General features: G+C 40.0%; 1 protein-coding gene across 11 annotated transcripts; it reads left to right on the top strand.

Annotated features, from left to right (window-relative positions):
* Positions 1-41,570: 41,570 nt before the first annotated feature.
* pax2b (paired box 2b) lies at positions 41,571-69,116 on the top strand. Of its 11 annotated transcripts, none has more exons than XM_041067069.1 (14): positions 41,577-41,619; positions 43,295-43,460; positions 43,943-44,140; positions 47,433-47,512; positions 47,626-47,745; positions 52,750-52,754; positions 53,954-53,992; position 55,064; positions 55,729-55,904; positions 58,393-58,507; positions 65,037-65,042; positions 65,647-65,748; positions 67,772-67,858; positions 68,976-69,052. In XM_041067069.1, the coding sequence occupies exons 1-14, from the start codon at positions 41,577-41,579 to the stop codon at positions 69,050-69,052; spliced, it is 1,215 nt and encodes a 404-aa protein (XP_040923003.1). The 11 variants fall into 11 exon arrangements, with proteins under 11 accessions (XP_040923008.1, XP_040923003.1, XP_040922999.1 ...); XM_041067065.1 differs by having other exon boundaries at positions 43,283-43,460; XM_041067074.1 differs by lacking the exons at positions 52,750-52,754; positions 53,954-53,992; position 55,064 and adding an exon at positions 42,248-42,250 and having other exon boundaries at positions 41,571-41,619.
* The last annotated feature ends 2,973 nt before the right edge of the window (positions 69,117-72,089 follow it).

Raw genomic sequence — 72,089 nt, 5'->3', positions numbered from 1 at the left:
TTTGTGAGCTCCCAAACTTGTAGGCACTTCGGGGTTGAATTTGCTGAGCACATGGCTGGGCATGTCAGTCAAAGAGCAAAAGGAGCATCCCGTTGTGTCGCTATCTAAATAATGGCTATAAAGCGTAGCTAACGGTGTCCTCTGAAACGTGCTCAGGTGGAAAGAACTAGACAAACAGAGACAGCCACCGCAGTGCTCCCTGACACAGAGGACAAAGTGAGGGCCTCATTTCCTCCCTCTAATCAGTGTTTACATCCACCCCAGCGCCAATGGCTGGTGACTGAGCAAGACGTGTATCAATCACCAAAGGCAACCTAGCCGGGGAGGACGCACAGATACACAAACTCGCAACACACACTCTGACACAAACAGACGCACACCAACCTGGCAACATGGAGAGCAACACTGCTTCATCTTAACCTCTTCCTCTTCTACTGTGTCCTCTCACTCTATCTCTCTCTCTCTAATGGGTGCAAAGAAATTACAGCTAATTAAGGATGTAAATGGTGTCGGAGAGTGACTTCTAATTCTGCATTAAATTGTCTCTTACCTCAGCAGAAAAATTTATCAGAGGAGGCAATGTCAACTTTTACTGGGGTGGGTTATTTGCATTTCTGCACACATTAATTCCGGGATGTGCAGCACCTACAGAGCCAAACAGAGGGGATGAACTGCTTCCCATCAACCGGTAGGCTACACAGTGGATGTTAATGCTCTTCTCACCCTGTAGTTTCCTAGCTAGCGAGCTCTTTTCACAAAATAAATGTTGTACATGACACACTAGGAAGCATAGCAGGCAAAGACAAACACATGGAGAAATACATGTGCCAAACCTGCATGCTGCTGTCACTTGCTTCACTCCACAGATGTTTACAAGGTCACAGCATGGCCATAAAGACTGAATGAATGCATGAAACGCAGCTCAACGTGAGCAGCAGAACCCCAGGTTAGGTGCTGTAGCTGAGCACATTAATTATCTTTTAAGCCATTCTTGAGGTGAAAGCAGCAGATTTGAGGCGCGGCCAACAGAAGCGGTCTACACGGACCGCAAAGTCAGAGGGCACGCCAGCAAACATGTGGTAGGTGCCAAGACGCAGGGTCTGAGAGCTGGGCACCAGGGACAAGAATGATTAGAGATTTATTACAGCTTTTCTGCAAAGTCATGCAGTCAGCCATATGTATCAATGACACAGAGGATCTATGAGACATCTGAGCATAAATAGAGACATACTGCGTACATGGAACAATACCTGAATTCTAACAGAAACAGAACAAAAAAACCTTGACTACAACCTTACAGAGGCCGATAGATTGTGTTTGCTTGGCCATTGATTGACCCCCAAGTGAAGGACCTCATCATTCTCTCAGCTGTTCCTACGTTTCATCCAGCTCAATCCATTTACATTTAAGCACAGCTCTGCTCGGCCTAATTAGTTCCATGGCTCCATTAGTCTACATTGTGGTCAATCCATTCATCACTTTGCATGTTAGTTAAAAGCCCATTTCTCTGATCCTGTCACTGTTCTCTGCCTATTACTGTTCTTTTTTTTTCTAGAAAGGAGAGTGAAAGGGATTATGGGTAACTAATTACCAAGAGGATGACATCAGAGTGGGCCCAAACTGACTGATAACTTGTAGATACTAAACTGTGTGTCTGATAAACTGTGTAATTTATTTAATTTACACATAACTGGTACATATTGTGGTGAAACTGTTTGGATAATACATGTAAAAAAGGAAGCTTCATATACATTTAAGACAGAAAGAGAATAAAGAGCAGAACAGAAAGCGAGGGAGACAGTGAGAACGACAGAGAGGAAGAGGGGTGGTAATGATCCCTGCATTGAGAGACTTGGCTCACCCACTGGCATACTGGCACATACGGTCCACTGGCTCCAAACTTGCTGAGGTCTAAAACTCACATTACGCCTCAAAAAAGGCAGGCAACCAGGACCTCAACACAATGAAGCTAATTAATTCTCAGACATAATGAGACATTATCATGTTTGATGTATAGTTTACGTACTCTCGGGGTGCTCTGTGCTGTCAGGACAAAGTTTGTGAAAACTTGCTCTGACAAAGAGGAAACAATCAACCGGAGGTGGCAAGACTCATTTAGTAGATAAAGTTGTCATGTCAAACAATGTGAAAGTGACCTGAGCCTATGCTCAAGGATTTTTTTTTTTTGTTCCGTTTTGTTGTTATTTACAAATTCAGGATCATAAGCAAAATGCCACGGAGAACTTAAAGTATACAATCCTGGAGAGGTTTACATTTATATTCATTGTGTTTGAGTACCTCTGCTGTTTCCTCGGTTGATTATATCCCATTGCTATTCACTTTACCATTGCCAGGTCACCACCACTTTACGTCTGCTATCTTCTGAAGACAAGTGCAGCGAGGATACCTCTCAGGATGGTTCAATGTCTGGTACAGTCCCCTGAAAGCAGAACTCATTTCCAGGCCAAGCTACTCCGGAGTCCCAGCAGGGAGACATGAAGCAATCTCAGGCCTGTGATGCCCTCCCACAGTACCCGCTGCCCTTTCACTCCCACATCCTTCCTTTTTATCGGGAATCTATTTTCCCTCTCCCCTCCTGTAACGTAACTCCATCTGAAATTTACATCTCCCCTCTCTTGCTCTCCCTCTCTCTCTCTCTCTCTGGTTTCCTCTTCCCATGATGGATGAGCTCCACTCTGGGGTGTCTCAGCCTGTCCATCATGCCCTGCGATTAGGAATTAAAAATTGCCAACGTTTCACAATAGCCACCCCCATTTTTCTCCAACCACCCCCCCTCTCCCGACTATCTGCCACAACCCCGCCTCTCATCCAACCACACCTGCCACACCATCACCACCACTGCCATAACCAAAAGCCTCATCGAAACCATCAACACCACATCCGTATGCCGCCTAACACACTATCCCCAATTCAGATGCACCAAACACCTACATTCATCTAAGTGGGAAAAAAAAACATAATTTATTTTGTACTTCCCAGATAATTTACTTTTTTTTCTTTCCTTTCTACAGGAATTCTCCATTTCCCTATAAAATGAAAATTCATCTAGAATTACATCTTATGTCATCATTATGTTTATTAAGCGTGGATGATGTATATGAACAGCGCTGGCTTGCCGCTGAGTGCTTAATGATGCATAAGATTAAGCCGAGGCTCTCAGCTGCGCTGTGACTCCCCTCTGGTACCCATACTGCCGAGGCATGCTGGGAGTACAAGCTCCAAACGGCCATCAGGTGAAAGGAACTAACATCTCTCTTTTTGTCTGTGCGTGAGTGAGACTGAATATGTGTGTGTGTACTTTTATTTTGTGCACACTGCCGAATGGGAGTGTGTTTCTTCCTGCGCACATGTAAGAGCCGTAGAGGAATGGTGCACTATCACCATGCTTTATAGTATCTGTCCACCTATATTAGAAATAACTTGCTTTTGCCTTGCTCACTGTGCTGCGATCATGCTGTTTTCTTTCTTCATCCCCTTCTCCTCTCTGCCCCTCTATCCATCCCTGAACCCCTTCTCTCTGTGTCCTTCCTCCCTTCATTTCTCTTCTCTCCTTCTCTCAGCCACACCACTGTTTTGCCGCAGCAGTCTATGACAAAAACATTATCCTTCTGCTGCTAAACAATCCAATAAACCTCTCCACAGGGAGGAAGTTAACCTCTTGTCTGTTCGACTGATGCCTTCCAGACCACGTGACGGCTGCCACAGTAAATTCAAATCATTAGTCTCCTTGCCCCCCCATCAGAGAAAAAAAACTTCTATTAGTAATGGAGACCTCGTAAGAGACCTTCCGCGGAGAGCACTGCCTTCCCAATTCCCAGTGGAGAAATCCCGTGCAAAAAACTAATTCTACTTTTAATAATCTGTCATCAAGACCAGAGGCAGTCATAAATTATGTGGGGACCATGTGCGAGAGCAAGCCACAAGAGGGAAATCAGGGTAGAAATCAAAGCCCAAGTTTGACAAACTTTCCTGAAGATAAATAATAACTTACAAACCGGATTAGTTGTTAAGTCACAGCTGAGCGCACAGTCAAGCCATTCCAATCAGCCAATGCAGATGAAGAATTTATAGGTAGAGCTCATCATTTGTTTTCCCACTCTCCTCCCTCTTTTTATATGCATCCCACCTTTTCTCATTCCTGTCCCCTTCAAGCTTATTATATTCAGGGCCTGTTGTCACACCCTGGGCTGGTTTTATCATTAACTCCTTCTGTGCCAAACCACAGACAGTGAGTGTGGGCATTTTTATGGTGACAGATTTTGCGTTTTGGGGGAAGGGCTCGGGCCTTTGAAAAGACAAGACAGAGGAAGGAGGATGCCTGTGTCGTATGGCTTGTGTCGTAAAGTAAATAAAAGGGAAAACTGGAGCCCCCTCACCAACTGCAGCAATACGGGGCCTCCAGACCTTAATTGACCACTAAAACAAAGGAAAGCATCATGGGAGAGGTACTGCAAGCGAAAAAGACATGTCTGAAACATGACCAAGGCGCTTTGAGGGAGCGTGAGGGAAAAGGCTATCAACCGCAAGGGTCTGCTCTTTGTTCCTGTGTCAATATCTCTGTAAACTATCGACATGCATCATAATCGTTCCCTTCTATCAAGTGCAGACTAAAGAACAATCTCCATTAGGTGACAGCACCCCGGCAGGTTGATAAATGCTCCCTGACGAAAGGGAAGGAATTGTGTAAAATAAAGAGGCATGTTCCAACAAGTCTTGTCAAAATGGTATTGATTTAATCATCTGCAGAAATACACATTCTTGGTTAGTGTAGCGTGCAGCGGAGATGGCAGCTGCAGCAGAAGCTGGGATACGCTTTACAGTTGTTGACGCGGAGACGCTCTCCCTCATTGGCTTTGCAGGTGATGAAACACACGCTGAGCTGCGCTCTAATTTTTTTCCCTCTCTCCCTCTGTCCCTCTTCAATCAGACGTTATTCTAAGAAAGCGTCTGCAAATCTCCTGTTCTATTTTTTATTTAGGGCCAACAAACATAACTTAATGTGAGTGGGCGAATCTATATGTAACATACCGCTGTGGCCAGCCTTCTCCTTGGCCTCTCAGCAGAGTGCAGAGGCGATAGATAACAATAGCCCTCCATCATCTAGACACACCAATGGTATTCCAGTAGCTGGAGTGAGCTGGCCAGAGGTCTGGGAGTGTTTATTTAACATTGGGGTGTTGGAGAGTGTGTCTCACCTTGGGACAAATGGATCCCCTCTCCTCCCTCCTTTGGCAGACTCAGAGTAAACACCAAGGCAGAAAACTGGAGGTCTCATTGCTCTGAAGTACAAGTTCATCAGGCAGTTGGGCAGGTTCATCATTGGAGTCTTACTACAGGAGGGACCCCCTATAAAACATGGACCATGTCTGTGTAAATACCTGCTTTGCTTATATACAGCATCTGTGATGTAAACAATACAACAAACAGCTACCACCTGCGTCAGAGTAAAGCGCAAATCTAGGCTGAAAGCAAAACCCAAGCAGTGAGAGTAGCAGCACAAGCAGCTGTTTTCTTAACAACTGTAATCATTTAGAAGGTTAAAGGGGGTATTATTATCTCTGCACAGCCCATCTGAGCAGTGATGAGGTGAACACAAATAATGCGCGTCCCCTACAGAGGGAAGATGTGTGGCTGCGGCCACTGGGGGTTGGAGACAATCCCACAGTGACCTGACCTTGACATGTCTGAGTGAAATGGTGGCGGAGGCTAATACCTCATCATATTGAGTTTGACTTTGAGCTCACTGTGGTGGGCACCATAAAACAAAGGATAACAGTGTGGACAAACAGTTGTAAACTACAGACAATTAACATACACTACTATCAAATGACGCTATGATATGTGCTTTCACTCAACTCAGCTTTTATTTGAATATTTTGGTAACATTTTTATAAAATATTAAAGTTAGTAAAAGATATTTCAAAAACATACTCAAAATATTAACTCCTTTACTCATGAATAATATGGGACAGAAAAAAAAAATATACAGCTAAGATATTTTTCTATGCCAAAGCTAATAATGTGAATAGGACACAGTTCTTATCTGACAATAAAACCTCAAAGCCAATGGGATGGAATCATACATGACCGCATCATAAAACGTCTACATTACAAAAAAAAAGAAATGTCCACACCTCTGAAATCAGGATATAACTCATCATATCAAGCCAAGAGTGAAGCTTCAGACATTATTCAGTCCAGGAGGACAAGTGGAGAGGTGAGGGAGACACCTCATGTGAGCACAGACCTTTATATATTACCTCCTGCTCCAAAGTAAGGACAAAGGGAATGAAGATGACTATCCTGTCACAGGAAAAAAAACAGATGAACCAGACAAACCTGACTGAACTGTTCACTAACCGCAACCTGGGCCTCATACAACGCACTGCAATCTAACTAACAGTTATTTATTTATTTATTTTATAGATAGCCTGTGAGCTACTGCTAATCGTTTGGTAACTGCCAATTTGTTCCTCAATCTAGTTGGCATGATAGTGGACTGTACTCTGAATGTACTACTACTGTAATACTGATAAAAAGTGAGGAGGATTTTGATCCCATTTGCTCATCTAGATCTTTGCACAACGTCAAGAAAATGCATCATCAAACATATTTGTCGGTTGGTTACCCACATAGATGCTTGTTAGGTGGATGCAGGTAAGGTAGTTAATTTATGACTTCACCTCAACCAGCCTAAAAATGAGCTAATATTCATACTGAATGGTTATTAGATATTAGATAAATGCATGGCTTGTTTTTTTCTATTCCTCCAACAGTTAAGGCAATCTTCATCTTTATGTCGATAATGAAGATGTGTGTGATATCAACTAGTCAGAGTAATTAATAGGAATGTCACTGACATTGTATTAATAGCATCATGCATAGCATCAATTTAGCGTAAATTGTCGTTTTGACAAGCCATTTTAATTAAAACTATCACACAAGAATTAAAGGACCGTGGTCGTCATTTTGGGAGACTATCAAATAATGTTACCATCTGGTATTTTTTGCATGTCTTATCCCCGCTAATTATAAGTGATACTCAAAAGGTTAGAGGCACTTTGGCAGATGCAGCGATCACCACCATACTGTCCCAGCAATAACCCACACACTATGAATATATGATGGCCTGCTGTTCTGATAGGCAATAATTATGAATGACCAGGACTTTGAATGCCCTAAGAAGGCCACTTGGAATATTCTAGTTTTACATCATATTATTTTTCATTTAATATTTCTGGTTTTGTTTTCTACAGCCAACCTACAAGGTCATGTGATGCACAAGCTCAAACCACAATGCGCCTCAGTCTTCAGAGAGTGGTGATCTAGCCCTAGAATCAATCTTCCTGACCACTCTCAGAGCCCAGGAGTGAGCTCAATATGGGCTCAATTCCTGTGGGCTGCTCCGGGGATGAATTGAAATAGCACTCCTGAACAGTCGTCTCGCAGACAGTCGTTACAGGAAATGTTGCTTTTTATTCATCCAAATGCAGCAACTGCGCTCCTCTGGAGAGCACAAGAGCTCTCTGTATGTCAGTGGGTTTCACAATTCTGGAGAGGTCACACACATGACTGAGGAAGATAACCCCGCTTTAAGGTTTTTTGAAAGTACTACACAAGTCTTCACAAGTATAATAATAGAGTAACTCCCTCCAATTTCATCACTGGGGATTTTCTGTACCTGTCCTGATAAGCGATGGAACTCACTGTTGTATACAGTACTGTGGTACTATGTCATCATTGTAGTGGCCTCCTTCCATTTTTTCCTTGTTGAAGTCTTTTTTGGAGGAGTTTTTCCTTATCTGAAATGGGATCATGCTCAACAGACGGTGCTGCCCCTTGAGGCAAATTTGTAATTTGTGATATTGGGCTTTATCAATAAAACTGACTATTTCTGCTAAGAGTGACGATTATAGGATATATTCTGTAATAACAATTAACATATGATGACATAAGGCAACGTTCTGAACAACCACTAATTCTCTGTGGCTGTGAAACAGCAGTGTAGTTATAAGATCATTATATTTAGCGGAGGCTGAAGAGAGGTAGAGTTTCTGCAGGAGGTTGGACAGTTTGGAAAAAGAGGTTGTCCCATGTGCTGTAAGACATTTAGGGTAGAAATTTAAGAGCAACAAGACAGGTGCACAACAAGGTGTTTGCATCCTTGCTTAGTTAGTCTGGTTTAGTTGCAGGTCCTATGCAACTGAATAAAGAGACATATGGAAAATGGCCATATGATCTGCTATTTACTGTAACAGCTTTTACTAATCATACTGGAAATGTTTAAACGCCATAAACTAAAAACATCACTTTTAGTTTTTAATTTAGGAATGAAAGATCAAATTCCAACAGTTCTACAGCACTTCACTAATGTGAAGTGCTGTGGGCATTGGCTAATGGCTAATTGGCTAATGCAAAATTAAAACCACAGAGTGAGCGAGTGAGCAACAGATCAGTAAGGTGAGAGGGTGATGGAATGAGTAAATGAATGAGTGTAGCGAGTAATTGCAGCAAATGAGAGAGTGAACAACCTGACCTCTCTGCTGACTTGTGTTTTCAGTCAGTCGTCCTGGTTACTATGCGTCATGCTTTGTTTCATCTGACGTGCAATTATTTTTCCCATTAAATACACAACATGTATTTCACTTAGTTTTTCTGAATGAAATTTCAATCAGAGGCCATTACACTCTTCAGACAGAGAAAGTTTAGAAAAATAACAAGACGCAATGGAAAAGAAAATAATGCTCTGTCAACGGAGATGGAAAACACAAAAATAATCATTTGCGAGAAGCAGGTGATGCATATGTTAAAGTGTCAAGAAGCAGAGGAGAAATTAATAGCTTTCTGCCATAAGCATTCTCTGATAAATATGATTACATTTGCATACTTCATTTTACTCTTGATCTGCTGTCTCTGTGATTCTTGTGATTCTTGTGCGCCAGTTCCAAAAGGAAAAGTAATTTCCATTACTGCTCAAACATGAAACAAGTATTTCGGGTATCATTAGGGATTTCCCCGCTGCTCGTCCATTGACAAAATAAAATGACAAAATACAGCAAACATATGTCAGCAAGACCATGTTGGATAATTGTGGATCAACAGTAAAGGAAATGGTTACTTGCTCACATGGACGCGGCGTTTAATTACCTAGACTATTTCTGCAATGTAAACACTGCGATGTGAATAATGTGCAAATCAATGGTTTGAGGAGATGGTTGTGGGGTGGGTGGTGGATGGGTCTTCTAGGAAGTGTTTTGTGCCTCATTAACTTATCAATAAGGCCATCTGACATTGTCTTCTATTTGCCCTGGTAAGGAAGACTGTCCATTCCAGTGTAATGGTGCTGCGTTTGTCCCACATCTTGACATGTTGCTGCAGAATCAAGTCCTGCAGGCAGATGTCACCTTGATAACATGGTTCACATATACTTCTACATTTCACTAAGTGCATTAGCATTTCCTCTAGTTCTGGTGTAAGTGACAAGCTACATTTAAGTGCCAACTATAGATCTCATGGAGGTTTTCCATCATGCGAAGCTACTTTATCAAGGTGTTGCTCTTGCTGTGTTTACACCATAGGTCACTGAACATATGGGTGACCTCTGGTCTGAGTATATGCTTTTTATGCGGCCAGAGACATGCAGTGATTGAGTTACCTTTTTCCAATCCTATAATGGACCTGAATACAACACTGCATCTTGGAAAGTGAACTGTACAGGATCCCCAAGTACTCTGATAGATGTTGCTTTCATATAAAATAAGACTTTCTATGTCTATAAACACTTATATTTCAAAAAATAATAATAGGGTCTAATAGTATCAGCATCATGGAGTTCAATGACATTGGTTTCTAGAACGTCTTGAAATGTTTGCGATTCACAGATCTTGCATTGTGTGCTGTCAATTAACAGCTAAATTAAACAGCTAAAATATTAGGAAATGCAACTTGCTCCTGATAACACATCATTAACCACTGGTACAAACTGTACTTGAGCATCGTTAACATTTGTCTTTGCCATGGATTGGAATCGACACACATATTCATGGTCTTTGTATGGCGATTCTCTGGGCAACGATATTTGTACTTTTCCCCTGCTGTTTTCCAGTTCAGGATTCCAATTAACCTGTGCAAAGCGTGACACCAATCACAGGACGCTGTATCGACAACGGGCATGAAAAGAATAATGCTGTTAGGATGATGTAGCTTACTGTGGGGGACTCCTCCCTCACTGGTGACAGAGAAGTTTGCTCCAGTCATTTATCAAGTCCTCTCTGGCCACCGAGGGGCTGGCGAGTCCCAGGGCCGCCTGCTGCTTGGGGGGCCAGCATGCAATATGTGCATTTTAGGCCTCTGGTGGGCTGGCAAAAACTGCTGATGTGCTCACTGCTGCTAAGTTTGATGGATTTGTTGTTGTCATTTGCTTTGGTTCTGTTCCCCGCAACAAAACAAAGGGAATCATTAACTCTTTTGTGCTGCATGGGACTTTTATGGGTTAGGGATAATGCAAAACGAGATGGGGTACAGATGGGGTCAGCTGGAGCGTTCTGTTGCTGGAGCTTTCCAGAATGGGGCGTTGAACATGCATGGATGATCCTGCATAGAGAGCTGATTACAGAATGATTTAGTGACCACTGATATCCCCTTTCTTCTCAAGCTCCCATCATCGGGCTCATTTCAGCCGCAAGAGTGCAACTGGCAGCGTTCACCACTTATATTTATAGCTGGTGACGGTTTAGCACCTCATGCGATGTTCTGGCCAGGCTCAAAAAAAGGGGCCATTACAGTGCATCACCGTTAGAGGCTTGCAGTGTTTACTGATGCAGGCTTGGCAGAGGGCTCCTCTGCCATTTAGGGCTGCTGCTATGATTTTGATACACTGTAAAGCTAAGTGCAGTCAACTTTAAAAGTCAACACTGATTTGACTAAACCAAAAACACTGACATTCAGTAAAAAGATTTAAATTAGCGCTGACAATGCATTTAAACGTATGCAGATTTCCTGTTGATTTACCTTTACAAAAACAAACCAGATTGCATATGATACACTGTAAATAACTGAGGATAGTTGCAGTAGCTCAGGCATTCTGTTTGTGAAACAACAGCAACTGTAACGGATGAAGGGACGTGTTTGGTCGAGAGCAGGCGGCCATGCGGTTGCTAAACTTCAAGGTGAAGATTTACTTCCTCAAGGGAGAGTTGAAGATCAAGACAAATTCTCTTATTTTTCTCTGTCAAGTCATCACAGTCTGAGACGAAATACAAATTGAGATTGTAGCAACGGGCCGCGACAGTCCGCTGTTGACTGCAAGGGTTACGGGGGTGATTGAGTGTGTGTTTGACTGCCCAAGGCCGAGGGCTAACAGTACTGTTACACAGACAAGGTCGTCTCAGAGAGAGAGAGAGAGTAGCCTCAGCACATAATCCCAGTGTTCCTGACTACTATGAACACAGGTCCGCCACAAAATTGATTAAGGTGGAAGAGCATTACTTGGGGAATAAGATCCACAAGACAGATGGAAGAGTATAGTTTTGGCCAAGGAATGATCTACTGTATTTCAGTCACCTCTTGCGTTCAAATAGGCTCGTGTTCTCACTTTAGATAATCTTGCCTCCCCAAAAAGAGTCGAATGTCATTGAAAGTCAGCCTAATACTTTGACCAACGACTCATGTTGCCTATTGAGGGGTCAGCAGTCATGATAATAATTCGATTTAGCTTAATGTCACATGAGCATCCAAGAAAAATGGCTACACTATACAGTAGCAATATTTTATCAATATTGACCAGAGGCTGAAGCCAACCTTGATATGTTCCCCTTACTGTCATCAATAACGCAAAAGAGGAAAGTTATTTCCCATATAAAACTAATCTTTCCTTTTTATTGTATTTTAATGAAACAGACTTGGTTCTAAGGCAGTAATTCATTCCATTTGTTATGTTTGGACAACTCATTAACATTATCATCTATTATCATTAGACTGAAATTTTAAGCTTCTTCTCCCTTGAGATGCAGTGCGTTTCTTCTCTTCAGTTTGCATTAAAACAAATGTGGACTTGCTGATGCATTAGATTAATGTGCTCACTCACTGCCTGCTACAAAGCTCCAGTCCGGCTCGAAAACTAGACCAAGTTTCTGTCTTTTGAGCCTCATCCACAAAGGAAATATGTATTATGTGTATGTATTGTGCTTTATGAAAAGCTGGCTGAATGCTGGTTTTATCCAGTCAAACAGAAAGAAGTGACTGTCAGTAAAAGTTCAGCTTAGCATTGAACATAATGCCATCAAAATGGACAACAAAGCTATTTAGTGCCATAGACTGAGCCTATTATATTAGTAATGAGTCAGTGTAAATATTACTGTCCTGAAAAAACAGCAAAGCTTGTGTTCATACACACCACATTATGGAATTATTTACCCAGGGATTAAATTGTCTGTTAATTTAGTGGCTAATATAATCATCCACATGTTAAGCATTAGCAGCACTGTTTTTGCCTGACTTCATGTAACATTTACTAAATCATAATGCTAATGAGTTATTTAGACTTCCAGATCAAATTCAAAGTTCCTAATTCTCACTGAGTCTGCTGCAACAGATCAAGCCATTTGCTAATTACAAAGTTTGCCTTTTTTTCCTGAATAAATAATGTTGATTAATTAGCAAGTCAAAATAAGTGAAGATGATCTATGTAGTATATATCACTGTCATGAAAACTTACTGAAACGTTTCATTTACATTGCTTGACTTCTTAATTACATGCATCCAAACTTTACAGATTTGATGGAAAATTAATAACGTGTAAGGTGAAAGGTTTCACGGAAAACCTGCCAACTAAAAATAATCAAGATGTTGTAGTAATGAAAGGATCTAAACGATACAGAACATCCACGGGCTTCTTTTCCATTTAAGACATTATTTACAAGATATGTTTAGTTCATCTTTCAGGTGAATCTACAGCTAATAGTTACACATCTGTATTCTGTTGATGAATAAATTATGTCTCAAGTTAATGTTCAGATATGACTTCTCTGTTCTGTAATTTAAAAAATAAAAAATAAACAGTGAACATACATAAACTATACATTCTCCACATACCTGAAGTTTGTTAGTCTTGTCAGGGCAGGGGGCAGGTCCTCCTTGAGCAGTTTGGACTCGGTGGACAGTATTTAGTCCCTGGGGTGTGAATGGGGTTGTCCTTGTAGAAGTCAGGAATGACCGATGCCATAACCTAAACAAAAATACATTTTAGGTTTACATTACCTGCAGCCAGTACTGGGAGGTTACAGTAAAGTAATTTATACATTTATTCAGCTAAAGTACTTGGGTACAAGCAGCAGTTCTCAGATTAATATAATAATATATCAAATAAACTAAACTAAATTATAACAAGTCAAGATGAAACTTTATTGATTCCAGGGAGAGTCATAAGCTACCCAGCAGTATATAAAGCACTGAAATACACCTCACTTTCAAAAGTTGCAACATTAAATTCTCAAACGCATAAATAATTATAATAATTAAAATACAACAACACAATATACATTATTCTGAGATGGGGCATTCTCCAAAAAAAGTACTTTTACCTTCGTACCTTTCTGAATCCAAGACGTGTACTTGCAGCTGGGTTTTTCTACACTGTGGTACGGTGACTTTCACTTGCTAAGTGAAAGATCCGAATACTTCTCCCACCGCAGCTCAAATCTGACACGTTTATTAATTTATAGCCATGTCTCCGAACATCCTGCCTGATCCTGTCCGCAACAAAAGCATGTTGAGCTTGCTCACACATTAATGTATCCCCACAATAGTCCACGTTTGCATGTTGGTGCTTGTCTGCCTCTTCCACGTAAACATTTCTCTTTTCATCCTCCTCAAACTGACCTTTTTTAGGCCACCGTTTTCAAACTATTAGCACTAATGACAAAAACATTTCCACGAGGTAAACTACTAACCACGTGACGTCGTGCGTACCTGACGTTCTCTGCGTGCCGTTCTGTTGTGATGCTGCGGATTGATTGGTTAGGAGGCTTGTCCAATCAGTTTCTCGTGCAGGCGGGACTTTTGCCATTTCCTCCGACACCTGTCTATCAAGGTCAAGCACCACCTCACGAAGACGGGAATTTGATTCACCCCAAATGGGAGTGGCACATTCACACCGTGCCCCATATGTATCTAATAATATTTCTGTATAGCTGCCTTTTATCTTGGTGATACTGACATGACTCCCCTACTCACTGTATAATGATGTGTATGTTTTTTCAATCAAATAAAAAAAAATTATGTTGTCGCATGATGCGCATTATAAAGCCAACACCACCACTGTTTGTAACACTGAGATCACATCTCTGTGATAATGTATTATTTGGGGACAAACTAAGAGAAATTTCCTTCCTTTAGGTAATTGATAATTCCTGTGTGAGTAATGTTGTCAATTTGGAGCCTAAATCCTATTTTGGTGGCCATCTGGGCTCCCTAAATTGCTCCCCTGAGAGCAGAGGTTATAGGTAGTAATTATTCAGAAGTCATTTTTTTAGAGGTGTTTAGTACTTATCTGCTTTGCAATTAAAATGCTGACATGATGCCCGAAGACTGTAAGTTTTTTCCCCAAAATTTTGTTTAGCCTGACAGGTATTGTGTATAGAAGACACACTGTCCATTCTAACACAAACTGATCAAGTTTATTGAGGTATTATGGTTTCATTGGTTGAACAAAGGTCTTCATGTTGGGCATTAGGGTCAGTGTGATATTCTTTCCTGCATGAATATGAATGTTTGACCTGTTCTGGTTCTGTTCTGAGGGAAAACGGTTGGTATTAATACAATTCAAAACTTTCCAGGCTCTTTTCTCCATGCAGATTACATTTGTGATCTGAGTGACAAATGTTAGACTTACACCAGCTTATCCGACATGCACTGTCTGTGCATTTCACTCACTTATTGCTGAGGCACTCTGTCAAATTGATTATCCAGTCAACTAATTCCCAGTCTATGTTTAGCTAAAGTATGATAGAATCATTGGGTCCCATGGGTGCAATTCTCATTTGTGTGTCTGTCTGTGTGAGTGAGTATTTATGCGAAAGAGGCTAACTAATCAACAAACTGGGCCAGAAGCTGAATATTGAGCAATCTGGGACAGTTGTGGCTATGCTTTAGGGCTCATCACAGCCAAATCCTGTGATGTTGTGTTTGACAGACAATATCTATGAAGCACAATGATCATAGTGATTTTGTTTGGCTGCTTCATTTAAAACTTATCTAAAACCCACACAAACGCACAAAATAGGGATTTACCTACTTTCAAGGTGCATGGAGAAGGCAAAAAAGTCAGAAGACTGAAAACCTGCAAGATCCTCAGAATTCTCTTTTTTAAAAATGTTCCTTGCCATTTTCATAGTCATATCTTTGCATAATTTATCCTTGTACGAAGCTTTAATATTCCCAGACCTGTTTTAGCATGATTAAAACTTTCTAAACTTTTTTTTCTTACTAATTTCCACTTACTGATTCAGTTTTACCATTTTGGTGAAGATATTTATCTCTGGGTGAAGTGCTTCTGAGTTTAGAACTGGCATTTTTTAATTGTAATATGAGCACATCATACTGCAGTTTACTATCTTGTTCTACTGTAGCCTGAATCACAGCCTCACAGCATTACGCACACAGGTTAGCTCAGGTCCACAAAACAGCACAGTTCAATACCAGTCAGTCACACAAGGACACCTTCTTTATTTCCTATTGGAGCAGAAATATCTTTATTACATTATCTGGTGTGTCTGGCCAAGCAGAGTCCATGGAGAGGAGAGCAGAGGGCGAAAGAGGTCATGTAGAACCAGACAGAGACACTGGCATGACACTGTGACATGTTAAGATCCCCTCCACTGAGCTGTGCCTTGCACAACAACACGAAACAAGGAAATGAACCACAAACATTTTCCTGACCCCGCCCCCCCTCCATCCCAGCTAGTTAAATGTGTACACACATACATACTCACACAAACAGCACATAAACACCTAGATGGGAACATAAAATACCTGTAAATATTAACTAATGTTATTCACATCACAATAAAGGTCTCAAATATGTTTGGATGTCTGTTTTCTAGATCATTTTAAGCATCCTGACAAGATCTCAGGTAAAAATATGATGCCACGTCTTCTGCACGGTTAGGATTGTTCAACTAGACAGCAGCACCATGGCCATGTGTTCATCTTGTTTAGTGCAGTGAGCTGACAAGACTCCACTGAAAGGGAATTATATGTCCTCCGCTGGGTCTTCTCTCTAAATGAGAGCCATTGCCCCTATTAGATAAAGGTTAATAGTCATTTGGTGAAGAAAACAGCTGATTTTTATGTCTGATCCAGAACACAAACACAACCGAGTAATGGTGACATTTGTTGTCCACCTCGTGAGACCCTTCTTGTTTTTGAAAACCCTAAATATTTTAATTTTGACCATGTGAAAAGATTTTATGTTCATTGTGTCTTTGCCCTGCAGGCAGGAATCAATGACATTTGAAATAATTGTTGTTACAGGGGAAATCTCTGGAGGGAGAGTGGGGCAAAACTGTAGAGAAGATTTGAGTAAATTACTGTGTCAGCTTCTATTTATTTGCGACCAGATTGCCAGAGGCAGCACTTCAAGATAGCCATTAGGAGTCGGGGCAATAAAGACAGAGCGTGTAGCCATTGTCGAAAAGTTAGCGTGTAATGCAGCAAGTTATCATCAAAGTGCTCCCTGTGGAGCGAGCAGGGCGCACACTGGGGAGAATACATGTGAGGAGAACCAATTATGGCTCCTCAAATCTCTCTTTCACAGAGGGAGAGGTCATAAATAGGTTGCTATAGTTGTGTACACTTGCTGTATATCCATCCATATGGAGATGTTTGTCTGTGTGTATCATTAAAGGTAAGAGCAATCCTTAAACCAAATACACATGCCATACTTTTGGAAAGAACAGTAAAAAGCTACAAGCATGAAAAACCCCTAACAAAGTTCTAAACAAAGCGTTGTTATGAAAAACTTTCTCACGTGTCTGACATAAGTTAGAAGTCTGTTAAAACTCATTTGCATGAGAAAATTAAAACTAACTTTATTACAGAAAATAAGGAATGTAGCGTCAAAATGTTTGCTTATATATACTGTGGAGTATCAAGTGGAGAATAACTTATATTAGTGTACATTATTTCAGTGTGGTAGCTTGTAAAGATGGGGGTTAATTTTAATCACTTTGTATACCGTTGAACAGCATGTGTATTTCTTCCCATGGGATTGATAGTCTAATGTTAATCTTTATTTATGCATCATAATTTATTTGTTGATTATATTTTGTATTATTAATCTAAATCTACAAAGTAACTTGTAACTAAAGTTATTGCGTTTATGTGGTGGATTATATAAATTAGCAGAAAATGAAAATACTCAAGTAACATAAAGTACAATAGTTGAGTATACGTACACAGTTACTTTGCATCACTGATCAAGTGTAATCAGTCAGTTTTTATTGAATTTGTTCCTGACCTTTTCATTGTATTTGTCTAGATGCAGACCTTGTGATGTTGACTCTGGTGGGAGTTTAAACCATTTACATGCCACACTAATTACAGACTTTTCAAACTTCTTCCTGCTCATATTTCTATAATAGCTCACAAATTACACACAGAGGGTGTTTATAAAGTTCAGATAGTTAGTATTCTTACATTTAACTGTTTTGTAGGCCAGAAAACCACCAAAATTTAAATAAATGTATTAGGTACAGAAATAACTGAACATAAAGTATAATTGAATAGATTAATGAATATGTAAAATTGTGGGAAAAAAACATTTTTACAGAGGATATGTTGTCGCAATCAAGGAATTTCAATTCGTGACCTCAGTATTTTTGAATCCTTGCTGCGACCATGCCCTTTTAGGAACACTTTTCTTTTAATATGGCTCTTTTAGCAGCTTATTCTCTTGGTAATCACTCTGAATTTATCATTATGTAACAGATATCTACTCCGTTTCAGGCATATAGTCTCAGAATATAACTGTGTCTCTTGGGATATCCTAATTAAAATGCTAATTTCATGAACAATGCGAAAGTGCAAAATTAGCTGCAAATTAAATCACATGAAGCAGCTTCAAATAACAGGCAAGCATGAACTGGTTAATCCTTTTTATTCTGTTTAAAATGAATCCCGGCCTTTTTAACTGCATTTCTGTTGATATTAACAGAAGTAATGGTAAAACAATGAATATTTAAGAAAGTCATAATCCACAGAAAAGACACCTTTTTAATCCTCAGCCACTCAAATATGGTATGATAACCAGTGGAGGCAGTGACTTTTAAATCTGGGACTTAAGAGAGGAGGGGGGAGAGGATCAAACAATAAACAGGAAGTGGAGATGAAAAGGGAGGCTGCATTAATTAGATGACGGCGATGGGCTACAGCAGCAAAGACAAGGCAAGGAGAAAAGGGATTGAAACTGTTTGTAGGGTCTGCCAAACAAATGGTGCAGGTCCCTGCGGGAAAGAGATTATTATGGGCTCTGTGTCTGTCAAACATGTGAACACAATACAAAAAAGGAAGGGAGGTAGGGAGGGAGGAGGGCCCGAGGCGGTGCTGCAGCCTCAGAGGGCCCACAAGGACCCAGGCTCTCCGCAGCAACACTGGCCCTGCCAAAGAATGTCTGTAATCCGCAGGCTGACTGAGGTGATCCCGTGGCTCTCCCGGGCAATGCAGCAGGCTTTCCTATTGTCAGCAACGCTCAAAGAGGAGAGGGAGGAAGCCAGAGAGAGGAGGGGGAGGTGGTGGGGCACTGGGGAGGTGGTGTCCCTTTCTCAGCCTGGCCTTATGAGAGCTCCCTGCCATTGTCCGAAAATTACAATTGCACTTTTCTGATCTTTTGTGCACTCCTGTTGACAGTGGTTATTGACTAAGCAGTTGGACATGGAAAGGATATGACCCCCTACCCTTGCCCTCCCTCCTCCCATTTTTTTTCGTCTTTGGGGGGCCTCCATGAACAAGAGAGGAAGCAGGTCCGAGGTTTACATGTAGCATTAGATTTAAAAAGGGGTTTGAGGGGGCTTATGTGAAAAAGGAAGACAGAAAGGGGCGGAGGCTTTGGCCCTTACAAAGACGGCGGAAGACACTGAGCAAGAGAGAAAAAGTTAGAAGAAGAAGAGGAGGAGGAAGAAGAAGAAGAAGAAAGAACAGACTTTTTCCTCAATGTGAAGATTTTTTTTCCCCCCTGTTTCTCCTCTCAAACAGATGCTAAGGCAGATGGCGGTGAATTAGCAGAAAATGGGCAAAGAAGAAATGAGACAGTATATTAGAGGTCCAGGGAGGACGGACATGACGAAATAAAGATTAAAGTGCCACTGCAGAGGGGAGGAAATCTCACCCAGGGGTTGTGGGAGGTCTGAGGTGTCATCTCAGAAACATAATGTATAACGGCTTTGGTGATGAGCGATATGCTCTGGGCCTTGTGTTGCAAAAGACTCATCATACAGAAGCAGCAGGACACTGTGTTTCACCCTGTGATTCAGTGTGGGACTCACATGGTGAAAAACATCTTATTACTGAAATGATGGGGTTAAATTAGATTTGGTTAACAATGGAGACACAGACTGAGCAAATGGATGTTAAAACAAATTTTACTTTTACATGAGAAAATAACTTTGGTTTCATAGTGATCATGGAAGGTTTTTCCCACTGTAAAAAAAAATGTGTTCGTCTAACCTCTTCTGGGCCTTGTACTACATTCTATAAATCTATAAATAGAAAGCAGTCCCCAGCTATTTCTGCAGAGTATCCATTAGTTTGAGAGATTGACAGAAATAAAAATAGTGAAAGAGCAGACTAGGTTAAGACTGCACAACATTACAACCAGTAATTCTGGCTGCCTATTAGATTTATCTGTTGCAGGCTGAGGGAAAGCATGCACTTTGTCTTCAGACATGAAAACAGCATCTCAAGTGTTACAATTCCAGAGGGGGTGAAGTGGAATTGCTGTTTTTACATTTCTGTATCATTTTTTGCCCATAAGGAATATGGATAACAAATGAAATATTCAGCCCCATTGTCTGATTTATTTCTTTTATTATCTGCAAATATCACCCCGGCAATTTAAAGGATAGCTCGCTTCATCCTGGGCCTTTTCGCTGGGGGCCTGACAGCCTATCAACTTTATACTGCATAAACAGGTCAGGACTGTGTGAGCGTTCTTATATGTTATACTTTAAGGTTTTGAGCTCACAGAATTCCTAAACAGAAATTGAAAAAAAGAAAAAAAAAAGGATCCTTAAGGGGATGCTACAGAGCTCCTTGCCCACGAAATGATAAATTTGCACTGTGTCCGTTTTTGAAACGGGGGAACAAAATGTTATTAATTTCAAACCAGCTGGAGACCTCCGTATCACAATTTCTCAGACTGTAAGTAATATGACTCTCCTGGAAAGGGTGATTGACTGACAGGCACTCCAGCTCGGCTTTTTGTACTGGCTGAGTGTTTTGGAGCATCCCTACGCTCCAGTTTGTCTTGAAGCAGTCAAATGGTATAATAAGCCTCGGTTCTTGTCCTCTGAAGGGGCACTGGCATCACAAAAACCATTAGTGTTTCATATCTGACCATAGATACACAATTAAGAGCCTCCATCCAGGCTGAAGAGCTCTATGAAGGATATCATTAGAAGACCTGGGAAAACCAAGACCAATACAATACAGTTGGTATTAAACAAGTGGATTCAATAATTCTGAAGCGCTGGAAAACACTTCTGCACATTTGCTGCCAAAATGTGTTTGAAGTAGTTTGTCAAAGAAAATTGTGACAATGTTTAACCGAATTTTAAAAATATTATTTTTCCAGTTTGTAAATCCCTCTGTCCTAGTCCAAATAATACAGAATTTATTCTGTTTTGTTTTTGAGGTCCAGTCTGGAGAACCATGGTCACCTTTGACAAAGCAAAAACACATATTTAACTGTGTAGGTATAGGACAACACATTGTCTCTGAAGGACTTTTTGATGCAATAATGGAACCTATATTTCTTCAATATATAAAACATAACATGTAAAGCATTAAATATTTTCTGATTTACCATAATAACAGTGCATTATGGCCTTTTGCATATTTTGTCAATACTTTTTTGCACAGTGTCTTAATAAAGTCAGTAGAGAAAAATTAGTTTGCAAATATTATTTTAAACACGCAACAGATAGTAAAGCTAATGTCAACCAAACACAAGAGTTCATCCACAGTGTTTTTCATTCACAGAAAATTTGCACATAGCAAAGCTGCAATGAGAGAAAAGATGTGAAACTTTGCCTCTGAAAACCAAATAAAAAGAGTTTCATTGCTGTTGACCAACAACTGAGACAAATTTACTGTGGCCTGCCTCATGATAACTAGAGGGCATTCAGTAAAAAAAAAAAAGTATCATAAACTTGGCTGAGAAGAAAAGGTTTGCCCTATGACCTTGAGAGAAACACTCTCCTGCAGGTTGCTTTGCCTCTCTGCTCCTTTCAGGTACTCTGTCCCTCCTCTCTGCGTTTCCAAACACGCTGCATGGCTAAAGATAGTTATTCCACCTTGAACCGATCTACATCACCTCCCCGGAGAGAGCGAGCAAGAGTCCCTCTTGTGAAACCTTATACAGTATAGCATTTCTCACTTCCTAAAAGGGGAATCGAATGGCAGGGGGGGAGAATATTCAGCAAGCCTCACTTTAAATCAAGATAAAAGACTGAAATGGAAAATAATAGGAGGAACAAACCCCTGGACGGCCCAGGGCCCCTAATGGAAACACAAGGCTGAAGGCTTAGGTGTTGTCAGCAGCCAACACTGTGACATTCCTTTTTGATAATCTGGCCTGCCATAAAATTAGAATAGCAAATACCTCCTGACAAAGATGCATGTTCCTTCTCTATTGTGCCATCATAAAAAAAGAAAGAAAAAAAAAAATCACTCCACTGGTGACTCTGAACACCACAAACTTCAATTTAAATTTACAGCGCTGAGAAAAGAGAAGTGATATGCACTCAAAAATTTTAATAACCTATTAAGTTATGACTTTAATTTCATTTTATGAATATTTTCCTTGGGGAGTACAGCCATCACCAGAGAAAGATAGAAATTTAAAAAAGATAAATAGTGCCATTAATCTACAACATTTCTCTTCCATTATCCCTGAAAATGAGGAGTTATTTTTGCTCAGAACCTCACGTAATTAGCTCCTTACACTTGATTCACTAGCCAGAAAATGACCATGTTCAGAAAATTAAAAATTTGTCATTAAGTGGAATTTAACATAATATCATTTATCTTTATATATTCCTCAGCTGACAAGCGACAGCGGTGGGTGTTGATCAGGCTTTTGTGTCTGAGTCAGTGTGTGAGGACTTAACATTATGAGAGGAGCTGGACTGTTAATGTGTGCTGGGTTACCAGGTGAATACTGGTGGTTTTAGTTTCTTTCACTCAGAATATTTATCCTACTAATGGTGCTGTCATTTGAAATAGAGAGTTGCCATTTGTGTCAAAATGAGAATAGGACTGAAACAACATGTTATACTGTTATACTCTATAATGAAGACAGATGTTAACATCCACTTATGTGTCAGCTTTGGTCTAAAAAGGCACATTGTGTGGTAGGCATCCTTAACACAGTTCACTCACTTCATTTACATGCTCATGTGTAAAAAAATATTTTACCTTAAGTAATGAAATGGAAGTAAACCAAGGAATTTTAGGTACAATTCCAAAATAGGTGCACAGTATCAAGCTGGTGAACATGAAACCAAAGTTAGAATTAATTTTTGCTAAGAAATCAATACAGTATATTCTTATTGTTTGTGTGGACTTTGGCACTAATTTACAAAAAAGCATAAATAAAGCTTTATTTATTTTTCTGTAACGCATCTCGCAAATTATAAAATGTTTATACTGAACAACAGAATGTATTTCATTTTATTTTCTGCAAAAAATATCTGCTCTTGCTGTACCATATATCAAATGATATCATAGCATGACTGCAGCAACACTGAACTTTTTGATGATTAAGTTTAGGCACGGCACCCGGTTAAGGTTGAAGAAAAAAGTGTGTTTGCTCATAATTAAATGATTTGGCCTGAATGCTGCAAAGTCCTGCACTTTGTATACCAACCACCCACCTGACTATGTCCCTGAGATTCCAGTGCAATACATAAATATTGTACATACATGTGCGTATTTGGTAAAACAATTTAGTAATACAGAAATGTAATTTCCAGGAGACAGGATTTGGTCGGTTAGAGTTAAAATGCCATGAAACAAAAGTACTGTCAGGTGAGGATCAGTGCTAAAATTAGCACTTCTACTTCCTGAAAGAAATACAAACTCACTGGCAAAATGGGTCCTCCTAAATGTAATAAAGGGGCAGATGTCTTAAACTACTAATGGTACATAACCAGTACAAAGCAGGATAGTTGAAAAATGTCTCTGTATCAGCTTTTGTAGGCTATTTAGGACTATGGAAACCACAGAAGTTGACAGAGCAACAAAGACACTCAAATGTCAGTCAACTGTTGTCATGGGAAACAGACACCCAGAGAAATGCTGTTCCCACAAAAATGTACAAAAACAATTCTGTCTTCCTTTGAAAAATAGAAAATTATGTGCAGTAGCCGCAGCATCATTGTAGTTTCCAAAGAAATTGGGGTGAATTCAAATTTCAGTTCCATTTAATGAGCCATGAAGGATTTACTGGTATAGAAACTTTCATCAAAGCTGGAGAAGTTAATGTTTATCTTAAACACCCAGGGTAGAAATAAACGATTCCAAAAAAAAAAAAAACCCAAAAATAATAATAAAAACAAATACAATAACAACACATTTAAAATGTTGTAATCAATGACTGAAACATATAGTGACTGATTTGAATGGGAGGTTCAGTTCTGTGCTGCTGGCTGCTGTATATGGTTCTGTCATTTATTAAGTTCAACACAAAAACATGTTGGTCATCATCTCGCAGCACAGCAGGCTATCCATTAAGATCTAATTGATCATCAGAAAGAATGGAAGGAAGAAATGGAGTTGATAATGGTGAGGGAAACCATTTTGTCTCACTCCCATTACGGGGTAACAACATTCTTGTTTAGTTATTATTCTCCTGTGACTATGAAAACAAGAAGTGAGGAGCCACACGCTGCACTTTTCTACTGAAAAAATTAAACTTTTTGAAATAGACCTGTGCAAATCTTGCAAAGGTGCCTAGATAAAGACATTTAGTAACTAAAGAACTACATGAAAACACTTGATGTTATGACAGGAAACACTGCAAAACTCATAGTCATTCACTATTCCAGGTCATACAGTCATGTAGCACAGTTGAACTGTTTTCCACTGTGCATGATCTCATGGTACTGAACCAAATTAGGGATACATGTTGTACAATGGAGCCTTCACGTCAAGTGGTTAATGCAAGCTGTCGTCACCCATGCCTGCTCCCCTAAAGCAAAAGAACATTACTGCTAGCTTTAAAACTAATAAACTCATTTCATAATAATATGTGCAGCTGGGCTGGTAATAAATCATTATGAGACTCCTTGTTCCCCTGATACAGTATTGAGGCATTGACCCCAATCAAGTGCTTGCAACAAATATTTGGAATTACTGGGTGGAGTTGATTAATTTCACCAGATTCTGAGATTCTTTGAGGAGATAAATTATAAATGCTGCTGCTTTTGGAAGAGAAAGTGTAGAATATATTACAGATAGAAAAAGTACATTCATCAGTGGTAGGAAGTAACAAGTGCATTGCACTGTTCTGAGGTAAGATCATAACATATCGCTGTTTATTTGGTATCACTCAAATGCAGATCTTTAATTAATTCCCCAACTTGTAGATCCCTCATCTCCTCTACAGGAAAATCCCTATATTATGCTCGCTAACCTGCTGATGATATCACACTTTACAAAGCCTCTTTCTTAAAAACAAAAAGAAAATAATAATGATAGTCAAACTATTTTCTCACATAACCAGACCTAACTCCACAGTTTGTTTTAGCACTGTGCCAGCACAGAAAATATAGTCAATAATGTCAAATATAGTTTATAGTCAAACTACAGTATAACAGTGTAACTTTGGTTACATCATCTGTCAACATGATATTGTTCAGTCACATTCAGTGTCCTGTATGTCATGTTTTGGGAGATGCCTAGGATGCTAGCTTGCAGATCACTTAAAGGCATCCGATGTCTGCATGTTACACATATAGAAGGATCCGGATTTGGTTGTTTACTCCTCAAATTTACCTACATGTGTAACATGCCAATTCCCTCACAATCTTCATGTGAAACGTTTAGATCATGGGGTGTTAAACTAAAGGGATTTGTTTCCCATTAAATGTGAAGCTGTAAAAATGACCTGAGACTCCATGGAGTTAAAAAGCAGGATATTAAAGATGACATCTTAAGTACGGGGAGGCAGGGAGGCTGGTTGACACACATTGGGGAAGTGTGAACATGGTAGTCAATCACTCGCAATAGCAGAGGAACAAAAGTGCATCCTGAGGACCTGCCAAACTCCACCACACACATTTTTCACCAACCCCTCCCTCTACACAAAACCAAGCAACCTTACATGCAACTCACATCCATTCAGCTCCCAGGGGTTCAAACCAATCTCTCTTGTCTCCAGCCACTCTCTCTGCTTCAACCTGCAACAGCCATCAAACCCATTAATCCATCCGCTGAAGATGACTATGACTGATTTGGCCACCAAACAATCAATTTGTATCTCTCTCACTCTCTCTTCTGGTGTGGATGTACAAAATATCATGAAAAAGTGTCAGTGGTAATAGTTCCACCAGAGTGAAATAATAGAGTAATACGGCAATCAGCGTTTGACCTTGGAGGACAGCTAATTCTTCTGCCCATCTGTCTTAATTATTTCGTCTGAAATGGATACAAAAGGCAAACTGAACATTTCATTCGTTCTCAGATGACATTTTCATTTTTTATCTGCTGATAATGCCTCTATTTTTTAAATGATTCAGCATTTCTTTGCCATAAATTCTGGAGATTGGTCAACAAACATAAGTACAGACTGAGTAGTTTGGTGCAGCTACATTTCAAGGCCAGTGCCTCACTGAGGAAAATGGGCTCTGATTAAACTTACCTATATAAACAAGGATCAGACGGAGCAAAGGGTCTCAAGAAGAAATTACATTTTTAACTTTTAATGTAGTGCAGGCTCAAAATCTTCCAGTAACTTCTCCTTATGAAACACCTTCCTTTGTGATGGTGTCTGGTGTCACCATCACAAAAGAACTTCATTTTTAACAGCTGCATTTCATCACAGAATAACTTTTTAACTTGTATGTATATTCTGAAATGTTGGGCCACAACAGTAAGGGAAATTGATGAGGGGATTAAAAAAATAAAAGGTAATGTACGTGAATGGTGAGCTGCCACCGATAATTTAAAAACATATTAGATGGGAAAACCTCCTGTTTCTGTTTTGATTTTCCATCATTTCCATCAGCCTTTCTGATGAACTGATCATTTTTAGTGGATGTGAAGCCGTCAGTACCTGAAGTGTCCTGCTTTTAACTTTATTGGGGCAATAACAACTGCGGCTCTGCCCGTCCTTCAACACTGAATCTCTCTGCTGTCAGCTCCAAAGTGCTGGTGAGCAGCAGTTGGAAGCACTTGTAGCTTGTCAGTCTCAGTTGGTCTCCATCAGTCGGAGTTTTTGAGAGTCTGACAGATGATTCAACATGTGGGTTCAACACTAGCTGTCGAGTGCAGAGGCAGCCCGTCAGTGTTTGACAGCTCTAAATGATACTGTGGTAGGAGAAAGAACAAAGCTTTTCTAGTAGATGACTGGTTTACCTATATCCGTTCAATCACATCCTCTTATTTATCCCTTGACATGCATGGTTTTCTGTCTCTTCTGAGATTACTGTAGCTACATACAGTTAATCCTGGTGCTGACATTTGATTTGCCAGAGTTGTGTTTCATTGTTTTCCTCTCAGTGTTATCCAGTCACAATAACATGTGATCTATCTAGCTGTGTTCTGCGCACCCTGCTTTTTAACAATATTTTTTTTTAGATTGAGAACTGCATTTTTAAAAATCAGCTTCTTGAAATGTGTTGTCTTTAAAAAAACAGATTGTCCATAGAAAACTGCTGATTCAAGCTCAGTGGATAGATAAGGCTTTAAGTATTTTAAGATCATTTCACAACAAAATTTGAATTATTTTGTCACTTCTCATTTATTCTTATATGGTTTTCAATGGAGATGTCCTTGCTTTTAAAACAGACATATTTTTTGTCAAGTAAAATCAAAGCATAAGCATTCCACAATACCTTTGCTGACCCTGTAATTGCTTAGTAAGTTCACAACATCACTGAAACTGCAATAACAAGCATGCATTTTCCAGTCATACCATTTATATGACAGTGGCTTAACTGAGAAAAAAGGTACACAGGTTTTGCATAATAATCCCAGTTCAAAGCCGGAGAGGGAAAATGCATTTAGCAGTTTGGATACAGACCACAACTGTGAGCGTGATATAACCCTGTCTGATGTCGGGCTTCCAGCAGCCGTGGAGATAAAGCAGCTCATAGTGAGCCATGCGAGAATGCAAAGCAGGCCATCTGATAGCAGAGAGCAGAAGGTAGGAAGGAGGCATGTGTCTGGGAGAGGGAGCCGAGGAGCATTTGTCAGGAGACAGTGACAAAAGGGGGTTGAAGGGGCCTTGCTCGACGCTATTCAGAGACAATTTGTAAGCCCGGCTGTTGAAGCCAGGCCAAAGACTCGCGAACAGCTGGAGCCCCGCCGTGATTGATAAATGCGGGCCTCCAAGAACTTCATTTTGATATGAATGAAGACAAAAGCGCGACAACATTCTGTGAGTGTTTAATATTACCGTCATTAAGTGGCGACAGTGGACAAACGCCCTGTCCTCAGCTGGGGATACACAACGCCAAAAGGGAGGTCAGCACCCCCTGGTAATTAACATTTTTATGACAAAATACCCTTTTTGAAGCAGATTTGTAATTAATTCAGGTTTAGAGCTGAGTGATTAAAACAACATTTAATCTGGATTTAAAGGTTTGGATTACACAGAGGAATAATTAACAAAAAAACTTTTACATTTTGATAATAGTATATTATTTGGGCTATTATCATCAGCTTGCTTCCTTTTATAAAAGTCCAAAATAACAATATAAACAGTAAACATGCTTTGTCATATTCTATTTTCAGCTAAAAAATATTTGATTTTTTTTCTCTACATTTTCACAAACATAGAGAAAGAGCTCTCTTTTATCACACTGATATGTATGGACACTAATCTAATTACACTGCAGGCAGTTTGTCATGCTAATTGTGCAATAACCAAATTTCAACACATATTGACAGCGCACCATGAAAAGAGTTTCTCTGTCACAGGCTTTTGCAGCTGTTTTGACCCATGCTCACATGGGTCATTGAGAGCGAGGGTGGCCAGCTATGATCCGTTCACTTACTGGGTTCACTGACTTTTAAACCTGCTAGAAACATCTTTATCAACAGCTGTTTTATATTTGATCACATTGTTAATAAGATTTTGCATTCAGAGATTTTACATCAGTTTTTAACTAAAAGAAACAATAAAGCAGACAAGCAGATGAAATTGAATCCTTTTTTTCTTATTGATTGTGCTTTTTCAAATAAGCAGTTTTATCAACATAACAAAGGATTTCCCATCTCTTTTATAGAGTTGAGAGTAAACTATGCACATTCATCCCTGACCTATTTAATGGCTGGATAGTGCCAAAGACCTACACAGGAAAATTGAAAAGTTTTCCATCATTAAGTGATATATATGGCTGTGACCGGAGTCCATAAAAATTGGGAATTGTTCTATTCTAATTTAAAATTCTATTTCAGACACTCCTCACGGTGACAAAGGAGAACATCCATCCAGTAATACAGTCGAGAATTTGCTGCCAGGATTCACGATGAATGAGTGAATATTGATGAAGTTGAAAAACTCCACCGGGTCCCTTTTTCTACATCACTCCAGTGGAGGATGGGATGGGGGGAAGGGCGGGCTAATACTGGGTTTCCATGGAGAGAGGCACCTTTCTCAATATTCAGAATCCCAGTGTTCTGTGCCGAGTCTCAAAAGGAGATCAATCTCACTTTGAAGCACTGGGGGCTTCATTTGTTTGTGAAGGATGTGAGGTGCTGCCTAAATGACTATGCCAATTCTTCAAAACCCACTTGCAGCTGACACTCGGTGCCTCTGCATTCATTGTTTTTGGGGCTCAAGTTCGCAGACACATGATTGAATCCGGCCCACTTTGGAAAGGCTCGCTCAGGATAAAGATTTAGACGCTTGGCAGTCATATTTTTTACTTTACTGAACCCCGATACCTCACAGATCAGTAAAGTGAACCATAAAAGACACTGAACAGAGAGTAAAAAGAGGATTTGGTGAAGTGGAAAGAAGGTATATGCAATGAATGTGTGCAGTATTAAAATCTGCAGACGACAGCATCATTGTGAGTTCAGAACATTTTTTGTGAGTTGAACATATAAGACAAAAGAGGAAATTATTCAACAGTAAAACAAGTATTTTAACTTGAATGGGAATCAGGAGGTATGCTTCGGCACCAGTGTGTTTTCTTTAACATAATAGCAGCTTTTTGTTGCTGGCAGGGCATCTGGACATATACAATTACACAGAAAGAATAAATAAGTATGACAACTACTGTGTCATGAAAACCACATATCACTGTTTGCCTGCAGTGTAGTGGGACAATGCATTTAAAAAAAAAATAGATTTTTACTGGGTTTACTTGAGTTAGGATGTTGGAGAATTTTCTCAAACTATGAAGCAAAACTTAGCAAGTACAGAAGAGCTTAAACCATGACCTTGATATGACACTCAGAACAGGAATGAATAATTCTTTAACACAAATTCATCACTCTAAAGCCCAGGTTTGGGGAAATGTTACAACAGTGTGAGTCTGCCAGTGGAGTCCAACATAAATAAGTCCTCCCTCAGTCACTGGTGTTTAAGTAGCAGCACGTCAAGCCATTCTTCTCCCAGTTTTAGCAGTGCAATGGCCCATGCGGTTTCCTCACAGTGTGTTTAGAAGAGGACCCTCCATGTCTGCTCAGTTGTGCCTGGTTTACCAACACTATTGATTGCAGGTGATGTTCTGGACAGAGTCCATCTGACCTCTGGAGGGGCTTAAATACATCATTGTCCAGAGAGAGACCTCCTGAGACTCTGGTTATACTGTGTGTGCAGCCCTGCGCCTCACTCTCAGACACACTGATAAAGTGGCAACAAAAAAGTCAACAGGACACATGGATAAGCACTTCTTACTCATTTTCAGTACTCTGCAAAATCTAAAAATACACCTGGAGGACAAGTAACTATATTGGGTGATAGTCTACTCTTCAGTGAAACAGTTAACACATCTTCAGTTTGTCTTCTTTCAACCCTTAGATGTTAACAATGTGAACTAAAATGCCGTGGCCAAGCTGGTTTGTGTATGTTGGGATTGAGACAGTCTCCCTTGTCATAACAGCACTGATCTTCTCTTCTCATCGCCTTGCTGTGAATTCTAATTGCCGTTATTAATCAGCAATCATGTTAACACTCTCCCTAATCTGTGTGGCAAGCTTTTGTTCCATACACACCTCAGAGCCATTGATGGAAATCCAATGAGACATAGGTTTACCTGCCATGAAAGTACCTCAGCAGCAGTCATCAACACATTGTGGGGAGTGAGGGGGGAAGTACACTTTAAATTAATTAACATCAGACCTCTTGTAGCACTTCATTTCTGTAAACAAACATTCTAATATGTGGTAATTAATTAAATATGCCAAGGTTCCTCTCTGTTCCTCTTGTTAATCTTTCTTCCTGTGGTTTCCTGCTTTTGGTCAGTTTTTTCAGGGTTTATCTCTGGTTAGAATGAGAAACTGCAGAACATGTGGTCTTCAGAAAGGAGATCCAAGACTTGTGCTTGGTGTTATTTTCATTTTGAGTTTAACTGATAGAGCTTTAATGTGCTGCACTTGGAAAAAAATGCAAGGCGCCCCTCCAGATGTCAATTTTGGCACAGTCTTCAGTATTTTAATATAATATAGAATGTGAAGTTTAGTTCACATTCTATGTTATTTTTCCATAATTGAAAAATTTGTTCTGCTATGAAAAGTTTGTTCTAAAGTTTTGTTTGTTCAGTTGAGTGTTTTTAAACATTACTGATATAAACAAACCATTAAAAGCATCAGAAATCAATAATTACTTACTTATAATATATTACACAATACAATACTTATCACTCAATTTAAGAGTGATAACTCATTTTGATCCTGTGATATGAACTTTGGTCCTGTAGTGACCCTTTTGTTGTGCCTTCAACATGGAAGCATTGTTTCATTTTTATGGAATAGAACTCATCTGTGAGTGGCACTCATTCCAAAAATAGGGCCCCACTTTCTGTTTTCCTGATTTCCATTTCATATCTGCAACACTCACGCGCCCGGCTCTGCATGAGAGCTGCTCATGGGTGATGATTTTTGAATCGATTTGCCATTCTCACAAACGAAGGGCACAAAAGGCTGAGCAATCAGTCCAAGGCTGGCTGCTTTTGGCCCAGAGAGAGGAGAGATACTCTGTGAGTGGAGGGCAAGCATGGCTGATCTGAATCATGAAGAATAATGTTTAGCCTGGCAGATGATTAGGGATGTTAATTTTTTTGGAGGGGGTGGGGGCAAAGGGGGTTGGCACTTGGTGATGTCACTTTGGCTATCCGAACAATCTGGCAGGGCCGATCCTGGCGAAACGCTGCTCAATTTGCTGGGGCTCCTGCTCCATTTGCCTGTTAATGAGCACTGTTGTTGGAGGTACCCATGTGTACCATGTCATGAGGCTAGCAGGCAGCACCTTCACCTGACGCTCTGACCACAGAGGAAAATGGCAGCCGCTGTGACAGATGTTTTCACAGTCCTGGGGACAGAGCCATGGGAGACCTGTACAGTCAGAGGGCCCGGATATATCGCCGGCAACAACTGCTACAACATGTGTCTGCATCAGTGTACATCCAGTATGCACAGAAAACAAGGAGTCAGCTCTTTTCTTTTTTGGGACACTATCAAAATGACAAGAGTGTGTCAGTCAGTGTGACTAAAAAAAGAAAATTTTACACTTTAGTACAAAAACAACTTTCACTGTGGCAGCAAAGTCTTTTTTTTCTGGCTATAATAGGAGTGAAAGGACAGTATTGTTACAAATATTTAAATATTTATGGTACATGCATCTGTTTAAATAGATAAAGTGCAGTTTCCCGGTGTGTGGTTCAGTGGGAGGGGTTCTCAGTGTCACAGGATGGATGGTCGGGGTAAACTCATCACGTCACAGCATGACAACAGCACTTAATTACTAATGAAAGGGTGAGCTCTCCACAGTTGGCCTCTGTTGTCAAATTCATCCAGGATTAAAGGACTACACCTGTGACACTGATTGTTTTTGCCTTTTTACTTTAAAATAGAAATAGTTTAAATTATCACTGACTTTGCAAATTTAGCTGTAATATTTCTGATTTTTCTTTTTCTTTTTCTGATCCAGGTTGAACCCACTGCTCTAGGCAGCCACTGGTTTCCATTCATTTCTGCATGACATAAAAATCAATTGATGGACTCTAAAAACTTGCTTAAGTTGAGAAATTCATCACCGTGAATTCTGTCAAGTCAAATATTAATGCAGTGAAGGATTCAAAAAGTTTGCTGTTTGAGTTTCATTACATTTGGAATTCAATGGAAATCAATGGGTGTCTGAAAAAAAGGGAAAATGCATCTGAAAATAAAAAAAGTGGCGTTTAGGAAAATGATCTGCAGCACTATGAAGCACAGAGAGTAACTAAGTACATTTACTCAAGTACTTTACCAAAGTAAAATATTGAGGTACATGTACTTTGCTGTAGTATTTCCATTGTATGATACTTTGTGCTTTTGCTCCAATTTTAGGAGGAAAATACTGTTTTGTTTTGTTTTTTTTTTTTTATTCCTCCACATTTACTTAACTACAATAATTACAAATTAATTTGGATACACAGCATATAGTAAACTTCTAAAATATGACACACTGCTATTAAAAGGCTGTGTCCCAGCTACAGCTACAACATTTAAATGCTGCTTACACGTTGAACCACCACGGATGAACCAAACTGTGTTAGATTTGTTGGCAGGGAGCTAAAACTTGCAAACACAAGGCTGCCACATGCTGAAGGCAAAACAGACTCAACATAAAACGACAAGGATTGTGGGAGAAGAGGAAGTTGAGATGAAAGTTGTCGGTTTCTGCGGTTATTTATTGATGCCGCTGAGTGAAATGTGCCAATAGCTGGGGCTATACATTGTAACACCATTACACAGTGCACTATTAAACAGATACATAAAACAGACGGGCAACCAGACCAAATTTTAATGACAAAAGCGCTGATGTGAGATAAGTATAAATACGGTGTAATTCAGTAAGGTTTCATGCCTGGTTAAGCATGTACATCTTTTGGCGGCCCACTAACTGATATTACTTCAGTGCAATATTTCAGAGTGCATCAACATCCCGGTGAAATTAACTCTGATGTGTGAACAGACCCGGGTCCGGCACTCCAAACTGTCTCGTGATTATATCGAGATAGATAGAGCAGGTCGCGCACAAAACTCCCCACAATCTAAAAGCTGTCCTCACAAATTTAAATACGCCTCAGAAAAAAAATGGGAGAATCATTCTCAAATGTTTGTGCTGCTGGAAAATAGGTAATAAATGCAATGCCCCGAGAGTGTTTTTGGAGGCAGTTGGTTTTTCCTCTGTCTGATTACTAAATCTAGGGTTGATAATATACAGATGTAAATATGCTGCTTAGAAGCCCCCTCCTACTCTTCTACAATCCCTCCCCCCCTGTTCTCTTCCATCTGGCAGACAATAGTTTAAAATTCTTAATCCATGAGCAACCATTGAACATTAGTGAATTGCAAATTACAGATGTTTTACTGTCTCTCCCTCTGCTTTTTTTTCTGTTTTGATCTGTGCATCCCACTGTCACTCAGTGTCGCGTACGCATCCCTCGCTCCTCTGCATTCATTAGACACCCTGTGCCATCATGGCACCATATGACACTGTCATCATTTGGTAATTAAACCTTTGCTCGTTTAAATATGAAAAGCTGGCAAGGGTGTGATCATAAACAATGTTGTGCAAACCAGATTTTCCAGACTAAATGAGAATTCAGGCAACAACATGCCAGAGATGGATTTTTTTTTCCCCCTCTATCTTCACTTGGAGCAAAACAAAAATGAAAAGCAAACACTGGAAAAAGTTGCTCTTGTGCCAAACATATCAGACTGTCACACATTAAAATTCATGTAAACAGATACTTTATTTAAAGCACAAAACAATGCACTTTAGAAAACAAACTCCGGCTTTGTGTCTAATGTGACTGACATCATAAAAGTATGTATTTTATGGTCATAGTCACACATAGTTACAGCTCTCCTCTTTCTCTCCAAAGGTAAACAATGATAATATGCCAATAGACGACAACTTCAAACACCAATACGAGCACAATAACATCGTGATGGCAGATGGATTTTTAAATTCTACCCTTAAATGATAAGCACAGGACATAACATCAGCGTTGCACTCTTCTGTCCCCTAAACACAGTTATGTGCTTGATCATGTTGGACCACCAGACAATAAAATCTCCCCGATGCCTGAGGACAGGCGTCAACATCTCCCAGATTCTCATCTACATTCACACAGGCCTCCATCACTGAAGATTTAGCCAAATGGCTGTGGAGAGGAGGAATGCCCGAACCATTACAAGCCAAACTACTGGCTTTTTATTACCACTAAACAATCTTCCTCCGAGCCGTCCTTTAGCATACCTCTGAGCTCGGAGCTGGAGAGAAAGTACGTGGGAGGAGGCCATTCAGTCACATTATGGCTTTCCATAGATCAAGGTCACAATTTTCATGATCATTACACCACTGAAGGTGACAGGAAGCATTTACAGAAGTGATCAGGAGCTTATGTGGGAGCTGCTCATCCGTAGATTTCTGGGGAGAGGAATATATGTGTATACACAGTCTCACACACACCCACAAACTAATCAGCAAATCACACTGTGCAGCTGACTTTCCTCGATCATATTATCATGTCCTCATTACAGTGAAGACATGAGCAAAGACAAAGAAGAAAAATTAAAGAAAATGAGAAGAAGAGGGAAAATTAAAGAAATCAGCTTGTCTGTGGTAAAAAAAAAAAAAAAAAAAAAAAAATCAACATTTGTGAGTTCAAAGCCTGCCACCAGGAGGTGACTGCTAAATTATGCATTCACACGCCATAGGCTAACACATGTCAGTGGTCCACTGGACAGAAGCTCTGTTTCCCATATTGCTGACATGTGATTGGAAGCTGTTGGCTGTCTGGTTGGGACAGAGGCAGCTGGCGGGACACCTCCGAGCCGCCTCAGGCTGATCTCTCCTGCACACGCACACCCTGAGACACACACGCTGCACACTGAGAGAGTGAAACACACACACAGTGATCCACTGAAGGATCCAGCTTCTCCCACAGTGATAAATCCAGGGCCTTATGGGAGGACTGGCTGCCTTTATCCACTGAAAGAGGGGTGTCTGTGCAGCTCTAGTGGTTGTCATAGGTGAACATGCAGTCTTTTTGTTGTCATTTTAATTACTTGTTTTGTAAAATAATGACAGAGAAAAAGTAGGTAAATGTCATAGTTGGATATCAGTAACAATAAGGATAAAAAAACAATAAAGATACCTGATGATTTCTCTTATAATTATCCACGATATTCCTGACTTTAGTTTCCAGTGCCCTTAAAATTCTACTGTTCTGTAAAACCTCTCCAGCCTTTGTTAAGTTCCAACCAGAGGGGCACACATTTAACTATTCATGTGGAAAGTTTGATGGGGAAGAGAAGGGATTTAGCCCTTGTTCCCAGTACAATAAATGCAACATGGAGAATACTTTTGAAAATGACAAGATACAGTCCTATTTTTAATCCAGCACTGCAGGGCATATTTAACAATTACTTGCAAATCTGCATAATGAATGAGGAGCGAGAGTGTATTTTAAGACTTTGCTGCTTTGTTCCCCAACTTAGTGTGTCAATGCATGGGAGATGAAAAGAAAACGTGTCTGAAATATTTTATATATTTATGGAAATTTAGAGGGTTTTTTATGTAAAACTACTTTTAAAACAGTGGGATTTAAGTAGTAGTAGTAGTAGTAATAATAATAATAATAATAATAATAATAATAATAATAATAATAATAATAATAATAATATGTAAAGTTGTTTTTTGTAAAAAGGTCTTTCCTTCATGCTTAAATGCAAATGAGATGTTAATTTTTCTTAATGATTTGTTGTACCTGAGGCATGGAAAAGCTCAGAAACTCCACTGTCTGACTGCTTTTGTGCTCAGGGTATGAAAAGTAATTTAACAAAGTGTTTTCCAATCAAAGTAATGTAACCTGATCTCACTTGCATTTGGATCTTTAATACAATACAAAATCACTGGAACCACTATGTGTGTGTGTTTGTGTGTGTGTGTGTGGGGGGGGGGGGGGGGGGGGGTTGTTGGCGTTGAGGACTAATGACGGGACAGATCATCAGCTGAACAGTCAACCTGAAAACACTGCAGACAGAAGAAGAGTTTAAATGGAGTTAACACCAAAATTTTTTTTCTTGAAGTCGTTGTGTGGATTTTTACAGTTATGCAGTACAAAGACTCACAGCAGCTCAATGTCCTTCCTGTGTGTGTTTTATCATCTGAAATACGACCCTGACAGCTGTAAACTTTCGCATTGACTTTTACGCCTATTCTTAATTTTTGATGATTTCCCATCAAAGACAGTAAACGGTTAAATTGGCTGCATTAAACTGACATATTTATACTTTTAAGCACACTTTGAAAGCAATGAAAAAGCTTGACATATTGGTTGTAGAGTCAAATTGGCGAAGAAAAACCCATAGAAAATAATAAATTAATTTTTAAATTGCCATATGATTTTTTCGCTTTCTTGTCTGTTCCATGTTGAATTCACTCTTTAACATAACAATTTTAGCCTTAATTCTATACGAATAAACTGTATTTTACAAATAAAAACAGCGTGGCCGTTTAAGTGTATTTACACATCTGACATCCATGAACTCATTGTCAGATGTTTTTCATTATTTATTCATATCAGTTTATTGATATTGTGAGGCACATTGGCCGAGCATTTCAATTACTCACAGCCCTGCCTGTCACCTGCATATGGAAGCTGAAAGTGTAGGATCCACTGCAGACTTTGTGTTTGCAGAGTGCAGTTTTTGGTTGTACATATTTTTTGTATTTATTTATTGAAAATCAAGTATAAAGTGATTTAATTTTTTAAAGATGTTTGGTTTGGATGCATTAACAGGAGCCTGACAGCTGGTTATTTACAAACAAATGATATTACAATAAAGCCCATTGTAAATCTCTGATAAATCCAGAAAGACACTCCATATATTATTGTAAAATTACAGGGATATTATATGAGATATTATCTGAAAATAGAAGGAATATTAAAGCGATTTTTTGTTAACATGTGATGAAGAGGATTGGTGTGTGTGTTCAAATCAATAGGCCACTTTTTGAGGTTATAATGACTTTAAAACTGCAATATTAACATATCGTTTGGTTTTTAATGCTTTGTGCAGGGAACAGACTAAAATAACTGGAGATAAACGATATTCGATTATTTAAAAAGGCGATTTTTGCTGTGTGATGTTCTTCCACAGAATAAATAAAAATAAAAGTAACGATAAGAAACATAGATCACATTCTAATTCACCTTTAGTTTTACATTTAAACGATGGGATCAGTGCAAAACAGTTGTAATGATCCAATTAATTATGGGCAAAATTAAAAGCAAGTGCAAAATCAATCTTTCACGGTGTCGAGGATGGAATCAAATTGATGCTCCATCTGTTCACGCCAGCAAGATTTGTAGCCCGGAGTGAGGTAGCCTCGCTGCTGGAGCGCAGGACACTGTGTGAAAATCCAATATACAGTAGCTACAGCGTCAGGAGATATTTTAGTTAGTATTACAGTATCATATGTATGCGGAGAACTGTAGGGAGGCTGCAGCTGAACTTCTGAAATATCTTGCAAATTTCTTGCTAATATAAAAGACATATTTATATTTATTTTAATATCAAATAGTTGATATTTGAAGTGTACTTTTGACAAGTTTACTCAAATAAACACTCATGAAAGATTATTTATTAAGTACTTAAGCATGCAGAAAATCTTACTCTCTACAAATATTTTTGACATTATTCTCAGATTTACAGAATGTGCAAACAGTCCAAAATCAACCTGGATTTAATCCCAAATTCGTCTAAATCACCAAAAACCTCGTGACAACCCCCTCCCTTAAATCCAAAAGGATTAATATTCAACTTACAACCAGTGGTGTCAGCTCCCCTCTGCAGGGAAACTCAGATCGATTGGTGACGTTGGAATAACGCGAGACAACCAGGAGGAAATGACACCTCTCCCACCTAAAGAAATAAAAGTTCTCTACCAACACCCAGGCGCCTCGATCATCCTCCCCACAGTTGCCTGAAAGTGTGAGCTGATGTTCGGCGGGTGGATCTGCTGGACCCTCGGTGTTCTTTCTTCCCTCTCCTCCTCCTCCTCCACCTCCTCCTCCTCCTCCATGCCACCTCTCCTCTCTCCTCTGCACAGGCCATTAGGAAGCGGGGCAAAAGATAAATTGCTCTCTGTCAATACATTACACCTCTCCTAATGGGTGCACGCAGGCTCCAAAAACATTTTCCAAACTCTTGACATGCAGTGGCATCGTCTTAAATACTGCAGTTGTGTGTCAGAGTGGAAACGAGTCACTAAATTGGATTTAAATTCTTGCATTTAATTATTTTCTGACACTAATTTTTTGGCTGTTTCTGGCTTTAATGGTCAGATGATTAGAAATATGCAGGGTTTTATAATTACGCGTAAAAAAAAAGCGATAATTCATTCACTCGTCCTATTGTTTCCTGAATGTCTTTTTAGGAGCTCTCTGACCCCGTGTTGTAGCAGATGAATAGAGTGGCCCCCTTCCCAAAAAGAGAGGGGTTATAAGGCCCATCTGACCGCAGTCAAACACACCACACAGCACGTGCTGTCCAAACACACGCCAAACAAAGTAAACACGTGAAAACGGTGTGTTCATTTCGATATGTTGTGTGTTGTGTTTTGGTTTTAACTATTTCAGCATTTTATCCCCCCACTGCTTAATTTTTAATTTTTGCAGTGAGGGGATCAAAGTAGGGGGAGCAGGAGGGCATGAGAGAGAGGGAAGGTGGTGGTGGTGGGGGCGTGGGGGGCTGAGGGAGGGGGGGTGATGATGGTGGGGGTCTTATAGGGTGAAAAAGAGAATGTAGCTTTAAGGGAAATGTGCAGCCGGGTGTGAAATTACAGCCTATAGTGCTACATATTGTACCAGAAGCTCACTCCAAAAACAGTAACAAAAAGAGAAATCATCCCCTAACCTGACCAGGAGGCAGCCTGCGAGATGTGGCCGTCTGCCCCTAAGAGATGCCCCCCCCCCCCCCCCCCCCCCCAAAAAAAAAAGTGAGAACATTCAGAAAAAAAAAACAAGGAAAATTAGCAAGTCACCTGAAATTATGTATTTTACTTTGAAAATATTATTATTATTATTATTATTATTATTATTATTATTATTATTATTATTATTATTATTACAAGTATTATTTCAGGCGTGTAGAAATATTAAATAATTTAATGACTAAATTTTTCAGACTTTTATTTAATCCTTTTTATGCATTTTTCTTATAGTTTTTGTATATGTAACATTTTCCTTTGCTTTTATTGTTTGCTTATTTGTTTTAAAACACTGTAATTTCTGTAAAGAAAAGTGCTTAATATATGTATATTTATTCTACTATTTATCTATTTGGCTGTAGATTCAGGGTATTTATAGGATCTAGAACCTTGACTTTCATGTGACTCCATCATGCACTGTTTAGTTTAATTTCCCATTCAGATGACTTTATGCTGCAGGTGTAGGCCATCAGCTGTTTAATCCTTTGCAGCCCCTTACATGGATCCATAGCTTATAGATAATTGTTCCGGAAGAATATTTTTACTTCTCAGTTTGATCACAGGCGCTCAGGTGCACCCCAAGTCTTACTTTTTGGGGGGGGGACTTTGACAACACCTTTAAATTTGAGAAACTATGCAGCGCCATCTACAGAAGCTCGGCGGCACTGCTGCTTGCAGATCAGTTTCACCTCCAACCACCAGCAACCACCACTGCTCCCAGTTTGGACCACTGCAATCATCACACCGTCCGCTGAATGTAAAAAAAAAAAAAGGTCAATACATCTACATGATACACACATTAGCCATCAGTTTAACATATACATTTCAAATTAAAGCAAGAAATAATGGTATTAAATTATTTTAGGCCTACTTGGGTTCCAGAGCGGATATAAAGGCAGGTGAGGGGGAAAAAAATGAATGAAATAAAAAGACAAAATTCAAAGAAGGATCGAGCTAAATCCGGGTTGTGAGGAGACCTGACCACACACAGATATCCTGAATATTCCCAGAGACAGGCTGTTAGTCCGCGTGATAAAAGGAAAAAGATCAGAAAGGAACACAAATTTAAAAATAATCTCTATTTCATTGATTCAAAACTTCCACTAAGCGACTGTATAATTCACAGCTGTTATAATGTCTAATAAACTCTGATAGTTGTAACTCCGAATCCATTCCTTATTTATCTCCCTCCCCTCCTTGCCGGCGTGTCAGACCCAGAGACCTCCTCATTTGGACCCCCGGTTTTTTGCGTTGGCGAATCACAAAGTGTTGGCATCTATTGCCTTTGTCTGACAAGTCATCCATATAAGCAAAAGGGGGGTCTGCAGAGGGGAGGGGAGGGGGAGAGGAGGGGAGGGTTGCAGCTTTTAGAACCACAGACACAGAGAGAGGCTTCATTCCCTGCCCAAAGATCCAGCCTAACGCATCCAGCGCGAAAGAGAAACCCGATGTGTGTGTGCGTGTTTCTCCGCCGTTTTGACGCGTGAATCAAGGCCACCAGGATTGAGGAGATACCGGGCCCTGCACGCTGGACCTGAACGTTGCCTTTCGTTACAAGAAACGCGGTCTGCTCGCTGGCATGCTGTGACAATTACCTCTGGTCACCCCAGGCTTCGAAAAATACCGATAAACTGAGCCCAGGTCGTATCACTGAAACAATCCTTCGGTCATGCTGCGCACCTGCCAGACCTCCGCTCCCGGACCGGACTGTTAAAGAAAAGAAGGGCAACTTTTGGGGAAGTAGTTGCCATCAGATCGCTTGTTGAAGAAGCGGGGTTGGAGGGGGCAAACTAAGTCCCTCCATTGAGTAGAATCACCTTTTTTTTCTTCACATTTTCATCCTTGATAGGAAGGCGAAACGGCGACTTCAGTTGATTATCTCTCTTTCCTTTGCTATCCAATGGATATTCACTGCAAAGCAGACCCCTTTACAGCGATGCACCGTAAGTAGCACAACCTGAGTTTGTCTGCCACTGCAGCTTTTACATGTATGCGGGTAAAAAAAAAAACAAAACAGCAGAAATATATAATTCCTGCATAATACAAAGGCCTGCAGCGGAAAGCGTAGCGATTTTTGCGTGCAAACAGCATCTTTGCGCAGGAAAAAAAAAACAAAAGACAAGTTACAAGCTAATAAACTGATACACAAACAAACAGAGACAAACGTGGAAACGTAAGGCTGCTAGTGGAGTGATAATCTCCTCATCATTCACACCTCTTCTTCTGTGTGCAGATTTTATCCTAAATACTTCTACACACGCAGCAGCGATGTACAGAAATTAAACTTGTCTTAGTAAACAAAGAACGTGCGTTGGCAGGTGCCCAGTAATTTACACGTGTATCACCCTGCAGCTTCCCGCGCAGTGTGTGTGCGTGTGTGTTTGTTTGGGCCTAATAAAGTCAAGACACATTAGTTACACATCTATTATTCAAATTATCCAAATAACAGCAAACCCTGTAAGTCCATCTTAAGTCCACGTGTAGTGTGGTTTACTTGTAATTTGGTGAATGTTCGTGAATAATTGATGGTCTCTTCATTTACTAAATAATATGTAATATGAGTAATCAAAGCTCGTTCAATTATTTAAAATTACCGTGCAGGGAAAATGAAGGAGCTTGTAACTTAATACCAAACATGAGCCGTGGAGCCTGTCTTTCGACTGTGAGAAACTTTAAAGAACTGGAGACTGAATTAAATTCATATTTTTTAAATTCAAATTATTTTCAGGAATTAAATAGCAGTTATGGCACAGGCTCACTGCTCATTGTAGGCTGGATTCAATGTGCTCATCAGTTATAAGCTGCATAATAACAGTGACATCTGAAATATTAAAAGCATATTTGCTGCATGATTAGGTGTCCAGTAGTTCAGTGCAGCAGTTCAAACACTGTTTTGTTTTATTTAATTCTTACAAAGACATTATTGTAATTCATCTTAATTTGAAAAGTTAAAGACAAATTTTCTTGTTTTAAACAAAAAGGGAGGTAATAAAAAACAGACCAACACACATGGATAACAAACAACTTTTTAGCTGCTGTGTCCATTTTTGTTTCATTTAAACAACAAAGAATATATATTTATAAATTTGCACATTCACCAGGACAGTTGTTTTGCACTGCTGTGATCATTTCTAGTCTCTGCCTCTTCTCAAATCACCATAAATAAATATTCTTTCATCCATTAATTATTTTGTACCATGGCTAATGACTGAAAAAAATATAATAACTTGGTCATTGAGATGTGTCTATGAAATGTTGACACGTTAACAGAAAAGTAAACAATCTTCTAATCACACAAAAATTAAAAAATAAAAACATGTTCCTTTAATTAAAAAAAACATTATTTTCAAATAGAAATGTTTATGTGTCGAATTTCATGAATCTTAAGGGCTTCTTCAAAACATAATAAATACGTGTAAATCCACCTGCTCCATAGACACAAGTAGTGGAAAGTGACCTGCAGTTATATTATATTATATTATACGGGCTATGTACCGTGTTTTTGCGTCCACTGTAATTAAAAAACAAAACAACAAAACATACTAACCTGCGCCTTCCTCTCCCTTACGACTTTATGTAATGTTACGGTTGTGTGTGTTGTTGTTGTATCCCACGTAGGGCACGGAGGTGTGAACCAGCTCGGCGGGGTGTTTGTCAACGGCAGACCCCTCCCGGACGTGGTAAGGCAGCGGATAGTGGAGCTGGCCCACCAGGGAGTCCGGCCCTGCGACATCTCCAGGCAGCTGCGGGTCAGCCACGGCTGCGTCAGCAAGATCCTGGGCAGGTAGGTGAACGTGCTCCGGCCAAGCCCAGCAGGCAGCCAGGTAGAATCTGCTGGGTGTAAGGAGGCAGACAGAAAAACAACATCATGGTAGTGATGGAGGACGAGAGGACTGAAGCCCCCAAAGTCAGCTTTTGATTCTTAATTAGTTTAATTCTATTTTAGGCGTCCTAAAATGTACATGAACTCGAATTAATTTTTGACATTAGTAGATTTTACAGAATTAATTTAATTCTTGCACTTGTGCGTTTTCTTGCATTTTAATTGATTTTTAAGCAAATTTGTTTCTGCTTTGAGTCATAATTAGCGCCAGTTATACTCATAAACCCCATCAAGTTACATTACACCTCCAAAGCTTATAATCTCTAAGTGTATCATTGGGTTTGAAACTAAATTAAACGCCTATTTTAGGGAATCTACCGGCAGCATTGTGTCTTAAATACAGCAAACTATCACTATCTCACCGGAGAATATTATTTTTGCAGATACTACGAGACTGGCAGCATCAAACCAGGGGTGATTGGTGGGTCTAAACCTAAAGTGGCCACACCAAAGGTCGTGGAAAAAATCGCAGATTACAAGAGACAAAATCCAACTATGTTTGCCTGGGAGATCAGAGACAGGCTGCTGGCAGAGGGCATCTGCGACAACGACACTGTTCCCAGCGTCTCATCCATTAACAGGTAGGAAACAAAAATTAAAACATAACCAAAAAATATAGATACAAAACTCATTATATTCAGATTTTTTTTCTTCTATTAATTTAGTTGGGTTAAACAACAGACTTTAGGATGTAAACACGTTAATGAAGAGCGCCGGCAGAGCGCAAATTGAAAATCATTTATCACAGCATATCTGTTCTAAGCGTACCACCCACAGCAGAATATTGTTTGACCAACTTTGTGCTTCCCGGCACGCCGAGGCTGCCTGCGGTCTCAGAGGTGCAATTCAATCTTTCAGACCAAACTCCCTCAACAATCAGCAGTACATCCAGGACTGAGTGAATCTGTCGAGATGAAAACCGATCAATATTCGGTGACCAGATCCCGTGGCGCTATAAAGCAGGCCAATTTTCTTTAGCACATCTAATGTGCTGGAGCTGCTGCACAGAGAGAGAACAACACTGGCGTTTCTGCAAGATTTTATTTTGGAGAGATGCTCTAAGAAGGATAATCGGAGGAAAATGTGTTGGCTGCAATTTGTAAAATATTGCATCACGTGGAAATAAGGTCATAACCTTTAATGAAACCAAAATATTTTATTGTGAGAGTTTCTGTGAGGCCAAACGGATGTCTTAAAAATCCCGTTCTGTTTATCAATAAATCTCCCGATTTAAATACTTGCACTAAAATTCGAGGTGTTATCTTGCTGTAATTATAACTGATGTAATTTTATGATGATGCATAAAAGTGCAAAACCAATTTTGCCTTGATTGTGGCATTAAAACGCTCATATAAAGCGATTTATCAGGTGAAATAAATCCATTTAACTTTTTAAGTATCACCGTTCACGCTGCACATCCTCAGGTTTCTTAAAGAAAGTCATAAACAGCACTATAGTTTGACAGTGGAAGCTACAGGAAGACCCAGGATACCCCCACCCCACCACCATCTTACCCCAACCCCACCCCCCACCCGCTCCACCACCACCACCCCCCCACCAGAGATCCCTGGTGATGAACTTTGGTTAAGAGGCACTGTTCCATAGAGCCAGCATCAGCATTACATTTTAATGAGCTGATGGGAGAGCATGGACAGCTCCACACAAGACATCTTTTAAATAGAGAAAAGGCTGAAGAAAATTCATTTCATGCTTCGTGGCTGCTTAAAAAGCCCCATTTAAGGAGGCTCAGACACATGTATGTGATAAATTCAAAATGTACATTAATATCATTAAAAGAGCCCTATAAAGTTTTTTTTTTCAATTCCAATTAAAGCTTTCTATTTTGGACTGGCGGGGGAAGCCTTATGTGTCTTTGTTTATGTGGAAAATTAAATTGTGAACACAAAGAGCTGTAATTCTATCAGCCAAATATGAGAGCTACTTTGAATTTCTATTATGGCTTAATGCTGAATATTCTTTTTTTTTTTTCAGCAGAAGAAATGTAAGATTTCAATGTGTTGCTCTATAATCTAGTGCTACACACACACACACACACACACACACACACACACACACAGAGTGGTGCAAACACACAAGTGAGACAACACAAGCATTTGTTTTGATTTAGCTGGAGCTAAATATTTCAATACATGTTTGAATTCCTAAAGGAGCAGTCCGCAAAAATCAATCAAAACATCCTTAGTGGTTCGATCACTATGGCAGAGTTTTTCTCCAGAAAAAAAAAAAAAGCCTTGAAAAAGTGAGTTTGTCTTAAAATAAATGACACGAGAAGTTTAAGCGGGGCTTTCCCCGTTACGACAATTCAGGAAGAAAAAAAAAACACTAAAGACTGGAGCCAGAGCCTTTTCCAGTTGGATGGTTCTGACTGGGGCCAGTCGTGGGTTTCTGTGGCAGACAGTCTGACCTCAGGACTGTTGACAAAAGAGGATGCTCTATTTAAACACCTTTCCCCTGCATGCATTATTAAATGCTACAGAGATAGTGTTGTACTACACGTCAGGGCCACCACAACCAACAAGTAACGCTACCCTGCTGCTAGGCATAAAAAAAGGGTCCTCAATGGTGCTCGATACTATTGATTCAGAAGTAAAGCAATTTTAATATTTCTTCAGGGGATTTTCAGCAACAGCCAGGCCATTAATTCATTCTCCCAAATTGCTTATTCAATATCAAGAACATGGATACCAAATAAAGTCTTTGAATTTATGTAGCACACACAAGTCAAGGGGTCGAATAACTGTTATGGGGAGAAGTGAAAAAAATTAAAACATCAATATGCGCTCTCTGTAAAAGCTTGGTGTTAGGCAGCTTTGCCTCCAAGGGGAGTTCTCTCTTTTTTTTGTTTGTCACAGTGTTGGATTTATTCCTCTGAAGCCTTCTGGCACCACCAGTAACATCAATATCTAAATTATCTGATGTGTTTCTGGATAATATGGAAGATGGAAATAAAAGAAGAATAGTTTTTTGGGCTTAAAAATTATAATCTGGGTGCTAGATATTGTGCAGTTTTATCTGAGAGGGGAAAACGTTTCATTCCACTGAAACAAACTATGCATAAAATAAGAACAAATGATCAAAATCTGAATTGTGTGAAGAAATCAAACCTATAAAAGCTCTATAGTCATCACCCTACCTCATCTCCTTGTGCTCTAAAATGGCCCTCTGGAATACATGATGAATAGTTTTAAAGTTTACAAATTATTGTGACAGCTCCCTTTCTCCCAAAGTGCCATTCAGATTAAAGGAATCTAATGCTGGCGTAAGCTTGTGCAAGGCAATAAGGAACTATTGCTTTCCTGTCACATATAATTTATAGCTTTCTATTTGCATCTGTTTGCTCGTGTGACTAATCCCCAACTTTTTCTCCCCAAGCCCCGATCAATACAACCTCATCCGCATTGGCACACGGGGGCCGCTGGTTCTACAGAGATGTTTGATCTGGGAAGCAAAGGGCTACTATAGGGCTGCGATCGGTCCCTGTGAAACCCCCTTCCACGGTGGGGAAGAGAGAGAGAGCGAGAGACAGAGTTGGAGGGGGGGCTGATTAGTGTGGGCCAGGTAGAGTCAGTGAAGCTGATCATTGAGGTGAATTGATGTGATTTCATGCTTTGTTTGCAAGATCACTCAGACCAAAAGTGCAATGAAGACTTTTCTTGAGACCTCACCTTTAAGGTAGAACCACTGACCACGTCCCTCCTTGCGTATGAGTTGCGTTTGATATCTTAGTCACACCATATCTCCTGGTGTGACCCAAAGGTGTACGCTCAAATTAGGGGCAATTTGGAAATTTCCAGGAGGAGAAATCGGTCATAGAAAAGCAGCAGTGACATCTGCATTTCCTTTGTTCCCCAGGATCATCCGAACAAAAGTCCAGCAGCCTTTCCATCCATCGCCTGATGGGTCATCCCTGCCAACACCAGGCCATACCATAGGTAATGCTGCAGCTCACATCAGCATCAGCAGGAGCACTATATGGAATACATGCAAGCATGTCTTCATTGTAAAATACAAGATGGTTGTTAATTATTTTGTTTCTTTCCTCCAGTACCAAGCACAGCCTCTCCGCCTGTAACCAGCGCCTCCAATGACCCTGCAGGATCCTACTCCATCAACGGGATTCTGGGTATTCCACGATCTAATGGTGAAAAGAGGAAAAGAGATGAAGGTAAGAAAGTTTCTTGTCAAGAGGAAAAAAAAAAACAATGCTTGAGTTTAGGATTAGCATGCAGAAAATATCTAAAATCCTACAAAAAAAAAAAGCTTTATGCTATAAAACCCACTTTGCTGAACTTGCAATTACGGCATTAAAACCTGCTTCAGTTTCAGTAGATGACCCTTATAAAACACCTAAGTCTGAACTCTGTTACACCGCTGTGTCAATCTGCCAAGGAGTCTTTTGATTTGAAGACACGACCTCCGCTGTTGTCTCCTGCAATTAATCTTTATGGAAGTGATTAAAGGGCTTTAGATAATTACATGTCAAGATGATGTAGCCAACCACCCAGGTCAGTCAAGACAGCCGCTATAGCTCTGTGGAGGGCTTTTTTTTTTTTTTTTTTTTTCAACAAAAGTGGCTCCACTTCTGCTGCTGCCGAAGTGGTAGGTTAGTGGATATAAGGGGGCCTGAGGCGATATAGATTATTGGTTCTGTAAGCAATAGGCTTCCTTAATGTCACTACATAAGCAGCTGATGAGAATAGCTAAACAGATGCACTTATGTTACGAGGCGTGTATGACTATGGAGGGATGATGTGGCTGCTGAAAAAGGGGCAGTTATCTCAAACAGGGTGGGGAATGAGTGCCTTATTTCTGCAGTGCTCTGGAATGAGAGCTAATCAGAGCACGGCAGCAGTTTACATAGCGTCTTCTTTGTTCTGGCGTTTGTTGAGAAGCGCAGGGGTTTGCGGGATATTGAGTGGAATTGATGTTTTATGTGCGTGCGGGGAGGGAGAGATGACTAATGACCTGTCAGAGGTAGATTTCCTGGCAAAGATATAAAAACCAGCATGACGTGGACATGGCAAATGACATAATCAAGTCTTTCCCTGTAAGAGATGCAATCGCGGAGGCATAATGCAAACGTCTGGTATTTTCAAGGGTTCATTTTCAGTCGTTCGAGGACCTCTCATATTAGCCAGGGTGTAATGTCTAGTCACTGAATGATAGAATGCACACATTTCTATGCAGATTGCTACTGAAGGGCAAAGAGGTATTAAAGGGCATGGAGAGGACTAAGGTATGTGTACGTGAGGGGGAGAGCTGGCCTGTTTTGTGGAGGTCTTCCAGGTGACAGCGCCATGTTTCTATGGCTATTCAGTCTCAAATGATTCTCCTGATGTGCTGCCATTTCTGTGATTTAGGTGCTCGGCCAGTGTTACGATGAAAGAGAAGAAAGCTGTGTGTGTGAATGGAGGTGTGCACTGTGTGTGTGTGTGTGTCTCAGGGTAGGGCTTTTACTGGGGGTGGGGGGGGGGGTTCTTATATACTCTCTCAACAGCCAGCTGGTGCCTACCTGGAACCACAGGGTCAGGGATACTTTATCTTTCCAAAACATAAACCCCAGGTCTTGGCCTCACACACACACGGCTGGAAAAGCAATGTCTCGCCTCGAGCCACACTTTGTAAGAATAGTATATTACATACAAAGTTACCCTGTAGACACTATTGTCCTGTTGTTGTCTTCTCTTAAAGTGCACCTTACCAAACCTGACACCTGAATTTCAAGATTTTGCAACTGGTTGGCTGAAGTGTTCTCTGAAACTGAACTGCCGTAGCTACCATTTAGGAATGCAGGTTATGTTCTCTGTATTTTGGGAATTGTGGAGGTTTTTGTAATCTTTGCAAACATGAATTACTCAAAGTTTTAGCGGAAATCGACTGTCACCTGGAAAATAGTGATTGCTTTTATTTTGAAATTCAGGTTGCAGCTCCAGTTTGTTATAACCTGTAATGTCTTTGGGTGTGTATCATTGAAAACAAATTATCATAGATCCCATATTTGCCATAAATGCCATCAACTTGCTTTAAGGGGCCTTCTTTCTTTGCTTCTGTTCAAGCATTTTTGTAAAGTTCACATTACAAAAAACAAAAACAGTCACTTCTTGATAAACCTTTCTGGAAATGATTGAATGCTATTGTGTAAGCCAGCTGGTAAGTCTTTTTTCTAACCAAACAAGGCAAAAAACACGTCTTGTCCAAGAAAGCCACTTATGAAGACCTCAGTATCTGGAAAATCCTTTTTCTGAAATCAAATAGTTTCGAAGCAAGAAATGTATTTGTGCAGCTTTCTTGGTGTTTCATGGTTATTTATTTTATTCTTTTCAGTTGAAGTCTGTGTTTCAGTGTTGCCTTGTTTGCCATTCACACATATTTTGCTTCGCTCAGTAGGCAGTAGTCTATAGTCAGTTAATGCTTGGATTAAATTTCCTCACAGCACAGTAGCTTTCCTGAGCCCTACTTAACTTGGTAAGCCTCATGATGATTATGGCACAAGCAGTCATTATCAAGGGCTGAAAACATGAGCAAAAATGAGTGAAGGAAGGGAAAGGAAAGGAGGGGAAGGGTTAGGGAGGGGAGACTCAAGCCCGGGCAGACAGCTCCTAAGTTTCCAAGTCAGCAGTGCCCTTAAAAAAAGGTCCCCCATTACAGGAGGGATGTAGAGATAATGTAGTGTGACACACGTTATGTACACTGGGTCTCAGCAAGAGGAGCTTCAGGGACACAGGTGTCATAAGAGCCATTAATCTGCTATTGTCACGTGTTATTGCAAATTAAAAGTAGCATGTTACACTTGGCAGCCATTGTTGCAGATGGACAGAGTGGGGGAGAGAGAGAGAGACCCCTGGAGATGGTGTGTTCGGTGACCACGGCTGTCCGCACCTTTAACAAAGTGACATATATTAGAATTTGCAATTCTGGAGAGAAAAGCTATTACCTCACAGATTAACATCCAAGTACCCCGCCACCCGCCTCACCCCTGCATCCCAACTCCACCACCCCCCACTGCTTCTGACACACACTAAGCTTCAGAAAAGACAAAGGAGAAGTCTAGGCTTCTTCTCAGAGGGTGAAGTGAAAATCTTTCACAAAGCATCTGATGTCTAAGTACAAATCTGCTTTCATAGATGTTTTTGTTCACCTTCTTGTTATTAGCGAACGTGTGAGAGAGCTGAATTGACCTGAGCAGACAGCTCGGAGGTCTGTTGAGAACATGCAGTGTCCATGAAGTGTGTCCGGTCTTTCAAAGTCATATCACACGTCCTTTCAGAGCGGCCCCACAAATTGCACAATCAGACCTGTAGATGATTCTTAATTTCAGCCATTCTGAACGCTTTCTTGCTTTGTGTGGGGCTTTCTTCTTGATTTATGAGAGAAACGCCAAGAGAGAAATTTCATGATAAGACGATCATCATATATTTCAAGAGCCAACAACAATAGCCAGTGGCAGTCAGAATGGATGCGATTCTGTGCTTCAGTAGCTGTTGAATTAATTATTTCTCATTTCTGAGCGTCATGAGGAGAGAACTGATGTGTGTGGATGGAGATGAGTGATGGAGCGAGCCGCCGTCACACCCCGCTCTGTGTATCAGCATCTGTTTTGGGGGAGAGGGAGAATCAACACAGGAACTCAGAGAGCAGCAAAATGTCATCACCTAAGTGCGAGCTCCAAATTAGATTAATAAAGCTTTTAAAAGCTTGGGAACATGACGGCCTAACGTCTTTCTAAACTGTTCCTTGCTGAATCTTAGGAGTAATCCCAATTTTTGCAACAAATCCAACTGACAAAAGCAGCAAATTCTCAGATATGACAGACTGCAAATGGGGAATGTTATGGACAATTAATCGATTACCAAAATTGTCATTAATTCTTCTATTCTTTATATAATCGATTTACTAAATTTAGCTTCTAATCCCTTTCAGCACTAATAACTGCTCTTTGGTGATGGTGATTTAATTTATGTTTACATAATCAAAACATTCAATTAGAAAAACAAAATGCAGCTGAGTTCATCCAATTTGATGCAAATGAGTTTTAATTTGATTTCATTTAGCCAGGAATTGAATCAGGCGGGAAATTATAGAGGTGTATTATTGTGAAATACATAACAATGTGTTAAGGGAACAAGAGCGTATGTATGTTGACATGTTATTTAAACAAGGAGCAGATTTGGGGAGATGGGAGGGGGGGGCAAGTTCATTCATCTTAGGGAGGCTTTCATGACCTCTAGGTGCCAGCTCAACTCCTCATACCTCTCTCAAGAACTTACAAACTCTATTTTCATTGCATGAAAGAGTTTTACTCTGAAATCATTCTCTTCCTCCATTAGAGTCAGATTTTCAGAGAAACTACAACTTTTGCTCAATCTGCACTTCATTCATGATAATTATTTTGTTTTTGTTTGGCGGGCAGTCAGTCAGACTCGCTCCCAGACCCAGAGTTGCATTGGCTAAAGCCTCCTGCTGGGGGTCATGACCCCTGGGTGCCAAACCCGCAGAGAGGAGTCTGCTTTATAGAGCTGGTTATCTGATCTGATAGAGGCTGCTCCCTCGTTACCGGAGTGTTAATACAGACTGATGTCAAGATGAATACACTCAACTCCAGTGATCAATAAACAACCACAGAACGGGACAAGCATGTAACGCACCAACAAAGCCACTGTGGTCAAACAGTGCATAACGGGCAGATTTGGAAATGTCCAAATATTGGATCTGACTTGTACCGATGACAAGTGCTTACAGTCACTTTAAAGCACCTGTAAATTTGTATTCCTCTATATCAAGAAATATCTCTTACTACATAGGAAAAATCAAAGTTGTAAAAGTTAACATCATAAATCAGCTCTACGTCGTTAAGCTATGAATTCTTATTAAATACTGATTAATACATTAAAACACATGACATCTTTTTTTCTGCCACATTTGAGCACAGAAAAAAACGAAATACAGAAATCTCTCATGTGAAACAACTAGCATTCTTCTGACTTTAGCAACAAACAGCGTTTCCATGAGGGAGCCTATTACTTACAGCAAAGAATGACAACAAGTTTTCCAAACTATAAAATACGCCTTTTGTAACTGCTCTTCAGAATGGTACAAGTGGCGTTGTCATTTGTTAGTGCCTTCCAAAATCACTGCAGCAAAAATAAAACAGTTTTCTGATCTTACACAGCTCTGGTTAAGGTTCGGTTCTGTTACAGCTGCCATTATGCTTCTTCATAAGAGTTTCTCAGATGGTTGAACAGCTTCTAATGATCTGACATTCACGTCCACTTTACAAAGTGACTGGGCAGCTGTGCGGAGGTGAGAAAGGAGCCAAGGATTGAACTTCTCTCTCTTTAGCTCTCTTTTTCATTTGTTACACAACTATTTGTGGCACTTTTCATGCAAACAACCGAGTGCAATACCACGAATGCCTTGCGGGGGAGACTGTCTGGAATAATAATTTCTACCACCAGTAGAGGACGTTGTCACTTGAATGTAAACATATGTCATTTTTGGGCATTTGCAGCCGTTTTCTTGGGAAGACCAACTAGAAAATCATAAAAGATACACAAAATTGATTTGTACACCTTGACAAAGCACAATTACACAGCTACATACATGTTCTAAATGTCGCCAGAGTAATTTTCATCAACAAAACACAGTTGTCACTGATTTGTCAGATGGGAATCAGTAGCTGGGAGGGCAGATGGGACTGTTTTCAGTGTGAGTGGGAGGAAGAGTATGTAGGTTGACCCAGGATGGTTTGTCTTGTGTGTGGGAAGTGTATTCCACAGTGGTGAATGACAAATATGGTGGGGGGGTATTGATCAGGTGTTGTGGCTTGGGCTGGCTGATGGAAAGTAATTAATGACTCTATTTGCTTTGGTAGCAAAGAGAACAATTGAGTTTGATAAAGTGACAAGAAGCAGCTATAGTAGGTGACGGCCAGAGAACATGCTGAATATTCACCTAAATGTGCTGGAATGTACAGATGAGCAACAGATCAGAAAAATTAGCCAAGCGGCCAAGCCTTGTTCATAACCACAAATCTTTCTTTCAGAATCTCGTGATCTTGGCTAAATTTTGTGGAAAAGGTATAGGCTATGGAATTATGTACAAAACGCGTAGAATATGTTCAGTTTGATAATGGTGCAGCTACTGTGGTAAAAACATGACACCTTGGGTTTGATTATATCACTCAGTTTGAGCTAGTATAGCTTCATGAAAAGGCTGGGACAAGCAGATACGGATACATGTAACTGTCTTATGAAAACCTTGCATCTCCACAATATCATCGTTCCAAAAACTATGAGAACAGTCTTTTTAAAGTTTGGTAGCAACATTTTCATTCAATGTTTTTCACTGATTCACTGATCCAGTGAATTTTGAAGTGGTTTCACATGCACGTAACAGGCAGGAGAATTTTCTATGCCTGCACCTAAAAGTCACCAAATTTGGGCACTGGTTTTCACCAGCAATGCTGTCATACTGTGGAAAAAAAAGGTTATCAGGCTAAATGACATAACACATGGCACTTTTAGGGGGGGTGAATAATAAGGATGCCTGACGATCTGACACCAGTGAAGAAAATTAAAATCTGTGTGCATCACTGTGTGAAATTCACTGGAATTTTTCTTTTTTTTTTTTGTAAGGTAACATGAGGACAAGGATTTGTGTGTCAGTAAAAATTGGTTCAGCAGCACACCATGACTGAATGAATGTAAATGAAAACCAAAACCTTTGATTTTTACAATGACAAAGAAATTTGTGTCCAACACCCAATCCACTTCACAAGATCAGTATCGGCACCAACAACAGTCCAGCATATCAGATCCTGCGTTGCTTGTAAATAAGTCCTAAGTCATTTGTGTGGTGAAAATAGTATAAATAGCTAACAAGATATTGTTAGAAAAATCATCACTTATTTATTACTAACTATCAGCACAATTTGAGGTTACACACACTTGCAAGTGCTCAGACACACTCACACAGCCACTCACACTCTCTTCTATAGCTCCTGCAGCTCTTCACGGGAGAGTCGGGTTCATCCTCTGGCCTCAGTCTGTGAAAAAAGGTCAAGCAGCAGAATAGAATGGCAATAACCCTCCCAAATGGTACTATCACACAGACATGATTGATCAATTGAATTCCATGGCAGAGAAAAATGTGGGATTAAGTAGAGTATTATACGCACAATGAGTTGAGGCATGATGTTCATTTCAAGTTCATTTCAGCTCCCTCTTGCCACCAGATCAGGCAATCAATAGGGGCCTTGCATATCATATATCACCACTCTCCCACTGAGGGGAGAACATAATCTGCCGCAAATTTAGAATGACAGATTTGTAAGGGAGCTGAAGCTTTGTGGGATCCGGGGAGGAGACCTACAGACCTAGCCACTGCAGCCAGGAGAGGTGGGGGTGATGGAAAAGGGGGGAGAAAAAAAAGGGAGGGAGGAAGGAAGGGAGGCAATGGTAGAATGGTCTGTAGAGGTTTTAAAGCGTTGTACACAAGTGACAATGGGAAAAAGCTAAGGCATCCTTTTCCCAACAGTTTGGTAATCAGGTCAGGAGTCAGGAGAAAATTCCTGTGTTTGGAGAGCAGGATGATTAGACTAGACTGTACGATTTTATTCAGCTTCTTGTCCTCCGCCGCTGTTTCCAAATGGAACCACACTCTCGCAGAGGATGAAAGCAGTATTGAATTGTGAAAGGGAAATTGCGCTTTTTAGAAAAAACCTGCTCTTGATTTCAGCGAGCACCAGCAGAAGGAAAAAAAATCCTCTGACTGGAAAGAAGAGACACTATAATGGGCTAGCTGCTGCTTTCATTAGTATACATGCTTGCCACAACATGTATATATTTGCAAGTGATGGTAATCCATCAATTACCAGAGGGCTTTCAGATCATGATGGTGTTAATACTGTAGGGTTGAGGGGGGTGGGGGGGGGGGGGGTTGATGCAGGGAAAAGCCAGTGTGATGTAGCCAGTGGCTCACTACAGACATTAAGGTGCAGAAAAAGCTGCACTCCATCCTTTTCTGTCCTCCTCAGATCCCCCACAGAGGTGGTGCAGAAAAAACATGAGGAGAATATAAAGTGCATAGCTTGAAGTAAAGGCCAGCTTCCCGGGGTCAGTGTCTCGATTGTTGCTCTTTCTTCTTGTAGATGGTTCAGATGGTTCTGGCCCAAACAGTGATTCTCAGGGTAGTGTGGAGAGTTTACGGAAACACCTGAGGGCAGATGCCTTCACCCAGCAGCAGCTGGAAGCATTGGACCGGGTCTTTGAACGCCCCTCATACCCTGACGTCTTCCCTACATCGGAGCATATCAAACCTGAACAGGTTAGTAGCACTGCAACTCACCACTTTCCCTTCACATACATTAAAACACCCAAAATGTGCATGTGATGCTGAATCAAGCACAAAAAAAAACACACGTTTGTCAGAGATATTCCCAGACCATATCCAGAAACGAAAGCTAATTAAACAAACATCTGAGATGGCCAAGCACTGGATTACAACCCAGCATGTATAATGCTGGAGGGATCACAAGGAAAACTCCCACACATTATTGATTTTGTGATGAAAAACACATTCCTTGTATCCCCTATAATTGAGAATAACAGTGAGGCAACATGAAATTAATCAATACCTAGATTTTTCTTCATTTTTTGCTGTGTTATTCAATTGCTGCTTTTTGCCTCTGTTGTTTATTTTCCAATTCTGTGTCATATCTTGATGTTTAATGAAAGCTGCCTTTATTGTATCATGTATTCATGCAATGGATGCATGAAGCATTTGCAAACAGCCTCCACATATTCCTACTCCCTCTGATATTACACCCACAGTCGCCATCCATCCTCATTTCAAAAATTAGAAGGCATTTGGGGAACAGCCACCCCCACACCAAAACGACAGCCAGAAACCACTGCTTATTAAATGCTCTGGGCTTATTACAATGGATAACCTTTATTTACTTTCATTATACTATTAAACAACAAGAGACTATTAATTTCTCCCACCAAACTACAAGTTGGACCCATAAAGCAAAAGCAGTCGCCTAATTGAGTTCATTTTAATTTCTCTCCAATCGGGGCGAATTACGCAGGTGATAAATCAGTGGGACAGGCCTCACCTCCAGAAGAGGGCCTAATTTGCAGCTAATTACAAAACTGATTTCTACTGGAAGATCAATACCAAAACGAATTGGAAATGACTTGCAATCACAAAGAACGTCGGGGAGAGTATTAAAAGGCAGAGGGAAAAGGGTTAGGCTGAAAAAAAAAGGGGGGGGGGGGGGGGGCAAGCAAAGAAGAAAAAAGAAAGGAGGCCAGGAACAGTCCAGAAAAATCAGCTTTAATTTAATGCAATATTAATCAGAGCACTTTCCCTTTCATGGGTGCCTCACATTTTTTTTTCTCTGGAAAATGTGGCCCTATTAGCCAGTGTCTGGGTTCTGTAGCGAGGCATTAAAAACCCATTCTGGAGATGCAAAACTCAATGGATTCCCCCCTCCCACACTTCTGCTAGCCATTTGGTCATCCTTTTCAGACCTATCTTTTCAGTTTTCCCCCTCCTGCCCTTTATCTGCATGATAAAACGTCTGTTTGGCGTCTGAAGCCTCCGAGAATAGAGGAAAACATCCGACATTGTGCCAGTGAACAGTTGTAGCAGACAATTAGAGTTTATCGGTGATAGTGGCAGACAAGAGCGGGGTCACAGGCGTCCCCCTGTGGGAGCGCGGCCCACTGAGCCACTCAGGCTCACACTGGGCTTTGGACAAACATTGTCAACACTCAGACTCCGGAAGTCTCATCTCATTAAAAAAAACCTGCTAACATCTGCCATGAGTGTCTTTTAGCGGATTTACAAAAGGAAACATGACGATTAAAGACAGGCTGGGAAGGGATTAGTCTTTAAATGAACGAATTTTGTTTGTTTTGTTTTTTCTTTTTTTTAACTTAAATGGTCAGTTCACCCAAATGACAAAACAACATATTTGCTTTTGTCTGGTGGGGATTTTAGGATTTCTGCGTCCATTCAGGTAATCTGCTTATTTCAAATGATACTGACACCTACCTTTGACTTTTTTTTAATTAAAAATGTTATTGTTTTTTTTTTTTTTTTAATTAAAGCGGCTCAAATGCACAATTTTTTTTAATCCCAATTAAGGTAGGGTTTGGATGAAGGTTTCTGAGGTGAATATCTCAAAGTTTTGGCACGCAAATCCCAAATGATCTGCATTGCTGGACTTAGCTTATAGGTTTTTTGTGATTTGGGTGAACTTGTTCTTTAATGCAACATCTGACCACCCACAAGAAGTAAAACCTCAAACAGCTAAACAATAACAAAAAACAAAAAGAGATTCAGAGATGAGAGGTAATTAAATTTAAAGGTGGTTTAGACTCCAAATTAAAGCAAAAAAAAAAAAAAAAAAAGAGAGGGACAGAGGAGAAAAGGTGAATGGTGTCTCTCAAACAGGGCCACATGGTGTGCCTGTAACAAAGCAGAACTGCTTTCTCCCTTGGCTGATCAGGGGTAGGACTGCAGTCAAGCACAAAGGGCCAGCTGACGCCTTGGCTTTTCACTCATCTCAAAATCCCACTTCCTCTCAGACAATACCAAAATACATTCATGATATGCTTGAACTGCCACCCTGCAGCTTGAACACACACACAGACACACACACACACACACATACACACACAATGCTCTCATACAAATTTATACTCGCACAGGCCTGTGTGGAGCGCTTAATGGAGGAGGAGAAGGGAGGATTTCCATCTAGGTATTGTTTGGTTGTGTAATGATTCAACTGTCCTTTTCCCAGGCTAATGAGTACTCGCTCCCTGCCCTGAATTCCAGCCTGGACGAAGTCAAGCCCAGTTTATCCTCTAGCGCCAACCCAGACCTGGGCCCCAGCGTGTCGCAAAGCTACCCCGTAGGTAAGATCAATTGCCATACAGTACGCCTTTATGCTGCCGAGCCACAGCTTCAGCTGAGGGGTTTTGAAGAATAATGTAAAAGAAAACAGTGCTAAGCATGCTTGTGCAATTGACAAAAAAAATGTGTGAAAATAAAAGCAAACCAAAAAGTTAAGTGTGAAGACTTTTTTAATACCATTTCACTCTGAGCTGAAAAGGTGGTACGATGATGTGATAAAAGCTTAGCAGCTGTCCTCCGTCTGCTTTTTTGCTGAGCAAGCAGGGCAATAAGAAAGATTGGGAAGGTGGGGGGGAGCTGTTCAGTCACCGCTGGACAAGGACCTTTGGGTGTCAGCACATCAGAACTATGACTGTGTATCAGAGCAAGGTCTCGCTAAAAAAAAAGGCCACCATGCAGGACTGACTGCTTGTTGGCTGCTGCTGTGTTGCCCCTGTGATTTGTTCGCCAGGAGACAGTTTGTGTGTCTCAAAGCACGAGTAATGTGCCTCGGTAAATACGCTCTGGCATTTCTGCCGCCTAACTCTAACACCATGATCATTTATTTCACCCTCCTATCTTCCTTTCTCTCTCTCCCTTACCCCCCGCACCCCCCACCCTTTGTCTCCTCTCCTTGTCACAGTTAATGACTGCCTGGCTAATTGAAATATTGTTTCGTTGTTGCCGCGTTATTACCAAGAAGAAGGTTAAGTTTACTGAAAGTTTACGATGACTGTCAGAGGCCGGAGATTAATATACAGAGCTTTTATTAAAATTCATATAATTATGCAGCAGCCATCAAAGGCTACGAGTTCTGCATGGGGGAGGACAGGGTGATTGAAAATTGCAGCAGCCCCCCTTCTCAAGTGATAGCCAAGCAGTCTTAAGAGAAAATAAAGAGCCCTTTTCTCATTAATATGTGGGAGGTAGATTTCCCCTGTAAGGCAGGCCTCCTGAGAAGAAAGGTGTGTGTTTGTCCTTTGTGCACTGATGGCCTTTGTGAAGCAGGCCTGGTTCTGCAGGCGGCTTTGTTTGCACCTGGGATATTTTAGATGGTCTCTGCAGAGAGGGTCTCCTTACTGCGTTACAGGTGCAAAGAGACATGGAAGAAAGATGGGATTGTATGCATATCCGTGTGTTGCAGTGTGTGTGTGTGTGTGTGTGCGTGTACTTGTGTCTGCACATAAAAAGCACATTACTAGCTTTTGTATTGGTAAATACGTTTATTCCATGCCCTTTTCTGTTGGTAGATCTCACTGGAGGCAGAGAAATAAAGCACACAGAGGTCAAACTAATGGAACAAACATCACTCTGACTTCCACTTGGTAATTAGTATTTGGTTAGTGGCTCCTCTGCTTGGTTTTCCCTCAGTGACTGCCTGTGTGGATAATAGGTAATATTCAGGTGTGTGGTCTCTCTAATGGCTGAGTATTACAGTTTACTTGCCAGCGATAAGCCTACCAGAGGAATTTTAAGCCAGGCAAAAAGTAGTAAATTATCTGCAGTATTTAGGCCGAGATCCAATTTCAAATTAATTGTGTCTTTACGGGGGGAAAGAACTGGAGATTACGTTCATCCTTAAAATGTTTTCGAACACCAATTAAAACGCCTGCAGTTATTGATCTTGTTGATTTTATGTCCTGGAATTTGCATAATCTATTAAAAATGAATGATTCATGAAGTCCTCTTTGCCAGAGATCGGGATTCTCAGCGAACTGAAAGACTTGAGAGATAGAAATCTATTGTGTCCTCTGCTTATCCTATTAAGACTCAAAAGTACCTGCAAAGCAGGGCTCAAATAAGAAAGGGATTTAAGGGCATTGTGCACATCATCGAAATTCTGAGGCAAGAAGCCACTTCCATTAAAACAGTTTTTTTTCTCTCTCCCTCTCCTCCACATTAATGCTGTATTACCTGCTAAATAGTCCCTCTTACCCCATAAAAACACCAAAGGGTTCCATGAATATGTGGATAGGACAATTGCATATTGTGAGGTAATTTCTATTGTTGATATGGGAAGTAATTTCTTTGATGAATTCCCTTCGAGAGATGGATTTCATCTCAAGTGCTTCTTATTCTTGTTCATTCGAACTGCTTAAAATTCAAATAGTGTGGGCCGTGGGTGAATTTATGAATAGCAGAAGGAGGAGCTCAGAACTTTTTTGTGTATTTTGAGAAATAAATGGAGAGATGGTCTTGATACGGCCAATTGTCCACTATTTCTATAGAGAGTCTCTGTATTTCCTGAAATTAGTCAGAGCCCACCTGTTTTCTCGATGGCACTTCAGACTTAGGAGCCCTCTTCAAGCACTGAGTGGATTCCCTTGAGCATTCAGTGGGAGTTTTACACATCTCCACTCAATGACTGCATACTGAAGACTCTTTAAACATATTCCCTGCTGGGCCTGTTAATGGAGGCCTCCAAAGGCTTAAAGCCCCTGTGTCAATGACACCTCTCCTCCTCAAGCATCTGCTTCTGTAAACTCTTTTATCCCCTCTTTTTATTCCTCTAAACAAAACTTGGTGCAGCAAACACAACTATCCACACTTAAAATTCAATTAAGGTGAGTAAGTGCTCTCAGGGTGAACTACACAGAAAGTATCAAGACCTGCTGTTGTCCAGTGAGCAGCGAGCAACGATCAGACAGCGAACCTGCCGTCAGTGACGCGTGGCCTCATGACAAACCGCTCGCCCGTCTCCCCACAGGGGGAAACGCAGGCTCAGGCGCCGAAATTAATGCTTATTTCGTCTTCACAAAAGCAAACTAACCTTTGAGCACACATTTGATAATGAATGACTTTCAGCCGGTGTTTGGGGAATTAAAGCAATTTGGCTCTCCAAACATTCTTTACTTAGTTGTAATTAATTAGGGTGCTGAGATTTTTTGGCTTGTGATAAATTGCCCCATTCTGCATATAGCCTGGAAAATGGAGGTCAAAGATTTTTGGTTGTTGTTGTAGCAAACATGAAGGTGTCCCTGTCATGCTAAATTTAATACTCTTGCAAGCAAGAGTCATTCACAAATGACTTTGTTCCTGTGCCAGATAAAGAGAAGGTCACCCTGCTTTTCTGTTTATGTTTTAAGAAACTGAACTGATGGTAATGGCAAAAGTGGTGCATAATGTTTCTTGTCACGTTGGGGGTTGAGATAAAACCTGTGAATCTTTGTCTGCAGTGTTACTGTGTTGTTCACATCAAGAAAATTAAAAGTAGTTCTTGATATCTGCAAAAGCACAATGTTGACACAGACAATGTCATGTGTAAAAATCTGATATTTCTGGCCCACTAAAAGCAGAAATACTGTATTCCCAGCTCAGCAGCGACTGTTACAAGACACTTTTCAAATTAAGGCAGAAATCAACAGCCTTTTGTAACAGCAAACCCAAAAATCTTTGAATTGATTTTCGCAGGGAAAGAAAAGAGGGCAAATAGCTTGATTTGCTGGCGTTCAATCTAAGGGGACTGTCAGAGGAAGCAGACAATATAAAGAAGCCCATCTTTTAATGAGAATCTGAACACACATCTCTGTTGTAAAAACAACAAAGGGTAGGAAGCAGCTAATGAGGCTATCATTGCTGTACAGAGAGTTCTCCGAACCGGCGCCTCTCTGAAAGAGGGCTTTAAAGGGGACATAAAGCAACAGTCACAGAGCTGCTGGCAGTCACTGCCAACTGTATCCTGGCATATACAAAAACAGGACCCGACAGAGGCTGTTATTATTATCATCAGAGTCAACGTGTGATGAAAAAAGGCCGAAGTTGATGGAATAAACTCCTCGACTTCACATTTTCTAACTTTTTGATTATTGGGTGATGCAGATCTTTAATAAAACATATCGTGCCTTCTCCGCTGGCCAACTTCTAAAACTAAACAACAACCTACCAGATTGTGTATCTTATTGTTGCTTTTAAGTTTAGAATGAAGGTTGAGGTCTCCAATGAGGGTTAAGTTGAAAGTATTGATACCCTGATGTGGTGCACTGGATCAGTATCAGGGCTAATATTGATGAGGTATTGGCTAGAAGTGACCAACCCACATTAAATAGAGGTAATTAGTTATTTTATAAACCCTCTGGAACAGTAGCATTCAAATCTGCACAAATCTTCATGGAATTTTGTGTATGAGAGTCTCCACTTATTGTTAAGAAGTGATATGTAGTTACAGTTACACTAGTAAAAGATACAGATTATACACTGAAAAAGTTTAAGATAAAAGTGGGAATAAAAAGTAGAGAAAAAGGTGAGATGGGTAAATCTATAGTTACAGTAAAAGCAGCACACAAGGTGAAAAATTACATTTCTGGTATCATGGCTTTGACATAATTTGCAGAAATTAAACTAGATGTTACTCTGATTCCGTATAGTAAAGGCAGGAATCCTTTTCTCATTATGTATTTCATCTCTTTGAAGCGAGTTAATGAAGAGTTAAGAGTATTTACTTTTATGAAACGTACGACTGTTGTAGCTGCTGCAATAATAATGAAGAAAAGATTGGGTCAGTGTTTGCTGAGACAGACAATAGTTACCAATGTCTACACACACACACACACACTCTCTCTCTCTCTCTCTCTCTCTCTCTCTCTCTCTCTCTCTCTCTCTCTCTCTCTCTCTCACTCACACACACACACTCACACAATGGCCTTACCCCTGCTGGACCCCCCACCTACAGTACTCCCACGGCTCCCTTTGACTTATGTGCACTGGCTTGTGGCTAACTAATTCTTATTATAAATGAAAGGTCCGGCATGACCTCACTCTTCTCTGTAAAGCTCTTTAACTCCGCAGCTCTCGAGTCTCAGCTCTTTAACCAAAAAGACACATCTCACCAGGTCCTCGTACAATACAGCGAGCTGTACTGAGATTTGCAAATAATAGAGAACAGTTGTTCAACATAAGACTGAATTGCTTCTTTATCATGCAATTTAAGATCACAAATGGAAATGTTCTTATTCTGGCATGTCTTTTAAGGAAGAACTGACTCCAAAACAGATTTCCCCGCATGCATTTTCTGTTATGTGTCACAGCTTTACTGCTTATTTTGTGACATATTTTGAACAAATCTCTGTAGCTGAACTAGTTGATTGACAAACGTTTGTGATTATGTCACCCGGAGACTAATCCAGGATCTGCCAATAACAACTCTTGACAACAACCAGCTGTTTCTCTAATTTCTCTAATAATATTACATGTTTATAGATCATTTTAGAGTCCAAGAATAGTTTAATAACACAATATTAATCACATAAGCTCCTGTGCCTTCACATGTATCTCTCCTCTATTTACAAAAAAAGTCTTTCCTACATATATCATCATACCACATTCAGAAAGAGCCATACGAAGCTACAGCAGTTCCTTTCAGCCCCACTTCCTCCTCCTCCTCCCTGGCCTGGGTCTTGTGGACCTCCAGGCCTGCCACCCTGCCTCTTCACCAGATTTACCAGCCATTTCACTTCCTGTGGCCCCCGTGGCCCCCACTGCAGTCAGCATGTCTGCCAGCCTTTAGCAGCAGGTACTTCATTACCCCGAGGGCTCATTCACTCATCCTTAAATAAATAAATTGCTCATGATATTGCACATGTAGAAAGCAGATTTTTTTTGTCAATATCTAAATTTGCCTGTGGTTCATTCTCTCATTAGCAATCCTTACTGGCAGAACAAGCCAGTTTTTGATTTTTATATGGATAAATCAGAAAAATGTTTTCTGCACACGTGGGAGGAAAAGGGTTGGAAAGGATGTATTCTCAGTATGAAACATTAAGGTTTTTTTTGCCTAAGTTTTAAATTTTTTACACAATATCTAGTTTAAATGCAATAAAAGATTATAGACAAATCCAATAAAATTAGTTAACTCAGTTTTAAATTTAAAAGCAATGATATTCATCCTTTTCTTGTATAGTACTGTATGTGACGAAAGGTATAAAAATACTTCTGTCAACATAGATGTTAAAAGGTGCAAAAAAAAAAAAAGTGCTGTTCAGACAAAAGTTCCAACTCTCCACCAGGCTGCAAACTCACTTAGTGCCACAGTTTTTCGTAAGGAACAAAAGAAATTCTAAATTATTGTGGATCATCATAATACTTTTTCTTTCGTTAGGTTGTTGAGGGTTTCTCTGTTTACCTGGAATTTATTTGTAAATGCAACAACATAGCCAATTGTTGTCCAGCTCCTCATTAACGCTTCTATGGGAGATGATTTTCCCTTTGAGTCCAAGTGGCCCTCACAGCTGACAATATAGCTGGGGCCTCTCCTGCCTCGGCCCCTGCTGCAGATTGGGGTTACATGCCGTAGTCCAAACGTCCCTGTGGCCAGTGAGGACAACCCAACTGTCATTCTCAATTACAGAGCTGAATATCTGCAGATGGATGACGCTCTGCAGAGGGGCCTGCGCGCTGAGGCTTTAGAGCCACAGCAAAGAGAAGAGCCTTATGGAATTCAGTAACGGCTTTAAAGTTTGAACGGTCTACTGCAATTCCACTTCCTGCAAAACACCAGCTGTTACCTTGTTTTAGTTCACCTGTTAGCGAGGCAGACTGAAGCTCTCTGGTGTTAAGTAACAGGCTTAAATGACACCGTGTTCTTTGAAACGTTTGGTCCGGGCTGATCGCGTGGTTCTAAACTTGCAGTGAAAATTGAGTTGTTGTGCTGACTGACTTGCGGTGGTGGTGGTGATGAGTCATGATGTCTACAGCAAACGGCCAGTTTCTGTCTGTGAAATGTGGCTTGATGGAGATGTTGTGTGTTTACAGGAGCAGCTTTGCATTTTGGAACTGAATACTAAAAGCTAGAGAGACACAGTGACATAAAAGTATAAAGTAACTAACATTACATTTAGTCAAGTGATGTATTTAAGTACAGTTCGGAGATATTTATACTTGTACTGCAAGATATTTCAGTGTTTTTTACTCCACTCTGTTTATTTGAAAGCTATAGTTACATGTACAGATTCAGATTTTACATTTAAATCATAAAATAAGTTTTTTATAGATCTAACCAAACAACTAAAATTGTATAAGTTGTTATTCTCTTTCTGAAGAGCAGCTTCAGGATTTGTCTCTAAATGAATAAATCATCACTACGTTAAGAGGAGGTCACACATTAAAACTCAGTCACACTGATGATGTGGTTTTTTTTGTGTGTTTGTTTTTTGGTCTGTCTCTGCAGGTCGGGATATGGCCAACACAACCTTACCTGGGTATCCCCCTCACGTTCCCCCCACAGGGCAGGGCAGCTACCCAACCTCCACGCTTGCTGGAATGGTTCCTGGTGAGTAAGAGATGACGTCACTGCTTCATTTCGTCATTAGGGTCCATTTAACAGGTGGCGTAGCACTCAAAACGAACAGGTGTGGAACCTAAGAAGCACAGTGAGGAGAACTTTAGCACCAAATTACACAGTGAGGGGATGAATATTGACCCGCAGAGTTAGAGGCACACACATCCTTATATTAGCTCTGTGTGTATGATTGGATTAGACAGGCTGAGTAAGTGGTCAGAGACAAGGGAGAGGACAGTCACTCTCCCTTCCTTCCTGCTTTCCTCTCGGCCTTATTGGCTCATTATCTCCCCGCGTGGCCGTTCTCACCGGCCGTCGATAAACAGCACCACCAGCCCTCCCCAGCCTCTGCGCTCTAGAGCATATCCCTTTCCCCTCCTCTACTTAACCCGCAGTTCAGGTTCACAGCAAACAGTTAAGGGTCAAAAGGCAGAAGCATGGGAGCCTGGTAAATATTCAAATCGCTGTCTCTCTGAGGAGGTCAAGCTTGTGTCTCACTGCCAGGAACAGGGCAAGGATGCAGTTTTGGTGCTGAGCTTATACGCTTCTTCAGCTCCGCACACATTTTCACCAAAACACAGCCGGCATTTTGCTTTGATGTGATTAAACCACATGGATGGGGAAACCAGTGGAGTGTGTGCCGTGTTAGCATATCATTTACCAATCACACAGCCCATCACAGGCTCGGGCTGCTCCCCTTTTCTCCTGTACAAAGGGCTGCCACGACACGTTTCGTTATCTCCTCAGCCAGGAAGGTCATATTTACTGTCACATTTGTTTTTGTCTGTTAGTTAGCAGGTAATCTTAAAAACACTTGCGAAGATATTTCACTGAAACCTGAAAATTAGGTCATGGAACACAGAACAAGCACTTTCGTAAAGGATATTAAAAGATTTTTTTTTTTTTTCAGTTCACCCAGCATACAAAAATCCATTTTTCCTCTTACCTCTAGTGTTATCTTACTATGAAGATTGTTTATTTGTCCAGATAGATATCTGTGTATATTTTGATGTGAATATGAGCCAAGATAGAAATTTTCATTTTCTAAATTTAAAACAGCAAATTTAGAGAAGCCTTTCAATCTAATGTGCTTGCTAGTTTTTCTCTCTGCTTCTGTTCTGAAAACCTATTTTGGAAAATATAGAGGCTTTACACTTTTTTGACATACTTCTTCAAACAGCTGAGTCAATTTGATAGCTACCAGTAAAAACAAGCAGAGACTGTGTAGCACCCTGGTGGCAGTGCAGTCCGGATTTACTTTTAGATTTTGGATTTTGACTAATAAAACTGTTAAATCATGTGGGTGGAAAAGCGTCAAGTCAAACATACTTTTACTTTCCATTTGTTCTTATGTGGCACAAAGCAAAAGATGAGGGCCTTAATCCCATGGCTTGTGGTTTTGTGTTACAACCCATTCATCCTGTACACAAGCTCTAAGATTTAGTGACAGGCGCAAAACACTGTTAAAGCAAAGCCATTTCTCACCAGCTTCATATAAAATCTAGCCTTTATTGTCTCGTAAAAGAAAGAAACGTGTTGAACCAACAGCAGTGCTCACTGACATGCTCCAAGTTACTTCCCCTGCAATGAAATTCTGTAGCAAGAAACACCCGAGCTCAAACCAGAGGGGTTTCAGATTGGAGACGTTAAAATTCTTCCAAGAAAGGCTGCAGGATTTATTGCAGCATATCAAAAATGTATGCATGAAACTGTTTATTACCACTCTGTATTTATTAGGCCAGTTTGGAATATACTGGAGGAAGAAGAATGGGTAGATATCCATAAATGGGACAGGGAAAGCCGCCTTCAGTGTCACATCCTGTATTGTTCAGTGTTGCATAACTTAAGTGAAATGAAAAAGAAATAAATTACTTGCTTGACTGGTCGCACACCGATGACTATCATTTTCCCCCACAAATTGCATCCTGTTTTGAATGACGAGAAATGGCTGCATGTGAAGGGGTAATGGTTTGACGCATTGAAATGCTAATTGATTTGTTGTTTTGTTTTGCAGGGAGTGAGTTTTCGGGGAACCCCTACAGTCATCCACAGTACACAACCTACAATGAAGCCTGGCGATTCAGCAACCCAGCATTACTAAGTGAGTAAAGAGTAAAAAACTGGATGGGAACAATTAATTGACCGTTTGCTAAATCCCTCCCCTGAACACTTACTGTCCTTTGCAAACATAACTAGACTTAGGATTTCAACCAAGCTTTTGATTGTCTACATGTGAAGGGCTTTAGTAAGAGCAATGCTCTGCCTTTTAAGAGTTTTGAGGGTTTCCAAAATCAAAAGCACAAGAACAAAAGTGTAAGGAATGAGTTAACCAGTGTGTATATTTGCTTTATCTACCCTGCTCCCTGCTGAGGAGCACATAATTAACTGACTACATAACTTTTCAGGATTACAGGTTACAAAAAAAGTCCCTTTATGACAAGACCACAGACAGTAGTATTTCCCCTCTGTATGGAGGCCTGTCCTGGATGCTGTGGCATCAAAGTTTGGACTAACATTAACGTTCAATGCAGTGTCTGTCTTACAACGTTAAAAAATGAAAACTAAGATTTTGAAAGCTAAGCAACAAAACAGTTGCTTCTACTTGGATCATCAACTATTGAGGATGTGAACTTTTTGCCTGCATATGGATGTAGCTTTAGCCTCAGTCTTTTAGCACAGTATCATGCGTTTAGCCCTAAAATCCTAATTTCAGCCTTCTTTTAGAAGATTCTCGTCTTTAAACGAGTTAGCTGGGAACATAAACAAATTATTCGGAGATAGCATTTTAAGCTCAGGGATGTAACTCCAAAAAAGTTCTTGCACACCATTAAGACATTTTATTAAGGAAATTAACCTCAGGTTTTGTGTGTCTGAGGACTGAAACAATGGACAGTGAGCGGGATTGTTTTTTTTTTTTTCATGTCTGTCTCTGTCTGAAATCATGGATCCATTGTTTCAATAATTACTCAAATTTAAAGTGATTAATCTGCCACTGACATCATTGCAAACAGAAAGTTTGGCAACAGTAACTAAGGGGGAACAGAGCTTAGCGAACGAAATTATCCACAAAAAATTTAAGAGCTTATTAAGATCAAACGTTACATAAATGGACTGCTTAACAACTGAAATCAACTGCTAGTGCTAACAATGAATTTGGTAAATGGCAGTTAAAACTGTATTTGTTGTTTCAAACGGTTCGTTCTTCTGTTAACTTTCAGGTTCCCCTTATTATTATAGTGCCGCATCGAGAGGCTCCGCCCCTCCCACTGCTGCCACTGCCTATGACCGTCACTAGTTACCATGGAAACCAAATCAACCTGCAGGACCATGGCCTCAGCCTCCATATTGCCCCCGTGTGAGCAGCATGGTCCACTGGACACTGAGCAACTGCGCATAAAATGTTCCCGGCTCACACAATGAGAAACTTAACGGTTTTTGGGATTCCAGACAATTTCTCTCCTTGCAGCTTTTTTGGACACTCAAAGCCAAAAAAAGAAAAAAAAAATCTACAAGACATCATCAGAGACACTTAAAGATGCTACACACACGATGAAAATTGTGGCTAATTGCAGTGGTTTAAAAAAAAAAAAATGAAAAAAGAAAAAGACTGAAAACTTCAGAATTTATTTTCCCCCTGTAGCAGTGTCACAGTTTCATCCCATCATGGATCAATACTGTACATTCCTTTTCTCGACGGCACTCAGCAGGGACGCTGTCCGGAGCATAAAATGTAGCAACAGCCTTTTTTCTTTTTCTCATTCGTTTCCCTCTTGATTCAAATGGCAGAGCAGTGAGATCAGAGGAGATTAACATCAGAATATGCAGACTGTGGCAGGCTAACGTTGTTTTTATCCATCTGAACCAGTCACCGACCAAACATACAGCATGAGTAAATCGATCACTTTTGATGCCATGAGAAGATTAGGACATGTTCTCTGTGATACACAATCAAGATGTAAAAATGAAAATGAAATAAATAAAGAAACATCAGTTTGAAAATAGAGAGAGCCATGACAATATATCACCATGGCCTGCTATTTGCAAGATTTCAAGAAACTAGTAAATATATTCTTAAAATAATTTTTTATTTCATTTTTATAATTCGTAACGACTAAACTGCAGACTGCTTGGCTAGTGTTTTACTATTTCTTATTTGTCAGGATACAAGTGGTCATCAGGCAAAACTTTCTGTGTTTTTTGTTAATTTTGCACTATTTTGGAGGTTTGCAACACTGGAGCGTTATTATGCAGAAAAATTATGATGCATATTTGCTTTATTTCATGAAGATGACTGTAAGTCTAATAAGTCTCAGTCCGAAAAGGCACTTACAGTTCCACAATTGTTTTTTTTGTTTTTTTTATGTACTTCAAAGCCCATTATGTCACTGCCTTGACGTGCACTATGTTGTCACAGCTTACATTTTTATTTAAGTTGATTAAGTCTTTGGCATTCAACCACAGAAAAGGATAAAACAGCCATCTCAAGTCAAACCAGTATCATCATTTGTCTAGTTTGATGTCAGAAGCATCCAGGTTCACTCCGATTGGACGATTCTGACGACTCCAATAATGTCAAAAAGCAGGGCAACGATTTCAGCTAAATGCCTTAAACATGTTCCCACCTAACTTCAGCTCCCTCACATGTTTCAGGCCAAGTCATTTCTTTGAGTCAAGCTGGACTGATGGTTTCTTCATCTGTTAAGTGAATGTATTTGCATTTGCCAAAGACTTAGTTCTTATTAATGTTTATTTACAGGCCGCCTATATGCATCATGAGAGCAGTATTATTATTATTGTTATTATTATTATTAGGAAAAACCCACATTGTTCATGAGGAAAGTATATGTATAAATTCTATGCAGTGCAGAGATGGTCATCATATGCATATTCAGCTGTAAACCTAAAGGTAGGTGGAGTTTATTTAATTGTTATTTACAAAATTGTTCATTTTGTAGAAGGTTTTTTTTTGTGTGTGATGTGAAGACACTTCTCTGTAAATACAGTAAGAAAAAATGTCTTTCATGTTCATGGGTATTATCACTTTCATTACGCTGGTCTCACTTGTACAATAATAAAAGTGTCTGAAATCTTTTACGCAAAAGGGGCTGCATGGTGTTTCTGACTGTCTGGAGTTGAACTGAAATGATTAGCTGATATAAAGAAGATTTATATCAGCTAGACATTTCTGATGACTAAGAAAAAACTAACAAAATATATTGTGATCAACCTCTCAGAAATGAGAATTTGATGCTTTTCTCAGTTTCGTATCATTGTGAATTGAGCATCTTTGAGTTTTTGGCTGCTGATCAGACAAAAAAGCAACTTGAAGACGTCAACATGAAAATAATATATCTAATATATCATAAGCTTGATTTTAATTTATCTGTCAACAACATATTAAGTGAGGTCATAAGTTAACACTTTATGTTAACTCCTAGTATATAAACACTTAACATATGGTTTTTAACAACAGTAGTGAAAAGTAACTTAGTGCATTTACTGTGGGTTCTTTGAATATTAACATTTTCTGCTACTTCATACTTCTACAAAAAAAATATAATATTCTGGGACGTCCAGTCTGTGACCTTTGTTACGTCTCTCCTTATTTGCTTGCTCAAAAAATACCCAAAAGATACTTTTGAAAAAATTAAAAACTTGAAGCCTTATAATGTGGCACTGGTACTTTTGCTTAAGTAAAGGAGATGAATACTTCTTCCACTATGTATAAACAGTTAATGGAAAATATACTTTAAAAAAAAATTCTCTTACGGTTTTCATCTGCATCTCACAGCGCTGAACAGTTGATGGAGTTTGCTCACCTGTCATGGAGAGAGAAGACATATTGACAGATAAATAAATTGATACAAAAACTAAATACAATTAACATAAAAATAAATAAATTATTAAAATAAATTAAAAATAAAGCAAATATTGTAAATACATACTTTATAATCTATAGTCATATTCAGTCACAGCTGTGTTATCTTGTCAGTCGATAATTATCGATTTCTACACTGGTTACAGATGCTTGATAGGAAAAGTTATCATGTTGATAAATAGATTAATAAATCATTAAAATGTCCTGGTATTTGCTGCATTATGTATTATGAACATTAATAAGTGTTTATACTGCTTTTAAATGCTAAATAATGGGTTAAAATAACTTGTTACCAAGTTAAGTATGTAGCTGACATCTACAAATTATGCTTGAGATGACAAATAACTATTATTTCAAGCCTGTTGAAATAAACAATATGCCACAACGAATTCAGGCACCTAATCAGACTGTTCTGAGATAAATGTATTTACTTTTCAGGTATAAAGATCACAGG

This window comes from Toxotes jaculatrix, chromosome 21 (assembly GCF_017976425.1).
Source record: "Toxotes jaculatrix isolate fToxJac2 chromosome 21, fToxJac2.pri, whole genome shotgun sequence".
In the NCBI taxonomy this organism is placed as follows: Eukaryota; Metazoa; Chordata; class Actinopteri; family Toxotidae; genus Toxotes; species Toxotes jaculatrix.
This window is presented reverse-complemented; position numbering and strand designations above follow the sequence as displayed.

Excerpts from the sequence above, each read along its gene's own strand:
- pax2b (XM_041067064.1), top strand. The coding sequence starts at position 41,577 with ATGGATATTCACTGCAAAGCAGACCCCTTTACAGCGATGCACC. Across the intron at positions 47,746-55,728 it reads AAAGAGGAAAAGAGATGAAG|ATGGTTCAGATGGTTCTGGC; the intron begins GTAAGAAAGTTT and ends TTCTTCTTGTAG. Across the intron at positions 65,749-67,771 it reads GCTTGCTGGAATGGTTCCTG|GGAGTGAGTTTTCGGGGAAC; the intron begins GTGAGTAAGAGA and ends TTTGTTTTGCAG.